The following is a 72089-nucleotide window of genomic DNA, read 5'->3' on the forward strand; positions in this document are numbered from 1 at the left end:
AAGGATACACTACACATAGGATTAAAAACTGTAGGTTCTCAACAGAATTGACACATTTCAATTTATTCAAGTTAAGCTGGTGATTTGACCCAGGTTCCGGAACCCTCCAACAGGCACGATGAATAACAACTTCCACATTCAGACAAGTTGGGTAATTTTCAGTCCAACGGAAACCTCCAAATAAATTAAAAGCGATCATTTTCTGGGCTAAACTGGCAGTACTTAGAAAAGAGCTAACTATTACTATCGCTCGACTAATCATCGATTATCTCCCGCCTCCCTTTGGTTTTCCCCTTTAATCTCTCATCTTTTTCCTGTCCCCTTTTTCCTGCTTTCCTCGCCCAGATCACATTGCTAGGAGATTGGAGAGGGAGGAACCAGGAAAATGAATTTAGGATTCTGGGATACGTAGTTTCGTCCCTTTCCCTTTTTCTCCCTTACGTATCTCGCCCTCCCACGCGGAAAAAAAAAAAGAAAAGGCCAGGCATACATTTCCCAGAATGCTGCAAAAGAGAGGGAGGGGGGGTGTTTAGGGTTAGGGCAGGGGTAGGCAACCTCGGCTCTTTTATGACTCGTGGACTTCAACTCCCAGAATTCCTGAGTCAGCATAGCTGACTCAGGAATTCTGGGAGTTGAAGTCCACGAGTCATAAAAGAGCCGAGGTTGCCTTACCCCTGGGTTAGGGAGAACAGAGCGCCGGCCACAGAGGGCGCGGCACTTTGAGCTTCAGGGCCGGTAGCCGGCGGGGGGCGGAGAGGCGGGGCTTCTCCTTTGGCGTCCCGTGATTCGCAGGTGGGCGAACGCGCGCGCGCGCGAGCGAGCGGAGAGCCAGAAGCGGGAGGCGGAGTGCCAGAAAGGGCGGCAGCAGCAGCAGGAGGAGGAGGAGGCGCTTCCTCCGGCGGCCGCGTGGGGCGCTGGGGAGTCGCTGTCGCCGGCTTCTGAGCAAGAGCGGCTCGGCTAGCGTGCGCGCCGGGCCGAGCGACGCGGCCTCTGCTGTCGCTGGGAAGGGAAGGACAGGGCGCGGAGCGAGCGAGCGAGAGAGAGAGAGCGGAAGGGGGAAACCGGTCTAGGAAATAAAGCGATCGGAGGCTGCCCCTGCCATGCGGAGGTAGGCGGTGAGAGAGGCGCCCAAGCGGCCGCCCTGCCTTCCCCGGCCAAGACCGAGGTCACGGGCAGAGCCGCCGCTGCCGCCGCCGCCTTGCCAAGCGGCTGACAATGAAACTGAAAGGCAGGAGCCGCGGAAGGGGAGGTGGAGGCGGCTGCTGCTGCTGCTGCCGCCACCGGGCTTGCGCCTGCCGCCGCCACCGCCGTGCTGAGTGATTCCCACCCTCCCGGTGCGCTTCTCTCCCAGGAGCCTTCCCGAAGAAAAAGCTGCCGCCTTTGCTTCCGCCTCCTCTTTTAACGTTGGCCGCGTTTGCTCGCGGGGAGCCACGAAGCGGTTGCGTGTGAACGCTGGGTCGCCTCTTTTCTCTCGCCTGCAGCTGCTTTTCGCGTGGATTCTAGAAGGCGACGGGAGAGGCGGCTGCTGCTGCTGCTGCTGCTGGTCCCGCGACGGCCGCTGTGGTTCAGGTGGTTTCTTCCGCACACCTCCGCTCCCCTTGGCGTTGTTGAAAAGGGGAAACGGGGGCGGGCTGCAGGGAATAAACCCAGATAAAGTTAGAAGCAGAACGCCAAAACCTCTTTGCCGTTTTCCTGGACGGTTCCTGTTGTTGCTACTGCTGTGGTTTTCCTGGAAAACGGGACTAGGATTGCAGTTTGTGGGGGTCTCCCATGGCTCGGAGGAGAAAAGTAGAAGCCAGTACCTTTTAAGACTGGAAAATATTTTTATTTTTTTTTGCCTGACAGCCCGAATCAATAATAAAGTGGCCTGAAAACAGCTTTATTTTTTTTCTTTTGCTTCTGCACTTTTTTCTCCTTTGAAATTGGCATATTTTTTATAGTGGCGTATAAAAAAAAATATGAAGACTGGCTCGAAACATGCCATTTCTGGTATCTTTTTCCAGGGATGGCACTGACCGCATTTTTATTTTGCGTTTGAAATGGCCTTTTATAAGGACAAAAAGTAGGAACTAATCTCTTGCCCGTTGGAAGAAGAAAAAGACCACAGTGAGAGAAAATCGGATATCGTAGTTTGTTTTTCAGTTGCTGAACTGAAGAGTTGGTTATTGTTCAGAACAGTTCATACAAATTCTATTTTTAAAAGTTTTTTAGAAATTTTTCTGAGGAGGATTTTGCTTAGAAACTGCTTGCCCCAAACCTGACCCAAGTACTATAAAAGTGAAACATGAAGTAAAACTGGGCAGTTTCTTAAACAGAAGACAGAATGCTTTAAAGTCATACAGTTCCCTGTTTAATTGACAATTGTTTTTATATCTAAGCTTTTTTCATTCCTATTTTATTCTATAATTATGCACTTTCAACTTTGTTTTTTATTTAATTGTGAAGAAGGGAAAGATTACTGTACTTATATTTCATAAATGACAGCTTTGAAATCTTTTCACGGTTAATTGGGAATTTTAAAATGCCATGATAAACTTGTTTTAATAAAACACCCAATAGTGTCTTCTTCAGAAGTTTTAGGCAAGAATTGCTGGAGGGATTCCTCCTTATTCTCCATTAATGAGTCCTGGTGGTGGTGTTGGAGGACCCATGAAAGACTGTGAATACAGTCAGATCAGCACTCACAGCTCCTCTTCTCCCATGGAGTCCCCCCATAAGAAGAAAACCATTTCCAAGAGAAAATGGGAGATTTTCCCTGGAAGAAACAAATTTTTTTGCAATGGAAGGATCATGATGGCACGGCAGACTGGAGTCTTCTACTTGACACTTGCTCTTATTTTGGTTACCAGTGGACTCTTTTTTGCATTTGAGTAAGTGCCATTAAAAATCCCCCCCCCCTTTTTTTAAACCTGTTTCTTACTAATAGAACTCTGCAAGAATTCAGGTATCTCATTGATGCTAGGTTGTATAAGTAATTTATACTGCATTCATGATTTATATATTTAATTTCATTCTTGAAAAATTTGAAGTTTAATAATTCTCAGTTTGGTATGGTCTAGAGACAGATGAGATTTCAACTCCAGTTTAAAAGTCTTGCTGGTTTTTTTATGGTGGAAAGAAGTCTTACGTCACATAGTAACTAATCTATTGCTTCATAAAATGTTGGGTTAGTGTTTAAAATGATACAGAATTTTAAAGTATTAATTTTCATCGAAGAATGTACTAATTAGACATTTCATAAAGTTCTATTAAGGCAACTAGATATTTATGCTTGAGAATACTTCCGCAATCAATGTAGAAGCTGTATTTTTCTCCCGTTCTAATCAAAATGTTCTATATTAAGTTATATATATCAGGTTAATAGTTTGTTAATGGGCATAATCCATGAAGTTATATGGTAGGTTGGATATCATTTGTATAGTCTACCTAATACACGATTGTTTTGGTTTTTGCATTGAAGTTGCTAACTCTTCAAAGAGATAAAACTATTTAGGCCAGGGGTGTCAAACTCAATTTCATTGAGGGCCGCATCAGCATCGCGGTTGCCCTCAGGGGGCCGGGTGGGTGTGGCCAGGGTGGGTGTGGCCTACTGGGTAGGTATGGCTAGAGTGCGTATGGCCTACTGGGTGGGTGTGGCCAGCTCTACATCATTCGCATCAAGGGTGCCTATGGGGGCCTGGGCAGGAGTGGGACAGATCTGAGGGTCTCTGGCAGAAGGAGAGACTCTGGGCCAGGGCCAAGGCAGTGGGGGCCGTTCCCTCACTGTTTCCAGGATGGCTTCGCGGGCCGCATGAAACCACTTCGCGGGCCGCATCCGGCCCCCGGGCCTTGTGTTTGACACGTCTGATTTAGGCTAAAGATATTTCATAATATCCCTTTTTCTTGACTGTTATTCTGTTTTTCCCTCTGTGCTGTTATCAGTACAGGTTCCCTTTTTAAAAGGGGAAATATTTTCTCCAGATGTACTTGGTACATATCAATATGTTACAACCTTGATATCTTGAAATTATATTCATGATAATAGAGTAAAGAAAAGTTAATAAGTTGTAAATTTACTTTGCAGACATTTCAGTATATATTATATATGTTGCAATAAAAATAGATAAAATTTTCTAATACAGGTAGTGCTCAACTTACAGCTACTTGTTTAGTGACTGTTTGAAGTTGCAGCAGCACTGAAAAAAGTGACTTATGACCATTTTTCATACTTAAGACCATTGAAACACCCCATGGTTGCGTGATCAAAATTCAGATGTTTGGCAGCTGACTTACATTAATGATAGTTGCAGTGTCCCAGGGTCATGTGATCACCTTTTGCGCCCTTTTGACAAAGTCAATGAGAAAGCCAGATTTACTTAACTGCCATGTTGTTACTACCTTAACAGCAGCAGTGATTCACCCAACAACTGTGGCAAAATGGTCGTAAAATGAGCAAAATTCACTTAACAACTGTCTTGCTTAGCAACAGAAATTTGGGGTTCAATTGCAATCATAGGTCGAGGATTATCTGTGTATATAGGTTATCCAATATATATATAAATACATTTTCTAACAGCAAGCAGAAATTCTGGATAAATACAGAAATTGTATTTATGAATCTTGATAATTAAATGAAATTACTTTTGGATAATCCATTTAATGAATCGTTAATGCATTATGATGTTTTCTCACCTTATTTAAAAACATACATTATTTACACTTGGCATAAAAGAGTAGCAGCTGAAGTTATATCCTGCAAAAGCATCTTAATTGGTACAATTGGGTTGTACCAATTGTATTATTGGATTGTTCTGGAAAAAAATTAGCCTTGCCTGCAGTTGAGGTTTTCTACAGGAACAATTTTTTTATAAAATGAAAACACAAGTAGTGGGTTTTTTACATAATCCTGTAAAGATAGATAAAAATAGTGTGTCTTCAATTTTATATTCATTTATAAAATGATGTGATTGAAAAGAAGGCAAAGCTATTGAAAGAACTTTTTGACAAATCAACCTGCTTTTCGTTTCTAACTAAGTTACTGCATAACTCAGAGATCATGATCTCCATCTGAATAGTAGTTAGTGAAAGTTACTCCAGATTATTTTATGATCAGTATATGTTGATAGTCGTTCTCTTTGGGGGTGGGATGCATTTATATAGAGTTGTGATAATTACATATTTGTTCACCCAGATGGTTTTTTCCCCGTCACCTGTATGTTAAAGCATGATGGTGTAAGCAATCTTAACTACAAATCCTTATCCACAGAAAACTATATTGATCCAATAGAAAGAAACAAGGCAAAGGGTATTCAGCTGTTGGAAGCTGTATTTGTTTCATTAATTTTAGCTTATTATTTTTCACATAGATTCATCATTTTAATTTCTCTTTTCCTTCAAAGAGAAAAATTCAGTGTTTTTCAGAACAGTTGCTACTTTTTCAGATAACAAGGCACAGTGCAGGAAAAAAATACTTTTCGTTTAAAAGAAACAGTTATTTCCTCAGGAGTGCACTATAGAATTCAAATACTTTAAAGTGACTTTTCTTCTTTTACATAGTTCAGAGCCATGCATATGCCCCAGAAGAATTAGTTCAAAATCAGAATATTTTGGTATTTCTTACACTGGTAAGAAAACCAAGACCTGCCAAAATAAATAATTTTATATCTACATTGAGATGTTAATTATTAAATATTGATATATTATTTAAAAGTTTCCTTGCCCATATGTAAACATGCACGACTGGAATCACAAAGTATGACCCATTATTAAAAGGCTGCTATGCAAAATCCCAGTTCCTTCTACAGTTTAAAAGTTATTAAAAGAGTACTATGTACAACACAACTTGCAATTATAATAGAGCACTTTATTAGTATATAGTAGCATATTTTATCACACTTTAAGAATTGAAAGCACAAAAGGAAATCACATTTTCAAACTTTGTTTTTGGACATTTTGATATCATTAATCATCTTGGGTTATGTGATGAATTAACTTTAATTTTAAAAATACTGAACATTTGTCAATATATGACTTAATGTCATATGCATTTGTGGATGAATAGTGTCTTTTAAATTCGCTGTTGCTGAGGAAAGACGAAATATACAGATAAATACATATACTATGTATATGAGTCATTTTGGTGTAGTGGTTATCAGGCTAGAAACCTGGAGACGCTGAGTTCTAGTCCTACCTTTATGACTTGGTAAGGAAGCTAACTGGGTCATCTTAGGCCAGTCACTTTCTATTAGCCCTAGGAAAAAGGCAATGGAAAATCACTTCTGAAAAAATCTTGCCAAGAAAGCTGCAGGGACTTGTCCAGGCAGTTTCCATTAATTGGATATGATTGAATGGAAGAATGAATGAGTGGGTGTATGTGTTTATGGGTAAAGATATCTATTTATCTACTTGCATTTGCATGTTTTCGAACTGCTAGGTGGGCAGGAGTTGGGGAAAGTAATGAGTTCACCCCTTCATGCACCACTTGCGTCTCAAACCTGGGCTGTCAGCTTTCCAACTGACAAGCTCAATGTCTTTAATTGGTAAGCCATCTTTGCCCCATTTATATGTAGAAATGCTCAAAAAGAACTCTGGAATAGAGGTCCCCAACCTTTTGGGCACCAGGGACCGGTTCTGTGGAGAAAGGTTTTTCTGCAGACCGAAGAGTGTGTGGTTTTGCCTGCCTCCCACGGATGGGGCTTTACTTGTTTGTGCACACTGTGCTGCAGGAATGTGGGAATGGATAAGATTGGATTATATATTGCTGGATATACTAAACCTTAAAGCAGTCAATAAATATAGAGTGTAATTAATATAATACAAATAACACCATTAGAAAGAGATATTGACTTGTTCATATTGAATAAGATACAGCTTATAATTTCATAGGCCAGAATTTTTAAATACTGCTTTCCTTTTCCTAAGACTCTGCTTCCTGGCTAATACTGATACAGAGTACTTGGTAAGAAAACAGTCCTAGATGTTAACATGTTTTGTGTGTGTTTGTGTTTGTGTATACACACACACACACACACACTTCTATCCATACACCATAACTTTGGCTGTCTTACAAGCAATGATAAAGACAGTAAAAATATGTTCATATGGTTAGTTTGAAAATGGTAGGTGTAAGTACCTGTTTTAACATCATTTAAAAAGTACTCCTTCATATCCAAATAAATATGTTTTCTCTTATACAATTAATATTTGTTCTTTGCCATAATTTAGTTGAGTATATAATGGGTTCTTTTTAGTTATTCTAGTACAACGGCTGCAATCCAGGTCACAATCCAAATAGTTTTGTGATATCTAGGACAATATAAATCTAAATAAATAAATAAATAAATAAAAATAAATAAATAAATAAATAAATAAATAAATAAATAAATAAATAAGCAAGCTGATATATAACCAGTAACTCCATATTTTTACAATAGTTAGGAAAATGGCTCTTAAAACAGAGAAATGTTTCTGTTCAAAGTATTGATATAATTACTGTAAAACAGCTTAAATTCTCATTGGACATGTACGAATGCAGAAGGTGGCAACATTGCTATTTGGGTTGTTGCCTGCTTTTTACATATTCTACACTTTTTATATGATTGTTGAGCTCCACTGTAACAAAGTAAATAATTAAATTAGTTCTACAATTACATAGATTGAATTACCTAGACAGTTTTTGCCTCAGTTCCTCCCTTCCAGGTAAATTCCTTCTTCTCCTGACAAATTGCTATACTGTGTACAGTTTTCTCTTTTCAGAGGCTTCATGAAGTTCAACTTTTTTACATCATTAAGCTTTTGCCAGCAAATTTTATTTACTCCTGTTGGGGGGAGGGATATGGTGCCACTAGCATTGAGTATATTACTTTGGAATTAATAGTTTTAATTTGTGTACAAAGACCTTTTGAACTTCATAACAAGATGTTTTGGAAATCTGAGGTAATTTGAAGGAATTAGATTTAATTGACAAACTGATGTTTAGATGGATGGTCTAATGTTCTTTCAGACCTAAAATAATTGCAGTCTACACTGTTACCTATTCTACCTTTTTAAAAATGATTATCCTTCAAACTCAGTATAAACCTAAAATATCAAATGACTAAAAGATTAAGCAAAGCAGTTGGCTTATTTTTAATAGTGTTTAAATGCATTTCAAGTTTAATGTCATGAATTATGGTATAATTTTTGTCTTTCTTATTTTGTGTGAGGGAAAATAGACTTTACATTGAAGTAAATTCTAGTGGAAATTGCATATCTTTGGTACGTTTTGGTACGTTTTGCGATAAAATCTAATTCAGTCTTGACTCCTTGTAACTTCATAGGGTTGGGGTTTTTTTTGAAACAATATGAAGTGGTTTGCCATGCCTTCTTCAGAGATGTTTTTCAACTTCACAGTCCAGCTTTCAGCACTGGAGTTTCCTGTTACGTCCCTAATCTGGTCTGATCCTTCTTAACTTTATGACACCAATAATGTTTTGCAAGATGCTGCTAACTAACTGGGTTCTTATATGTTGGTATATTTCATTTCTGATAAATTTTACAGAATCACAGTAAAACTACAGCCTCCCACTGTCAACTCCCTAAACCCTGTCCATTTATCATTATGGAATTAAAAAAAAATATATTGGTTAATTTTTTTTATGCGATTACATCATAGTGCAGTAATCGGTTGATATTCATTCATGGATAGATTATGTCGGCAAAGAAAACAGAAAGAGTTTATTAGGTTTCTTTTCAATATAGCCTTTAAATTACTACAATATATATTCTATATAGTCTCCTGTCAACCAATGATCATTTTCATATTGTGTGTTTTTATTTTGCTGTCCATTTTAACATCATTTATGTCCATTTTTATTATTTGTATTCCTTTTATGAAAATACATGTGCTCAACACAATGTAATTGATTTCTGACATGTCATTGTATCAGAGAAATGTTGTTTAGTAACAACTTTCAGTAACAAAATTAATTTTCTTAAATATAATTAAAATTATATGCAGTGGTGCTTAAAATATTTGTGACCCTGTTAAATTTTTAATATTTCTGCAAAAATATAACTAAGTTCTCCACAAATCTTAAAACTAGGTAAAACGAATCCAGTTAGACAAGTGACTGAAAACCATTAATACATGTTCATTGATGAAAATAATCTAAAGCTGCATATTTGCATGTGGCCTTTGGAATTCTTCAGCATATTTGTAATTTTGAAATATTTGTATAATGCAATTTCAAAATGGCTGCTGCATGGGTATGACCAGTGGCAAAATGCTCTTTATCAGAGGTCTGATTATTGAGGATTTCTCTGTTTATCACCTTCTAGCATTACTTCTGTATCCCTCCTTCTACATTTTTTTCCACTTCAATTTTTTATAAATGTTTTTTGTTCATAATGGGGCCAATAAATGTTCTGGAAAATGATGCCTTAGGCTGATGCTTTGCACTTTCAATTTTTTTCTTAACTTAAAAAATGGGTGGGACAGAGAATCTGGAGGTCATCAAGAAAAGAGACCCTCAGGCATTATATTGGGTGTCCCAGCAATCATGTATGAATTGATAGTCAAATGGTAAAATTACATGCTACATTTCATGGTTCTCCAATTATGTGGTTAGATGGAAACAAAAATTTAGAATCTCTTAGTGGCTTTGTAGTAGTTAATTACAAAACTGAACTTATCCATTTGATTCTGTAAACTATAACTTGTTTTAAAGCATTCTTACTCTGAGTTATTGTTGCAGCCAATCCAAATCCTAAGTGGGTATTAACAACTAAATAATTATGCAAGCAGCATATATTCAAATTGTTACATTTTTTTAAATGCCTGAATGCCTTCAGCGTGGATTTACATTTACTAATAAAATGTTTCACAGGTTTATTCAGCTATATAATATACTTTGTTCTCTGGTAGTTATGTTAGTTATGTTCGGGTTGATAGAAATGCCAGCATAATTGGCTGAGGATAATTTTTATAATCTGGTCATATTTATGAGAAAGAAAGAATATTATCTTCTTAATACAAATGTACAGCCATTATTGTTCACAGTAGTTGTAATGTCAGTAGAGATCGTGAGAAGAAATTTATGAAATTTTGTTCTAGAAATAACTACTGAACTGTCCAAAGAAATTGCAAATGCTTTTAGAAGCTACCGGTAAATGTTCATTAATCATACAATTTTAATGTTACATAGCTCTGTTTATCATCCGTCTGAGTATTCAGAATATGTTTTAGATTCTTTATGAACATAAGATTACTGTGCTAAGATGCTGAATGGAGCCCATATTTTGCTGCTTTTTCTCTTACCGTAGTGCTTAGTGAGCTGGTGTACCAAACATGATGAAGAATTCATTCAACTGAATAATAACATTATTTAGACTCCAGATGTTGACCTTTTGTTTATGCTTTTATTGGGGAAAGAGATAACAATTTTTAGGAAGACATGATAGGTATCCATTTGGTCATGGAAACTGAATCAGTCTTTTGCTGTTGCTTTTGATTTTGATAACATGCAAGCAGGAAGGACACTTAATTTTCTTTAACAAAATAATTTAGACTTTAATTAATCATTCCAATTAATCATTCTTGTTAAAAGAGTGTCTTCTTTCAAAATTTATTATATCTGTGTATAAAATTTTGATTAAGAATTTTGATCGTAATAGTAAACTCTAATATAAACTAAACTTAAAGGAAAAAATAAAATAGCAGTAAAAAGTTCAAGAAAAAAGAAAAGAATAAAAAAGATAATAAAGAAATGCCTTCCAACCTTCATCACATAAATTTAGTAACTCTTCACACTCTCTTAATATTAAAAACATTTATCTTCCACCTGTATCCCATCTCATATATATAAATAATCCATGTTTCAGTCTTGATGTCAGCAAAAAGTCCCAAAACGATAGCCAAAAGTAACACATATTTCATTTAATCTTGCTCAAATAAACAATGTTATATTCTTCCTTTTACTTCTTTACTTCTCCCTTCCTGAATACTCTTACCTCTTTGAAGGTATCTTCATCACCATATTTCATTAAAATATTTTGTTACATAAATGGTGTTTTGCCCTATAAGTTAAACTTGAAGCACGGTCTTCTTAAAGACATTATCATTTATTAAAGCTATATGATTTGCCTAAATTTGATTTTTTTTAAAAAAAAAAATCAGTATATCCAGCCTTCCTGGAAAGTAGTCCTTTTCTGTTGATAAGAATATAGGTTGTGAAAAGTTAGACTTGCCAGCATCTCAACGTTAATGCTTGCCTTTAGATCTTAATATATATCCCAGAAATTGGCAAAATTAATTAGAGAAATAAGAAAACATTGAAGGAAAAGACTTTTGAAACAATCTTAGTGCCAGCAAGTGACTCAATATTAAATGCATTTGTAACACATGTATTTTTGTTCAAAATTGTTGTTGTATAATATTATGTTTACACAGACAAACTATATACAAGAAAGGATAAATAAGGAAAGGAAATGAAGGAGGGAATTCCCATTCTATACTTCTTATTTCACATCCTTTCCCTATCATGGATTGAACAGATACAGTTTGTTTGCCTTTTCCTGAATTAGGCATAACTAACGTGGATGCCATAGCCAAAATTAACATTTAGAAACATCTGGCACTTACGGTTGTTGTAATTAATTCATTCATTTTGGACTCAACCTTGTTTATCTAAACAGAAATATTTATAAATCTTCTGCACATGTTATCCATTTCCTGTTATATAAAATCACTGACTTGCACATTAAGCAATGTGCTGAGATTTCAAATACTTGATATCCAGGAAAAGAAAATTTGCATTTTGCCATAAACAGCATTGTGGTGCAGCAGCCACAGCCAAAAAAGCTAATACAATCCTGGGTTGTATAAACAGAGGCATAGAATCGAGAACATGCAAAGTATTAGTACCGCTTTATAAAACCCTAGTAAGACCACACCTTGAATACTGCAGCCAATTTTGGTCACCATATCACCAAAAAGATGTTGAGAGTCTGAAAAAAATTCAGAGAAGAGCAACTAAGATGATCAAAGGCCTGGAGACTAAAACATACAAAGAACGACTGCAGGACTTGGGTTTGGCTGGTAGTCTAAAGAAAAAAAGAAATAGCGGAGAGATGATAGCAGTATTCCAGTATTTGAGGGGCTGCCACAAAGAAGACAGGGTCACATTATTCACCAAATCACCAGAGGGCAGGACAAGAAACTGGTTGGAAACTGATCAAAGAGAGAAACAACCTGGAATTAAGGAGAAACTTCCTGACAGTGAGGGCAATTAACCAATGGAACAGCTTGCCTTGAGAAATAGTGGGCGCTCCATCACTGGAGATTTTTAAGAAGAGGCTAGACAGTCAGTTGTCTTAGATAGTATAGGTTTTTCTGCTTGAGCAGGGGGCTGGACTAGAAGACCTCCAAGGTCCCTTCCAGCTCTATTCTGTATAAACGCTTTAGAGGATGACCAGATTTAGCAAAAATATTCTGTTGTCCTTTTCTTGTCCCCCCCTCCCCCAAGTGTAGTATACTCTTACATTTGGGAGCATTTTGCTTTGTGATTTATTGTCTTATTCTTATATTTTACTTTTCTTAGGTATTAACAAATTTTAATTGATGTTTGTATTTGAAATACTTGGGTTAGTGTAATTATGGGTTACTTTAAGTATGAGTAGACTGAGATAAAACAGTTCAAATAAATATTCTAAATCATATGTTATTTTAAAAGACATAGTAGCATAACTTCTATGTGTGTAAATGTGTAAGTGATAAATTGGTTCAGCCAAATATATGTTTCAGTGATATTTGTGATTCATAACTGACCAGTTTTTATTACAGTGAATCCATGGTCAGTTTACACATAAAGTCAGGATTCTAGGATATCTTGATTGAGCAAGCTTGCTGAGAAATGTCATTTGATTGTACTTGCTTAATTTTTCCTGCTGGCAGGAACAGTCAAGCATACCAGAAGACCTGTTTGCTACTTCTTTAGAGTTACATGCGCACTAGGATTTTTTGTTCTCCTTAGTTTAGAGCAGAGGTCTCCAACCTTTTTGGCACCAAGGGACGGGTTCCGCAGAGAAAGGTTTTTCCACGGACCAGAGAGTGCGTGGTTTTGTGTGCTGCCTGCATCGCATAGATGGGGCTTTCTTTGTGCGGACCGGTTGCTGACATGCCGTGGCCCATTACCAGTCCACGGACTGGGAGTTGGGGACCCCTGGTTTAGAGGGAAGAATTTTTCTCAACCTTTTTTGTAATGTAACACAAAGTAAGCCACAAATAAGATTTCCTGGAGTATTTAGTAATTCCCGTAGCATGGAACAAGTGACACAACTTACATAGTATGCATTAAACAACTCTAGCACATTGTTATGTATGTATCAATATATTAGTGTAATTGTTCTATCGCTTTAGACCTTTTCATCAGAAACTGGCAGTCATGATAATACAATATGATGTTTAACAAGTAAATGAGAGTATTCTATCAAGTTCATACTATATTGTTAATTTAACATTTTGGGGGAAAAATCTAGTTACAAAAATTAAGATATTCTAGATATTCTAGAAATTCTAGTTGGAATTTTCACACTGTTTAATGTATAATATTTTTTCTTACATTAAACATAAGTAAAGTTTTCCCGCAAGTTCAAGGTCTGCGTTGATCCCTTGATTATGATAGGAATTGGCTGACTAGCTTGTCACCCAAGCCTAACATCATGGGCTGAGAGAGACTGACTGGCCCAAAGTTCCCCAGCCAATTTTCATGCCTAAATTGGGGTTAGAACTCATAGTTTCCTGGTTTCTAACCTGATGTCTTAACCACTAGCTGAAACAAACTCACTCTCCATCTAACATATAAATATATGTAGTGTAAAGATAATAATAGTAGTTGCACCCTTTATTGCAATTCTTTTGATGCTGTGTAAAAGACTTATGATGTTAGTTTTTAAAATATTTTTTAAAATATCAGTTAAGATAACTAATGAAATTATTTAGACTATTAACTTTAATAATATTTTTGTAACATATAGATTAATTCTTAAATAGAAAAATGTTTCTTATGCTCTGAACACCTTTTTGTGCCCAATGTAATCTTTAAAGCCAAAAGACGGGAGTGAAAGACTGAAAATAAACATTTTCTATGTTATATTTTCTCATACTTTTATAACCTACTTACAGTATTAAAATAAAAATGACGTAGGTGCAGGGGGATGCAACATGTATTCCTTATTCTGGGGTTTAATCATCAACTGATCTTTTCTGCATTTCTCTTACTCTACATTAATGCAAATAGCTGAATCAGAAGATTGCATCTTAACCTGAATGCAGTTCTCAATCATTATGAGATGGAAGAATGGCATAAGAATTTTTTTTTTTAAAAAAAATTTTTTTTAGGTACGATACAACTGAGAACAAAGTGAGATCAGACTTAGATTTTCAGAGTTTTTGCTGAAATGATTATTAATATAGATGGCTTTGAAGTAATTCTTTACTCCATCACCTGCAAGATCAGTTGTGGGTACTTGCTGATTTTTATGTAGCCTTATGTAGCCTCTGGAGGGCTCGGGATAGGGGATATTCCTCTGTCCTAGTCCTATTAGACCTCTCGGCGGCTTTCGATACCATCGACCATGGTATCCTGCTGCAGCGTCTCAGGGGATTGGGAGTGGGAGGCACGGTTTTCCAGTGGTTCTCCTCCTATCTCCTGGGACGCTCGCAGTCGGTGTTGGCAGGGGGGCAGAGGTCGACCCCTAGGACTCTCACTTGTGGAGTTCCTCAGGGGTCGGTCCTCTCGCCTCTCCTGTTCAACATCTATATGAAACCGCTGGGTGAGATCATTCGTGGTTTTGGAGTTGGGTATCATCAATATGCTGATGATACCCAACTTTTTATTTCGACCCCAAACCACCCCAGTGATGCCCTCTCTGTGATGTCCCGTTGCCTGGAGGCGGTTCGGGTCTGGATGGGGAGGAACAGACTTCAACTCAACCCTGACAAGACTGAGTGGCTGTACATTCCGGCTTCCCGGGACATCTGGGATGTTCCATCTCTTTCTATGGGGGGTGAGCTTTTACCCCCTGTGGATAGGGCTTGCAACTTGGGAGTCCTCCTAGATTCATGACTCACTCTGGAGGATCATATAGTGGCCGTGACTAGGGGGGCTTTCGCCCAGGTTCGCCTGGTGCGCCAGTTGCGACCCTATCTGGACCGGGAGGCCTTATGCACGGTCACTCATGCGCTCGTGACCTCTCGCCTAGACTACTGTAACGCTCTCTACATGGGACTTCCCTTGAAGACTACTCGGAGGCTCCAACTGGTACAGAATGCGGCCGCGAGAGTTGTCTTGGGAGTTTCCCGGTACTCCCATGTTACACCTTTGCTCCGTGAGCTGCATTGGTTACCAGTTGTCTTCCGGGTAAGGTTCAAGGTTTTGGTTATGATCTTTAAGTCCCTACATGGCATGGGTCCGCGATACCTCGAGGACCACCTGCTGCCGGCGTCGACTCCCCTCCGCCCTGTGCGCGCCCACAGAGAGGGCCTCCTCAGGGTGCCTCCTGTCAAGAAATGTCGACTGGCGGCCCCCAGGGGGAGGGCCTTCTCTGTGGGTGCTCCGGCGTTATGGAACCAGCTGCCGGTAGAGCTCCGGATGGCATCAGACCTCCGATCCTTCCGTCGCGGGTTGAAGACCCATTTATTTGAACTAGCGGGTCTGGCCTGATGGGGGTACATGGGTTTTTTATATAGGTTTGTTTTATTATTGGTTTTAACTTGGGCATTGATTTAATTGTTTTTTTAATGTTTGTATTGTTATTTATATTTATGCCCTGTGAACCGCCCTGAGTCCCCTTGGGAGAAGGGCGGTATAAAAATCTCAATAAATTAAATTAAATTAAATTAAATTATTCTTAATATTTTATTTTCCTTATTTTACAGTTGTCCATATTTATCTGAGAAGATTACACCTGCAATTCCCGCAGTTGGAGCAATTCTGTTCTTTTTTGTTATGGGGACCTTGCTACGTACTAGTTTTAGTGATCCTGGAGTCCTGCCTCGTGCAACACCAGATGAAGCAGCAGATCTAGAAAGGCAAATAGGTAACACAGAAGGTCTGTTGTAGTCTCTCTGTTTCACATTTTATTTCTCTCTTAAATGCCAGTTGTTAAGCCCGCATTTTGGCAGATTGTCTAGTCCATAACTTGTCCATAACTATAACTTGTGGACTTCAGCTCCCAGAATTCCTGAGCCAGCCATGCTGAGGGAAAAGGGAGATGTTTCCAAGCTGAGCCATGCTGGCTCAGGAATTCTGGGAGTTGAAGTCCATGAGTCATAAAAGAACCAAGGTTGCCTACCCCTGGTCTAGTTAATCTAACCGATGTTACTTACTATTTTTACTTTCAGATATTCCTAACTCTGTTACTCTAAATCTGTCTCAATTTCCGGTTACTTAATGCAAAATGTGCAGCTAGCTGAATGATCAACTAAATTAATTTTACAATTTGTGCATTTTATATAGCTTTAAAAATTGTTTTATACTATTGTTTTATTATGTCATAGACCCTGATCACAGATAATACACTTGATTCAAATGGCAATATAAATTGGTAAAGTAATGAATTCAGTGTCTTCTTTACAACAATCAAAAGACTTCCGGTGGCGACGCGACGCCGAAGACAGCCGTTTTCAGGCTGCCTGCTCCGCAGCTGTGTTTTTTCATCGTAAACAGCGCCGATCAGCTGTTTAGATGGATTTGAAGCCCCCTCCTCGGGAGAAGAGGAGGGGGTGAGGCCCCAGGTAGGGGTTGAGCTCTCTGGGGCCGCCTGAGCTGAGAGCTTGGGCGGCTGAAGGATGAGCCCCTCCGAAGCCTGGGTTGCTCCGAGCTGCGCAGCGCCTCTGCTCTGGGATTATTGGAGCAGAGCCAGGCGTTAGCAACCACCCCTGCCAAATGGAAATACTTTTGATTATCAAGAAGCAGGCAGAGCGGTACAGGAGGTCAAGGTGAAGTGGACTCTTTATTTTTACTCTCTAGCTCAATGGATTTTATAGCTTCAAAGTGAAAGTGAGTAATAAGTGAAAGTGGGGGAAGATGGCGGCTAAAACTTCTAAAGCTCTTCGGAATGTGGGGTCTTCCCTGGTGCAAGAGACCTCATTGCAAGCTTTGTTTCCTCCTGCATCTCCCCCGGCATTGACGCTTAAGGATTTACAAGACGCTCTTGGAAAGCATGTACAATTGATGTCTGATATGATGGATGAAAAGTTGAAAAAGCTGGAGGAGAAAATGGAGGAGAAAATGGAGAAATTGGAGAAGAAGATAGAAGAGAAGCTGAGAGCAATGAGGCGGGACATTTTGTCTAAGGTTGAATCCGTAGCTGAATGTGTGCTACAGCTGGATATAAAAGTGGAGGATCTCAGTCAAAAGAACTCTATATTAGAAGCAAAGGTATTAGAAAATGAAAATATAAGGGATAAAATGGATGAAGAATTGAGCCTTGTTCAGTATAATCAGATGCAGTATGCTATTAGAATTAGGGGTTTAAAGGAGAATGGTAAAGAAGATTTAAAGCAGCTGATTTCTGAGGCTCTGGAAGGGGTACTGGGCCAGTCAGCATCTGAAATTAAGGGAAATATGGACAAAGTTTTTTGTGTAAATTCATGGATTGCAAGACAGAAGAAGTTACCCAGAGATGTGGTGGTCTATTTTACAAAGAGAGTAACGAGAGATGAAGTTATTCAAGCTGCTTATGATACTAATTTGGTAGTGGATGAGCAAGAAGTTTTGGTTTTAAAAGAGATCCCTCCGAAGATCCTAAGGAGAAGGAAAGATTTTGCATTTTTGGTACAGGAACTTAAGAAACGTGATATTAAGTTTAGAAGGTAAAAGACATCGTTTGGTTACTGTGGCTCAGGCACGTGATTTTTATAGTAATGTGTTAAAAGCAACCCCCCTATCATTTTTGGAAGCTGCAAAAGGATACGGTGGGGGAAAGGCTCAAGACGTTACAGATAGACAGACAGAGGACAATGGTGTTGGAGGGGATCAAGTCACAGTTTCATCGGTTGCTGCAGGAGGCCAGAAGATGACGCGTGCCGCCCTAAGAAGAGCGAGACGAGAGCAAGAGCAAGATCAGCAGAAAGTTATGGAATCTCCAAAGCGTGCTTATAGTGAAGATGTGAGAGAGGAGCGGTCTAAAGAAGTTTTGGGGGTCATGACAGAGGTGCTCCAAAAGTTTTGGGGCGTTAAGATTGCTGATTAATTTTTAGATTAGAATGTCAATGGAGTAAAATTATTATAGAGGAGAAAGAAGGTTTTTTTTCTTTTTTTTCTTTTTGTTAATATTTTACACAATTTAAGATTGCTTGCTAGAAAAGTATATTAGGGTAATGGATTTAAAGTATGTGTTGAACTAAGAATGGGTATGCAAGCTCCTAATTAATAACAAGCTGTCTTAGAGATTGCCTAAATCTTTTTTTATATATATTCTTTGTATTTGAACTTTTATTTGAATTTAAGGATGATTTGGAACTGTGAGACATTTGGTGTGATACATGCAAGAACTATTTTTGATCGTAGTTTAGTTTGGTTGGAGATTATTAAGACTAACAGAGATAGGCACTTTTGGCGTGTAACTGAGAAATTGTTTGGAAATTAGAGAAAGGTGGGAGAATGTAAATAGCAGGTGAAAGTTTTTTTTGTTTTTTTTTTCTTTTCTTTTTTCTTTTTCTTTTTTTTTGAAATTAATATGAATAAGGACTGGGATTAAGAAAATTTATTTTGAGCAAAGCTTTTTTTCTGTTTTCCTCTTTTTTTTCTCTCTACTTTATTTGTAATGTTAATATTGTTTGTATTCATTTTATATGAGCTAGAGAGAGATAGAATTTATAGTTTATTGTTGATAACATAAGGGTGTCTATGTTTGTTTTTTGATTTTATGCCCTGTATTTAGCTCTGGGAAGTCGGGGGGGGGGGAGGGAGTGGGGGGGAGGGATAGGGAGGGTTGGATAGGGGTGGGGGAGGGGGGATTAAAGTTAAAATGTATTGTAAAACTTTTTAAATAAAAAAACAAAAGGCTTAATTTATAGTTTAGTTTTTTTAAAAATGTAGTAAAGAAAATTCTGAAAGCGAAGCTTTACACATGATTACATATACGCTGCTTGTGTGTAGATGTTGGAGCAAGCTGAAAAGTATGTATTGATTCCAGACAGCAAATTAAAATATTGGAATGTAAAATAAGCCAGGGATTAAAATAATTATATGTATCTAATATATGATAAGATTTTTTATAATGTGGCATCAAGTGAGCCTGTTTGCCATTAAGGCATCAGGTTGGAAATTGAAAAACTGTGACTAGTTCTTGTCAGAAAGCTAATTGGATGAGCTTGGGGGGACTGTGTGGATGACCTTGGGGGAGGCAGGAAAATGATGCTGCCTAAGAAACAGTCAAACAAGAGAGGGAGGAGCCCCCAATGGATTAATGGTCAGAAGAAGAAATTTAGGAAGGATTTGCTCTAATTGTTCAGATGGTTAAAAATGGTGGCAAGAGGTTTGTACCTTCAGACTTGCAAGATCCTGTTAAGGTAGCCTTATAATAAAGTAGAATTAGCTCACCTAGTCATGTTTCCTGTCTGCTTTATCTGGAAGGGCTGACCCTTGAGCCAGTCACTCTGACTCAATCTTAGAAAGTAGGCAAGCTATTTCCAAAATCTTGCCAAGAAAACTCCAGAAGTTGCCAGGAGTCAAAGGTACAGCAGCAACAAAATGTGACATCAACATATATAGCCAAAAAAAAGTCCCTATCTAAGCACCTGCTACAACCATATAGTCATATACATTAATTTGATCAGTTTCTTATTAATAAGTGGCAATTTTCACACACATAACAAATCTGCTTGCCATAGAATATGGGCTGCCTGAAATTTTATGATTAATAAGTAAGAGTAATATCAGATTTCATAGTTGTTGGAACCATGATCCTATATAAATCTGTACTTAACAGTGTATTCTTTTCTAAATGCTCACTTATTATCTACATAAATATCTGTTGTGAGATATCATTGCCATGCTGACCAAACTGTATGGTTTCAAACTGTATCTCAGATAATTGCATGAAACACTATTTGGGGCATGAAATTGTATAAAGAATGAAATGGCAGTGAAGCTTAAAAGGATTTTGCAGAGTATATAGTTAACTGTGATCTAATAAATAATAGGATCATACATACCCATCTTGCTATTCTGTTTCAGGGTAAACAGTCTTATGCCAAATGCAAAGAAAGATTAAAATGTAGTAGAAAAGAGGTTAAAGACAGGAAGTAAAAGGGGGGAAATTCTAATTAAATTTACATTCGCTATACTTCTCCATGCCTTTTTTGTTTTTAATCTTTGTTTCCAGTACATAAAAAACAAATTAATATATTAACCTTTTGTTCTTTAAAAAAACTTTATCTTTTTAGAGAATCTTTTCCTCCTTACAACCACACCTTGCTCAAACTTCCCCTTTTTTCAACCCTTTACTCTTCCATCATATATTTAGAATAGAATAGAATAGAATAGAACAGAGCTGGAAGGGACCTTGGAGGTCTTCTAGTCCAGTCCTCTGCTCAGACAAGTGACTGTCTACACCACAGGTCTGCAACCCGCGGATCTGGAGCCGCATGCGGCTCTTTCAGCCGTCTCCTGCGGCTCCCAGTCCTCTGCCATGTGCAGTCCAAAAAAAAAAGTGGGACTAAAAAAGTTCAACCAGTCAGTTCAAATATGCAGGGTAGGTGCATACCTTGCCTTGGCTCCACTCTTCAGTCAAACCCTGCTCTGCGTTTGCACGCATGTACGCACATGCGCACACATTTTTTGCGGCTCCCAGCTTTTCCTTTTGTGAGGGAACCGGTTCCGAGTGGCTCTTTCACTGTTTCAGGTTGCTGACCCCTGGTCTAGACCAGGGGTAGGCAGCCTTGGCTCTTTTATGACTCGTGGACTTGCAACTCCCAGGAAAGAGCCATAAAAGTCATAAAAGAGCCAAGGTTGCCTACCCCTGGTCTAGACTCTAGTCTCTTCTTAAAAACCTGCAGTGATGGAGCGCCCATTTAATTTGATCTACCTATTTTTTGTTGTACTACGTACAGTTTGCATTCTCTTTTTGTTTCTGATTACCTACTCAATTCTTATTTCTTGCTACAAATCGTTCATGTTGTCAGTACATACGTGTTCATGTTCCCAACCAACACACTTCTGATATTGCAAAAAGCACTATTTATACATTCATCCATAACTACAGTAAACAGCAAGAAACATCACACAGTCTTCTTTTACTCCCTGTTCACTGTTGAACCATTTGATAAAGCATTCTAATTTTTCTCATGAACGCTTTTTTATCACCCTATATCACTTTTAATATTGACCTTGGTATATTGCTGCAAACCATTCCATAATTCAATTTTGTTCACTTTATCATGCGCTTATTTGTTATACTGGAGAACTGCTGGATTTGTTTTCCTAACTAAAATGTAAAGAAATAGTTATAGATAGGGTGGACTAAATGATGTTAAAAACTATAATATTCCTGAAGTATGATTCTGAGTTTCCTTTCCATGAAGAACATGACATCTGAAGGTTTTGGCTGCTGAAAGAAGGAAAGGGAATTTTATTTAATCCTTAAGTGTCTCAGTCTCCTCTAATTCTGTTTCAGAAGTTCCCTTGCTACATTTTTATTCCTTTGTGTTATATGCATTGCAGATTGTAATGAATAGGGTTGTAAAGTGAAGGTTTATTTAACAGATTGAAAACATGTTTTGCAATAATGCAGTAAGAAGAATTTTAAATGCAGCAAAGGAACATACCATTTCATTTCTACAAGCACATGAAAATAAATAGCAAAGACTCAGAATTAAAAAATATATAAAAATCCAAGAGGTTTTTTTTATATACCCAGTCTCCATCTTCCACGTTTGCTTATTTCTTAAACTCCTGGTTTCTCAATAGCTTTCTGGAGTACAAGTGGAAAAGAGAGGTGATGGGCCGTGGTGGCGCAGTAGTTAAACTGCAGTATTGCAGGCTAACTCTGCCCACTGCCAGGAGCTTGATCCTGACAGACTCAAAGTTGACTCAACCTTCCATCCTTCCGAGGTTGGGGGCAAGACTCTATGCTGACTCTGTAAACTGCTTAGAGAGTGCTGTAAAGCAGCATATAAGTCTTAAGTCCTATTGCTATAAAAAACACCTTTACCTTTTTTTTCCCTCCTCTTTGAAGTATCGTTTGGAAAGACAATACTTAATTCAGCAAATATATAAATTTGATTTAAAGCAAGCTACTTCAGATAATTAAAAAAATGGTTGAATAGCTTTCATTTCCTTTTTTGTTTCATGAATGACACACATTTTATCTTTCATTTCAACTAGCATCTACCACTTTTTACAGAAGCAGAATAAGCAAAAATCACTCCATGCTTTTTTTGGAATATCGAAATAACATTACATTTCTACTTTAATTTGCTTCTTCAGTCTTGATTCTTACAACTCTACAGACATGCCTAATTAAAATTGATACACCAAGTATGACCTGATACAGCTTGTATCATTTTTGCCTTTGCACACTCCACCCACACTTAATTGGAAACGATTTCATATTCCTTAGGAATCCAAAAAAAGTGGCTGTTGTGCTTTATTTAAATGATCTGAACATATACATATACATAATATAGTATACCAGCGTTTCCCAACCTTAGGAACTTGAAGATGCGTGGACTTCAACTCCCAACTTGCCTTTGCACACTCCACCCACACTTAATTGGAAACGATTTCATATTCCTTAGGAATCCAAAAAAAGTGGCTGTTGTGCTTTATTTAAATGATCTGAACATATACATATACATAATATAGTATACCAGCGTTTCCCAACCTTAGGAACTTGAAGATGCGTGGACTTCAACTCCCAGAATTCCCCAGCCAGCTATGCTGGCTGGGGAATTCTGGGAGTTGAAGTCCACGCATCTTCAAGTTCCTAAGGTTGGGAAACGCTGTAGTATACATTCCCTCATTCATGCTGTAAGTAATAAAAGTACAGATTGAGACTTGGAAATTGAGGTTATGCTATATGTTGAAAGTGTGTATCTTACATCTGTTCTTTTAAATTTTAAAACGAACTATATTAGACTGCATTAGAGCAGAATGGAAAAAAAACATATTGTTTTCTTGGCTAACAGCAGAGGTTAAAGCTAAAGTGGATTTAGTTTTTGTCCATTATACAATTTTGAGTCTAGGAAGAGGCAGAGAGGTCTGAATATTACTTCCAACTACATACTGATAGGATTTATCAAAGGGCAGTGTTAAGAACAAAGTTTGGAGAAATTAGCCAATACTTTGCTATAAATGTGTGATATGATATGATTGAGCTCATATTGGTTCCTGATAAGCTTCTGGATGCAATTTAATGTGCTTGTTTTTATGCATAAAGCCATTTGTGGCTTAGTGCTAATTGACTCCAGGACTGCATATATCAGCTAAAATTGATCTCAGGAAAAACAAGTATTTATTCCCCACTTCTGTGAAGTTAATTGGGGGGAGAAGAGGTGGAGCTAGAAAGTATTAGTAGTTTTCACAGGCAGTGCCTGTTCTTCAGAATAGCCAGCCTTCTCGCAGAAATCAGACTAGCCTCCCTTTTTTGACCATATAGGAAATGTTATTGATTGTCGTGATTGGTTGAGGGGTCTTTTTATTTGTTTCTTTTTAATTATATGTATTAGGAATATTTGCACTGAACTATACATCGATTTCATTGATTATCAAACATTTAATGTCATTAGGGATATTCAGGAATATGTCGGAATATTTCAAGCTTATTCTAATGGTAAATAGCTGAAGTTGCTTGTTTATGTACTGTATCTGTTGATTTTTTTCCCTTTTTTAAAAAAATCTCTCATTATATACATAACTGAAATAAGGTAGCTGTCTTACTGTGCAAAATAATAACAATCTGATATTTTACCAATGGTCTGTAATGGAATGAGAGAATGATTTTGGAAGATGGAGGGGGAGGGAGCCCACAACTGATTAAAGGGCAGAAAAAAAAACTTAGAAAGGATCTGCCCGAACTAATCTGTTGGTAAAGACAAACAGCAGGAAATTTGTGCTTTCAGACTTATCCCAAAGGTACTTTTTCAGGAGGCAACGTTTTACTTCTCATGCAAGAAGCTTCTTCAGCTCTGACTAAATGGTGGAGAACGGAAGGATTTCTATTCCTTGCAGTCAGCTGGTCATTTAGATTCTTTTTGAGGGTCTTTGAAGCCATTTGGAAGTTTACCTGTGTCCTCCAAATGTCTTCAACCACTCTCTAAAAGAATGCAAATTACCAGCTGCCTGCAAGGAATATAAATCCTTCCGTTCCCCACCATCTAGTAGTCAGAGCTGAAGAAGCTTCTTGGACAAGAAGCAAAATGTCTTCAAAGAAATGGCTTTCGCTCAGGTTCGCCTGGTGCGTCAGTTGCGGCCCTATCTGGACCGGGATGCCCTGTGTACGGTCACTCATGCGCTCGTGACCTCTCGTCTTGACTATTGCAATGCTCTCTACATGGGGCTTCCCTTGAAGACCACTCGGAGGCTCCAACTGGTACAGAATGCGGCCGCGAGAGTTGTCTTGGGAGTTTCCCAGTACTCCCATGTTACACCTTTGCTCCGCGAGCTGCATTGGTTACCAGTTGTCTTCCGGGTGAGGTTCAAGCTCTTGGTGATGGTTTTTAAGTCCTTACATGGCATGGGTCCGGAATACCTCGGGGACCACCTGCTGCCGGCGTCGACTCCCCTCCGCCCTGTGCGTTCCCACAGAGAGGGCCTCCTCAGGGTGCCTCCGGTCAGAGAATGCCGGCTGGTGGCCCCCAGGGGGAGGGCCTTCTCTGTGGGCGCCCCGGCTTTGTGGAATCAACTGCCGGTTGAGCTCCGGATGGCACCGGATCTTCGCTCCTTCCGGCACGGGCTAAAGACCCATTTATTCGAACAAGCTGGCCTGGCCTGATGGGGAGTTAGGGTTTTAATGTTTGTATATTTTGATTGTTTTAACTTGGGCAATAATTTAATTCTTTTTTAAACTTTTGTATTTTTGTATTTTTATTCAAATGCCCTGTTCACTGCCCTGAGTCCTTCGGGAGAAGGGCGGTATAAAAATTCAATAAACTTAAACTTAAACTTAAACTTAAAGAAAAAAGAAGGAAGTCCAGTTGCCTCCTGAAAAAACACCTTTGGGATAACCATGACCTGGATGACTGAGAATCTCCATGTATACTTTCAGATTTGCAATAATATGTTAATGTAGCCTTGTAATAAAGTAGAATTAGCTCCTTGTATTGTGTTTCCCCATCTGGTCTACTTGGGAGACTGATATTGTCGGAATAAATTCATGGTAATAAATGGTTGCACCTTCTTTTGATGTTATGTGCTGCAATTTGGAATTGACCATTTCAGTTTATTTAAGGATTTCAAGTTTAATTGACAGGTTTTGACACATAGTGATTTAATCATTGATAAAAAATCTTCATTATGATAACTAATCAAAATTCTGTGACTTAACTAATAATTTTTAAAGATTAGTTTCTTTTATAAATAAAATCAAGACAATAACAAATTATAACTGTGGGTCATTGAGGAAGTTATGTGTGCCTAGTTTTACAGATTTGATAATATAATTTAGTCATATTGAAGGACATTTTCACTGGTATGATAAAAAATAACTAAGCTTAAAACAGAATTGAATTACTCACCAGATAAGGAATTAGAAATTGTGCCCTTGCATCATGATATGAGATTGTTTGAATTCTTCTCCACAAGGATGGTTTTATCTCTGAAAGAATTTTTGTTTTTGTGTCTGCTTTCAAAAATAGTGCTGAGAAGTTAAAATGTCACAATGCTAGTGTTTTTCTGAAGTTTAAAGATAGTTACCGGTATTTGGTTTAATTTTAAATATCTTGGCAGCCTAAAAAAAGAGACTACTCAAGATCTGTTCCTGGGTAGTGCTTCAAAATCTCTAGCATGTTGCTTGAATGCAGAAGTGTTTGATCATAGCCCTTTATTAGATGGATGAGAATCCATTCTTGCAATTTTTACAGGGCTGTTTTCCCCATATTGATTTAGAATTATCTGCAGTGAGTAGCCTGGATAAAAGGAATAATAAAAATCCATGTACCTGTTTTGATTATAATTAAACATCCCCTCCCTGCTAAATACTTAGTACCATGTTCCAGAGGGGCAAAAAAGCTACATAGGTCCACCTAACTAACAAACAAAAGCTGCATATGTTCTCAGTGAATTAAAGTTTTAATGTGGCTGGGACATGCCGTGCATCTCTGATGAAATGGAAAGATTATACAGATATCATTGGTGTTTGTGCATTTTGGATTACATAGTTTTGATATGCATTTCATTTGGTACAACTATGAAAAACCCAATTCCAAATATTTAAATATTTTGGCTTGCTTTGGTGAATTAGCCTTCATTGTTGCTTTTGCAAAAGTTAAGGTACTTATTTTAGTATAGTTAATTTGAAGTGCAGATCAATAAGTGGCTAGGGCACTTTAGAGCTCATTTTCATCCAAATGACGTGTAACCACTACATCATAAAATACAATTGGCTACAATAAGATTGCAATATATTTGTTGGCTAGTTTTGGAAGATGATGCTTTAAATTATTTTAGCTACAACAAGGTTGATTTTTAAATTGAAGAGGAAAGGAGCCAAAATGCATCCTTGTCTACAGTGCTAAATTTTAATAACACAGTTTTTGCATAATGCTCCAATGGATCTAGTTCTACGATTTTAGTTGAAGTCTGTAAACTTAGATCCACCCACCCACCCCACAGTTTGCTCTGTCCTTTTCCATTGAAAAGGACTTGTCTCCATCTAAGAGCAATTTACCTGTTTTCTTGGAATAAAAGTATATCAAACCTGGTAACGTAATTCATAAAAGCAGAGTCTTTGGCCTGGTATTCTTTCCTGAGGTATTCCATGAGAGGACTGCCAAAGTTTTAGGAGGGGGGGGGAAATAAAAATTAGTCAGAATTTCCAGTGGACAGCATTGACAGCGAAAATAGTTCCTGTAGGCTTGGTTCCACGATTCTTTGCTCAATGATGAAATAACTGTTCCACCCATATATTATCTTGGTCTTTAATCTTCATTTAATACTTGCATTGGTTCATGGCTGGGATGTAGTAACTTAATTGTACAGGGTAATTGAACTGTGTTACAGTTTATTTTAAGTGAATTATTACACAATAGATGAAAATTTCCTTCTCATCCCAGAATAACATAAGTATTTTTTAAAGTCTTCGTAAATTAGCTAATGATGCAGAATGCAACTTTTGTTTTAAAAATCTTTATTAGAAAGGTTACTATTTTTTTTCTTTAATAATTGTTTGGCATTACAAAATAGACCATATTAGCGAAGCACATTACGTCTGTGGATTGACATATTTATATTATTACATAATAAAAATAATATTAATTGCATCTTTTCTATGTGGACAATTCATTTCAAAATTATAAAAGAGTACTTCAAATCTTCTAGGAACGCAATATATCTCTGCTGTTTGTTAAATAGCTGCTTTTTGTTTACCAGCCTGAAAAAAAGATATACAGGTAGTCCTTGACTTACAATCATTCATTCAGTGACTGTTAAAGTTACAGTGGCACTGAAAAAAGTGACATTTTATACTTACAACCATTTTATACTTAGAATCATAGTCATCTGATCAAACGTTGGATGCTTGCCAACTGGCCTGTAGTTATCATGGTTGCGATGTCCCAGGGTCACGCAATCACCTTTTGCGACTTTCTGACATGCAAAATCAATCGAGAAGTTTAGTTTAGTTTAGTTTTATTGTATTTGTATACCACCCTTCTCCCGAAGGACTCAGGGCAGTGAACAGGGCATACATAAAAATACAGGATACAAAAATTAAAAAGAATTAAATAGTAGCCCAGCTAAAACAGTCGATAACAATATAAAAATCCCCATTAAAACCCCAACATATCCCCATCAGGCCAGGCCGGCTTGTTCAAATAGATGGGTCTTCAGACCGCGTCAGAAGGAGCGAAGGTCAGGTACCATCCGGAGCTCGACCGGCAGCTGATTCCATAAAGCCGGAAGGCCCTCCCCCTGGGAGCCACCAGCCGACATTCTCTGACCGGAGGCACCCTGAGGAGGCCCTCTCTGTGGGAACGCACAGGGCGGAGGGAAGTTGACGCCGGCAGCAGGTGGTCCCCAAGAAGCCAGATACACTTAACAACTGTGTTACTAACGTAACTAAAGTGAGTCACTGAACATCTGTGGCAAGAAAGGTAGTAAAATGGGGCAAAATTCATTTATCTACTGTTTTACTTAGCAATGGAAAGTTTGGGCTCAATTTGTGGTTGTAAGTCGAGGACTACCTGTAGTTACATTAAGAAGACATAGCACACTATAGTGTGAGTAAACTTCTTAAAGCAGTTGCAACTTTGTTGAGATTAGTGCACAGTTCACTTTGCTACAGCCACCCTGACAGCTATTTGCTTTTAAAGAGACCCTTGCCTTTATCTGTTTAGAGCTGGGGTGTCAAACTCGAAACGTCACATGACGTGTCATGACGTATCACAACTTTTTTGCCATTGCCGCTAATGGGGTGGGCGCGTTTTCGCCATGACGCATTTGGCCCGTGGGCCGGCAGTTTGACACCCCTAGTTTAGAGAATACCAAATAAGATATAAGTCTGTTTTAATCTCCTAAATGTCATACTTTAAAAGCAATTTGATGACATCTTACACCAAAGTACCTAAAAATCAAGCAGTGTTTTTTTTCTCTGCCAGTAAAACTTACAAATCTGGAAAAAAAACACTGAAAACTGGAATAAATTTAAGTTTTTAGAAAAATAGTGGAAAAACTCAGTTGCTTGAAATAACAGGCTAATGCAAATATTTGAAATATTTAAAAAAACAGATCAAAGTTTGGTAATTTGAAACAGACTGTTGGTCTGGTTGCAAATCCTCAGATTACACCAAAATTAATGTTGCAGACAATTCTCTGCAATCCATGTTAAAACAAATTCATGATTTTAATTCACAAATTTGGGGCACTTAAATTTTTCATTTAGTCCCATTTTGGTGACTGTAGTAGTCAGTAGAAAAATTTCTGTTATCAAATATTTAAGGATTATAGTCTTACAGTTTTGTTACAGTTGAATGGAAAAGTATACCCCCTGAGTGAAGGAAGTTACATGGAAGTAAAATTCATGAAGAACTATTGTATTCCTGAAAGAAAGGAGTGCTGCCTTGGAAGCTTTATTGGATAAAGAACAGAATTATTTAAAAATAACACTTCTTAACTGCATAAATAAATAAATAACTTCTGCATAATAGGCAAGGGTATTAATACATCTTTTTATTATTAGAAACATGAATATTTCTACACTAAAGCTAACAGTTAATAGAAGACAATTTATATGAAATTGCCTGTGTGAGATAATCACCTTTTCAATGGTGATTATCTATCAATGGTAGATATCTTAGGACAGGGCTTTTCAACCTTTTTACCCATTGTACCACTTTTAGGATATGGCAACATCCGAGTACCACCACTCGCCTACCAAGGTGTCAAAAACTGGATGACCAAAAAAAAAGGAAAAAAGTGATGAAGTAAAGGTAGTCCTCGACTTACAACAGTTCGCTTAATGACTGTTCGAAGTTACAATGGCACTGAAAAATGTACCCCCCAAGCCACAGCCAAGCAAGACACCTGCCCTCCCGCCCAGCGGTGCTCTTCCTCCTGTCCAAGGTTTTCATTGTTGTGAGCATTTCTGTTGACGATTGGCAATGGGGTGGTGGTTGGTTTTTATTCCCCCCCCCCCCCGTGCTGGGTGGTTGCAGCAGGTTTTGGTCACTTCACATAACCCTGGGATACTGTGACCATCATAAATATGAATCAGTTGCCAAGCATCTGAACGTAAATCACAAGACCCTGGAGATGCTGCAACATGCCAGCTGATCGGTGCTTCCTCTGGGCTCAGCAGAAGCACCGGGATCAGCGCTGAGCTCCAGCTGGAGCCTGGCGCTGATCCTGGCGCTTCCACTCAGCCCTGACAGCCCTGCAGCTCCAGCCTTCTCTCGCTCCAACCAGTGATGCCACCGGTTCAGCTCATTCCCCTCCCCCGCTACCACTTTTCTAGGATGGATGCGTACCCCCTGCTAGGTGCCAATGTACCACTGGTGGTACCCGTACCACTGGTTGAAAAGCCCTGTCTTAGGAAATTAGACAACATGTTGTTGGTACTTTCAGTATGTATCATGCACTTTCATATAACTTATTTTTCAAGGAACTGGGAGAAGAGTTATTAGTTCATACTCAGTTACTGCATTTATCACATTGCTGCATGGCTCTTTTTGTAAATCAGACCCTAAGGGTTTTGCCTGGATTTGATCTGCAGCTTTTCTTCTTCAGGGGTGGGAATTTGCAACCTATATATTAATACATTGGGATAGTGAGCAAAGAGATGAGACATTAGAATAAAAGATAAGAAATTGAACTTTGAATATATTTAAACGAGAAAGAGAGAGAGAAAGGAAAGGACAAGTGATTAAATATAGGACAGCAAAGAGGCATAGTGATTTTTAAAAAAACTTGAAAAAGAGTTAATGAAGCCAGATTCACATAATAAGACATCAGGGAAATAAATTAGGAAAAATATTAGCCATAAAAAGGGAGTAGAAGATGAATGAATTAATCATAAAGCTACTTTGTTCACTTGTGAAAACATCAAGCAAGCAAAATAAAAAGGGTGGGAAATAGGCAAAATTGGGAACTGGCAGAATTTGGAAAGATGTCAGACACCACTATTAACAGGCTGTTGAATGGGTGAATAAGGGACACTAAACAGAGGCGCAGTTAGAGGGAAGAAGCTATGAATCAGTGAAGGTAAATAACAAAGAAAAAGCAGCAAATCTGAAGGGAAGTAGTATGTATGGGACAAAATACATACAGTTAAAGTTCAATCTCATTTGCAGATTCTCCAGAATCATTGACAATTAATAGACTTTTTCATATGGGAAAAGCCATATGGAAAATCACATCCAAGCAGTCTTGTTATACTAAAGTATATTATTAAGAATAATTATATAAATTAATATTTGCAGTAAAAGCCTGGTTGATTTGTTTTCCCCTTTCTCCTATTTTTTTTAAAACCATATTTTGGTGTTTGTCATCTGCTTTGTTACTGTGCAGATGGAAGAGTTATTTGTAGCTTTGAAAATAAGAGCATATAATTGGGAGAGAAAGTTGCATATTCAATGTGATATAAGAGTTAATCTAGCAGCATTTGGTTTGTTACATATTGACTTCTTAATAATAAATGATTTACAAGACACAACTAATTTTATTTAGGGGTTTCTAATTTATATTACAATAATATTTTACACACATTAAAAAGCACTCATGTTTTTATGTTTATGTTATTTCCTTATTTAGACATTGCAAATGGCTCTAGTACAGGAGGATACCGTCCCCCTCCCAGAACAAAAGAAATAATCATTAATGGTCAGGCAGTGAAATTAAAATACTGTTTCACCTGCAAGATTTTCCGTCCACCCCGTGCCTCACATTGCAGCCTTTGTGATAACTGTGTAGGTGAGTAAAAAAATAAAAAACAAATCCATAGTAGTCTAGATAGCTGTGGCAGAGAATTGATATATTGCTGGTCATTGCATTCATTTGGTATTTCTCATTATTAAAGTACAGCTTTGCTGTTTTGTCAAACTGGTACAACCAAAGGTAAACTGTAGTGTTTACACTTCTCTGTTTATACACCCCAAATTCGAATATGTAATTTCAGGTTTGCTATTTGATCACCTCAAACTTTCTTTCAGCTTGAAATGCAATTGCTGCTCTTTGGGTTGGTTCAGAGTGAAATGCCATGTCCAAACTTAACGTCGTAAGAAATGTGTCAATAAGCTGAGGCATACATTTTGCTAAAGATAATACCCATTCCAATAAAACAATATTTGCTTCAGTACAAAAGGTAACAGAAAAGGCATACTACTTAATTTTATAAACCAAAACATGATTATTATTTTTTACATTATAAAAGTTTTGGGCTTCTATGATTACAAAGAGTGTGCACATCTTTGGGTAAAAAAATGCAAAAAAAGATCCCTTCATGGACATACCCATGTCATTTTCTTCAGTAACTATACTGAAGTAGTTTATCAGTGCCTTCTTCTGGGACTGTTTGTTTAAACTCCCCAGTCTAGCTGACAACCCTGAGTCCATTCAGATAGTAAGCAGTCCTGATTCTGATTATCTTCCAAACCTAATCAAATTTGGCCAGATGATGCTACCTCCTGTTGGTATGGCTTCAGGCCCCTGAATGAATATGTATGTAGAAGTTTATTCGGGTGGCAAAAATCTAGATCCAGAATAATCAAGTTGAGAAGTAACACAAGGCAGGCAGCCACATGCTTGTCTTTAGTGCTAGCCAGAAAGGCTAGTGATGAGGAATTATTACAAGTTGGAAGGTACCAAATTGTCTGTTTCTGATCAAGTTACTGAAGCAGGAGTTTAATTTATACTTCTAGATTTTCTGATTTTTAGTAAAAAAGGGAAAAAATGTAAACACAACTGACATACAGATTAGCTATGTAGAGAAACATGTAAATGAAGAATAACCAATGGATGCAGTCATACATTAAAATCATAGGGCTTCAGAGAAAACAACAAGAAGGTATTCTGCCAATGGGCACAAATGTGAATGATTCTCATTGAATTAGCCAGGTTTTTGGTATTCCACACAAAGGTCCTTGTGTTTTCTGTGGCAGAATATTTTCTAACAACGGTTTTAAAGAATGCTGTTAGAATATTTGTAAACAAAAGCCAGTTTTGTTCATCTCATCAGTCAGTTAGGAGATAGCCTAACTCTACCTTCTGAAAACAGAGTTTTCAGAAAAGGGCTGTTTGTTTAATTTATATAGCCATGGAATCCCCAGGCCTAATAAAGGGCCTTTCCACCTTGGGTTGGGGGCTAATCTCACCTTGGCAGGGTGGGATGGTAATGATCTTCCAAAGGGTAAAATGCCATAGCAAAAACTGTCCTCCTGGGGGGCCCGCCAAAAGAATACCTTCATCCTTCCCAATCTTTATCTACCTACCTAAGAGTATTCTGCTTTAACTAATATGACAGCTGTTTCATTATTAAGAATGTCTACATCGCAAGACCTAAGAAACATGTTCCCAAGTTTCTTAGCAATACTATAGGAAATCTGGAGCGAAGCTGTTGAATTTAAGTAGTTAGCTAACATCTTAATAAAATTTTTATCATTTTAATAAAGTTTAATTTGCTTGCTTAAAATATTTATTGACAGTTACCCTAAATATTCAGTGTACTCTTTAGGAGGAAAATCATAAAATAAATAACAGAAACAGTTATTGAAAAGAGATTTTATACACACACACACACACACACACACACACACACGCACACATATATATACATACACATATACACCCACCCACCCAGGGACTAGGTAAACAAAAGACCTGCTTAATATTACATAAAACAAATAAAACAAAAGTGAAGTATATAGGTTGGTTTGAGAAGGCTTTCACAGGAGTGAAGTATTGTTTAAGACTACTTTATAGAACTACAATTGTGACATATAATATATGTAACAAATCACATGTGAATGAGAACTTTGTAATAAAGAATAAGTTAAGCTAATTTTTTCCTAATTGATTTCCTTTTTTCTTCTACAATCTCTTTCAGAACGGTTTGATCATCATTGTCCCTGGGTAGGCAACTGTGTGGGGAAAAGAAACTACAGATTTTTTTATATGTTTATTTTATCTCTGTCATTTCTGACAGTTTTTATATTTGCATTCGTTATTACCCACATCATCCATCGTAAGTATGCTAGTAAAATCAGACTGTGTATGTAGCCATTTCCTTGAGAATTAAATTTTAACTTTAATCTTGATATATTAGGATATCTGTATCCTTATAGAACACCCCCCATTGTATTCCTTGTTTGACATTCAACATACAGTAATTCCAGCTCTCTTGTTAATTCAGATCCTTGTCAACTGTGGTTTTTTTTTGTTATTTCTTAATCATTTGTAGCCTTTATATAGAACAGTTTCTTTTTAAGTTAGGTTATATAAAATAATAATTGGCTATTACTGTCAGTTTTCTTCAGGCTGTTTTCATGAGTGGTAGACTTTCAGTAGAAATTAAGGTCCCTGACACTTTAGAGGAACTGTCTTAAAGATCTTAACAAATTCTAGTTCAGATTCATAGTTAATCAAATAAACAGTCAGTATGGTGTAGTGCTTTGAGTGCCTGGACTGAAAGAGAAAAGACCATCTTCAAGTTACCAAATTCATTCACCTCAGTCTATGTCACAAACCTGTTGTGAAGACAAAATGGTGGTTATGAAGTTAAATAACACACCTATACTAACCTGTATAAAAATCATGTGGTATACTTGCTTACTAAAGGCGGAAGCAACTAAGTTTTCTTTCATGTTAGTTGATGTGGTTTGTTTATTTAGTAGCATGAACTGATCTGATATTCTATTTTGGGAGATGCTTCCATGGATGGAAAAAGAGATAAAAGGCGGAATCCATCCTCTTGTTTCCCAAAATGCTGTTGTGGTCAGTTCTTCAAAGAGCCCTCCACTCAAGAATTCCATACAATGGCTAAGAGTCTTTTTTATTTCAGCTAAATATGAATCTAATAAATAAGTAATGCACTTGGGGCTTTGAATGCATTAAACTGAAATTTACTGCTGGCTGCTCATATCTCCTAGTAGCATCTCCAAAGGAATTTGTAAAAAGCTTGGAATTTGGGTCAAACTGTAGTTAAAGATCTCCTAATCCAGCCAAAACATTTTTCTGTGCGTGAGAGAGAAAATAAATCACTAAGCACATTTTTATGGAGAAAACTGGGCTTGAAATATTTTGTTTCCATATTAGGATAGTAAAAAGAGTGAAATCATGTATCTTATTTATATGTAACTAATGCCTGCAGACATTAATCTGGTGTTCCTGAGAACCTATATTCCATATGCAATTCTGATTTTATTTTCTCTATTATTTATTGAATATTTTCATCAACATTTTAAGGCTGGGTTAAAAAAATTATGTGTTGTGATTATTTGAAAATAAGTATGTTGAGTTTTCAGATACTTTCATTTATACTTGTAGTTTCACTCTATTTGACATGTATTATCTTTACAGGAACTCAGAATACAGGATTTTTAACTGCACTTAAAGACAGTCCTGCAAGATATCCTTTCACTGAAATACATTTACCTCTGTTGGAATAATTTTTGAAGAATTAATATTTAGATATACTTTGGTTTGGTTTCTGCTGGCAGTTAATGGATTTTTTAAATTAATAGATATGAAATCATTAAATTAAAACTTAAGAACCTCACTTCTGTGAGTTTATATGTAAAAATATATAACAGCTTTACATGTAATATATACCTAACTGTTTTTCCCATCAAGTTGCTCTTTAAAATGATGACATTTCAATTCCCCACATCCCCAACCATCATGACCAGCCTCTGCTGGCTCAGAATTATGGGAACAGAAGTCCAAGCATATCAGAAAGGCCCCAGATTGGGAAAAGCTGGCCTATGAATTTTAATGGCCAAAATATTTTTGTAGCACAGTTTTAAACATGTTTGATGAGATAATGAAATCGATTTTCAGTTTGTAATTTCCGACTTATCCCTTAGCTTATTTATATAGGAATATGATAGATCACACGAAAGAATGGTTCTTTGTAAAATAAAAATTCCCCCATAATTTGCATTAGGTGCTAAAGTATTCAAAAGAAAACCTGCTATACTACTTAATAGGCATTCCCATAGAATGTGCAGAAAACTAGGAACATGCTCATGCAATACTTTTTTACAGGTTTGCATGACACTTGCTATTTTCTCTCCACCCCAGTTAGTTCTGATAGGGTTGATTCTGCTACTGTAAAGAATAAAAAATGTTTATCATTGATGAGCAATGTATACATTTAGAAATGGTAAGATAACATCTCCGCAAAATAGCAAGCATTGAGTGCTACAGATTTTAATGAAAATGATGAAGTAGCAAATAAACGGTTTTCAGCTATAAAATGGTCAAACATTACTTAATTAAGCACAAATACTGAAGTATAAACACCTAATAGCTTCTGTTCAAACACTGTTTGTAAATAATGTAGTGGCCTCTAATTAAAAGAATCACAGTTCTTTCTAATGACGCTTTTCCATTCCCTGAAAATGAAAGAGCTTTTTATATGTTCTAAACAGAAGGATTATTGATGCCAAATTTGTAGATTTATTTTACTGGAACAATCAGTGATTCATTCATCATTTGCATTTAGGGGCTAGCAACCTAAGGGGGGGGAAGAGAATGGAAGAAGGAAGGAGAAGGACAGAAAGAAAGAAAAAATCATGCTTATTTGCAAAATATAAGTAGATGGAGTGTAGATGTGTTTTGTTGCATGAGTTTATACAACAAGCTTTTCATATTCAGAATCTTGGAGAGTTGCACTGTTATATGGTTTCAGGTTTACTTACAAGTTATCAAGGCTACATTTCTCAATAATATTTGAATATCATAGCTTAATGGCCAAGATGTTTATTTTGCCCTAGCTGCACCAATCTAACATGTAGATCAGTGGTTGATAGGTTCTGATAATATTGGAAGTATATGATTGGATTTCTGATACTTGTGGTGAGGTAGATGGAGAGAAAAATAGGCAGAGGATAGGCAGCTTCTGGTTCAGAAATCTAACAATCGCTTCCATCTGTAAATACGTGAAATTGAGTTATGAAGAACAGTGCAGTATACCATCGACAGCTTTACCACTTGCTAACTTGGTAATTGCTAACTAACAAGAATACTGAGCAGATGATAGCAGTGCATCTAAGTGTTGTTGCCAGTACCTGGTGTACTATATTAATGATGTGGATACTTTAGTTTTCTTCCTGCCGTAGTGTTTTTCCACAAGTGCAGGATCTGCAAACAAGTATTGATCCATTAGAGACATTGAGAATTGACTGCCCAGTTCACTGCCCAAGTCTGATATTGTGGCTGAGAGAAAGTGACTGGCTCAAAGTCACCCAGCCAGGTTTCATGCCTAAAGCAGGACTAGCATTCACAGTCTCCTGGTTACTAGCCTGATGCCTTATCACTAGACCAGGGGTAGGCAACCTCAGCTCTTTTATGACTCATGGACTTCAACTTCCAGAATTCCTGAGCCAGCTATCCTATGCTGGCTCAGGAATTCTGGGAGTTGAAGTCCATGAGTCATAATAGAGCCGAGGTTGCCTGCCCCTGCATTAGACCAAACTGACTGTATGTGGATATTTAAATGTGAGGTATATTTTATTTGTTTATTGGATTTATGTGCTGCCATATGACTTTGGGCTGTTTACAAACATTAAAACTGGTAGGCCTTAAAATGATAAAACAATAACAAAAATAAACTAATGGTAATAATAATAAATAGAGTTAAAATATGGGGAGGAGGGGAGCATGAGGTACACAAGGATTGGTATGTTATTTCGCATATTATTTAGTTGTCCTCAGAAATTTGGTTTTTGTGAAGCAAATACTAAAATATACAAAGCTTTGGAATTTGTGGCACACAGACTTTCCATAGTAACCATGCTGGCCACAGGTTATCTGCTTGACAGCCATACAGAAAAAATGTATTTAAACATATCTAAAAAAAACCCCAGTAAATATTTGGACCTTATGTTCTAGTCCTGTTTGCTGCTCTTGTCCTTATCTCTTAAAAATGTTTAATTGTGCTTTCCTTCAGCAAAATTTCTTTAAAATTCTGGGGAAACAAGATTTCAAAAATTACATCTAAAGTAACGTAGAAATAACACCAAATAACATCTTGTCTGCTGTAGAAAGGCATTTTGAAGTTGTAGTTCCAATACAAAGAAGATGTACTATTTTTCCATGAATGATTGCCTTCAGTGATTTGCAAGAAAAAAGATTTGGCCTCTTTTTGATTCCACATTTCAGAGATCACATTTGTAGTTGTACTATTATTATTTAGAAAATGAAATACTACTAGAAAGGAAAAAAATCAGTAATAAAGAAACATATCAAAAGCTGAGCCAAGGGGAAACACATTGAAATTTATGATATTATTTCTGCTTCTCATTTATTCGTTCCCTTTGATCAATATATCATGATAGTTTTGTGTGGCTGAGAAGATATATTGGAAGTCAAGTCATTAAAATAAATTATATTTATTTTCTCCCATATACCATCTGTTTACCTTTCATTGAAGAACAAAACTGACTGAATGGTAAAGTACTGCATTAATCCAATAAAGTACTACATTAATCCCCCACCCCCACAAATAATTATGTATGAACTGGAGGGTCTCCCTGGCTTGAATGCCAAGAATAGCAGATGTCACTGAATGAGTACAGATGTAAATGGCTGCAAACATCACTGCCCGAAAGTGTAGATGTCTTTGAAGATTTCCTGAAACTACCTTTTGCCTGATGAGTTTAACCCTTTGGTAAGGCTTACACGGGATTTTTCCCTCTTCTCTCTTTCAGTTAACTCTTCTCTTTGCTTGATCTCTACTGAGCTTTGGCTTTGACTCCTTCCTTCCTTCCTTCCTTCCTTCCTTCCTTCCTTCCTTCCTTCCTTCCTTCCTTCCTTCCTTCCTTCCTTCGTTGTTCCTATTAAAAGGCAAGAGACAGAGGTACCCTCAGGATCCAATGCTTTCATCATATAATGACAAATGCAGCATTGGGTCATTGTGTGGCAGTTTATCCTCTTTGGTGCATGCATGTTATATGATACACCAATCAAAGGCACAACGCTGGAATCCCGATGGCCTGACGCTGGTTTTTTCATATGCCGCCTCTTGTGGTTCTCTGTCTTTGAAACTGTATGTATGTATGTGTGTATATATGATCGTGTGTAAGGGATTATCTTATTTTACAACCAATTAATTTTAAAGAATACTATATTTTATCCTAATCCTGCTCTTTTGGCCAGTTGTACAGTATGTCTCTGGAACTGGTTTTAATTAAAATCCACAACTCTTAAGTTTACTGGATGGGAAGTTGGACATTTTATAGGATTTTTTTTTGTATTTGTTACATGCGTAGTTAACTAATTTAATCAAATGTTTCCGGAAAATGTTGAGGAACTTCTCAAACACAGTGTGCTAGCAAACATAGCATGTCTGTTGTTTCCAAGTACAATAGTGATCCTGAGTGATGATCTTGATTTGTAAGAAGGAATGTTCATTTAGTTGTCAATAGCCTTTATCTTCACTGACTTTTCAGTTAATACTGCCTTGACATTTAATCACTGTCCTAGAAGCTGTGGTGTGTTTTTTCTCCGTTTGGTCCATTGTCGGGCTCTCAGGTTTTCATACTTACTTGATCGGCTCCAATCAAACAACCAATGAGGATGTAAGTTTCCCCTCTCTTGCTCTAATTTGTCTTCATTTAATGATTTCATGTATTTCACTTTCACTGTCTGCTTTTATCTATTTTTTGAAAGGTTGAAAGGTTCATTCAAGTTTGCTGTCCTATTTTTGTCTGTATAATGCATAGGACTGTATTTTTTGATAGCTTCTTGGCAAGAAACAAAGCATAGTTGAGACACAGTTCTAGAGCAAAATCGCTGAATATGATGTTATCTTAATTAAATGGAATTTAGGCTAGAAGACCACAGTGACAGCACTAATATTTAGAGCAGCCTTCCTCAATCTTTTTTTTTTCCCCTGGAGGTACCCTCAAAATAATTTCCAGATCTCATGGAATTCCTGCAGAAAAATTATAAAAACTGAAAACTTCACAATCCAATTAACTTCTACACAATCCACATTTTAGAACATTTATAAGAGCAAAACAAAATGGTAGGTTGGTAGCTGAATTGAAGCATATAAAAATTCTCACTGCAAGCTGTATTTTTTCCCCCAGGCATAATCTCTCACAGAATTCTAATTGAAAAAAGCTGTTTTAGAGAATGTGAGTAAGATGCTGGCTTGGCTAGATGTTTGCTTTCCCCAAGCTTAAGAAAATGGTCAGAAATGCCTTGGCAGTATACTAATAACTAAAAACAACATAGTTGTCAGAAAACTCTAATATTTAAAATATAGGTTAAGATCTGTATGCCTGGTAAATGATTATTATGATCCCCATATTTATGTAAGAAATTTTGCAAAAGATTTGAGAATTTAATGGAATACTCATTTTCCATAATTAGGACTGGGTTTGGATGGATTTCAGCAGATTATTTTGGGTCAGTTGCTGTCTCTCAACTATATTTAATTGTTAAAATTAAAAAATGGGGAAAGAGGAGAGCTCATTCATAGGTTTTGACTCATACCCTACACTGCACTGGATATATGAAATAGAGCACATTTTTAAGGAAGAAAAATTGAAGTGAATCCATTACCATCTATTCTATTGTAGATGAGCACCAGATGTTTGTGGAATGTCTCTTTGGAGAAGTGATAACACTTTTTTTTTCCTTTGACATTTCTGATTCACAGCATGAAACAGTAGAAAACATGTATTGAGATTTTATGGATCAAATGATATATTAAAATGGGAAAAATACATTCAGGTTCAAGTCAGAACTCATAGAGCATCATAATTTGATATGTAGTTTATTTTTGCTCTAGGTATTTTTTTCTTAGAATAAATAACACTTATAAACTGAAGATTGCTGTTAAAAATGAAGAATAATGCACCAGTATTCATTTCTTTATAGATCAAGGGATCTTGGTCAAATAAAAGAGGCAAAGAAAACTTCAATCCTTATAGCTATGGCAATATTTGTGCTAATTGTTGCTCAGCACTTTGCGGGCCCCTTTCTCCTAGGTAAGAGATTTAATATAATTGTTCAGTATTCTTTTTATTTTATTGTACCTTTGGCTGTTTGTTGAGTCAGACAATATGTAACTTACAAGAGCACATACATTGCTATAGGTATAGTGGTGGGATTCAAATAATTTAACAACCAGTTCTCTACCCTAATTAAAATCTGTTCGTCATCATCACTGGCGCAATGTGCCTCACATCATTTTCATCACTGTCATGACATCGGTGTCACAAGCGTGACAGGCTTCGCGGCGGCATCACCATCACAACATACCTTGCAGATTTATCGTAACTGGTTTGCCGAACTCAACAAAAAATTAGGTATTGATTCTGCTGAACTGTGCGAACCTGCTGAGTCCCATCACTGTATAAGTGACATATGACCTTTGAATCCTCTGGTATGTAATTTTTTTTAAATCCCATTTATATCCCGTCCTTCTCCGAAGACTCAGGGCGGCTTACAATCTAAGCACAATCAATGTGCTTAGCAATAGCCTTCATTCTATGTATATGCCTGCTTATTAGGGCTTTCGCCCCCCCCCCAAGCGGCATTATTACAAAGTCAGCTTATTGCCCCCAACAATCTGGGTCCTCATTTTATGGTGTGCAACTAATAAGACACTGGGAAAATTATAGTATACCAATCTAGGCACATCTAATGAATTTGCTACAGCAAAAACTAACTAAAGCTTTATGGAAAAATTAATCAGCTAGGGTTTTTTTTTCTTCAATTAATTTTTTGGTTCACTGTCCAGCTGTGAATGATTACAGTTTAAAAATGTCTAGCATTATTTTTGAAAACATAATATTCTAAGCAGAATTGTTAATTTTATTTGGACATCTATTTTCAAATGTATTTGTCTTCAGTACATACTGTACCACTAAGCCATACAGCAAACTAATTAGTATTAGTCTTAATAACCTTACAGGGACATGAAGCAGATGAATAGAATGTTTCCTATTGACTTAGAACGATCACTTTATATAAATTATGAGAGCAAACATTTTGGAAATTAAAATAGTTTTTTCCATACATTGTTTTTACCTACCTCAAATAAGGTGCTATAAGGCATTATTATTATTATTTATTATTATTTATTTAATTTATATACCGCCCTTCCCTCAAGAGACTCAGGGCGGTTAACAGGGCAATACGTAAAAGACAAATACAAAAGTTAAAATTATTAAAACAAGATTAAACAATGCCCATAGTACAAATAGTACAAATTTAAAATTAAAGTCATAATAACAAACCCACCCCATCCCATCAGGCCAGGCCCGCTTCCTTAAAGAGATGGGTTTTAAGGTCGCGCCGGAAGGAGCGGAGGTCGGGCGCCATCCGGAGCTCTACCGGAAGATGGTTCCATAAGTCCGGTGCACCCACAGAGAACGCTCTCCCCCTGGGGGCCACCAGTCGGCATTCTTTGACCGGCGGCACCCTGAGGAGGCCCTCTCTGTGGGAGCGTACTGGGCGGAGGGAAGTTGACGCCGGCTGCAGGTGCTCCCCAAGGTATTCTGGACCCATGCCATGGAGGGCTTTGTAGGTCATTACCAACACCTTGAACCTCACCCGGAAGACAACTGGCAACCAATGCAGCTCGCGGAGCAAAGGTGTAACACGGGAGTATCGGGAGACCCCCGACACAACTCTCGCGGCTGCATTCTGTGCCAGCTGGAGCCTCCGAGTGGTCTTCAAGGGTAGCCCCATGTAGAGAGCGTTGCAGTAATCAAGACGAGAGGTCACGAGCGCATGAGTGACCGTGCGCAAGGCATCCCGGTCTAGATAGGGCCGCAACTGGCGCACCAGGCGAACCTGGGCGAACGCCCCCCTAGTTACAGCTACAATATGGTCTTCTAAAGAGAGCTGTGAATCTAGGAGGACTCCCAAGTTGCGAGCCCTATCTACAGGAGGTAATGACTCACCCCCCATAATGAGGGGTGGGATATCCTGAATATCCCGGGATGCCGGTACGCACAGCCACTCCGTCTTGTCGGGGTTGAGACGAAGCCTGTTCCTCCCCATCCAGACCCGGACCGCCTCCAGGCACCGGGACATCACGTCGAGGGCATCACTGGGGTGGTTTGGGGTCGAAATGAAAAGTTGGGTATCATCAGCATACTGATGATACCCAACTCCAAAACCACGAATGATCTCACCCAGCGGCTTCATGTAGATGTTGAACAGAAGGGGCGAGAGGACCGACCCCTGAGGGACTCCACAAGCGAGAGGCCTCGCGGTCGACCTCTGCCCCCCCGTCAACACCGACTGCGAACGTCCCAGGAGATAGGAGGAGAACCACTGAAGAACCGTGCCTCCCACTCCCAATCCCCTGAGACGCCGCAGCAAGATACCATGGTCGATGGTATCGAAAGCCGCTGAGAGGTCTAATAGGACTAGAACAGAGGAGTATCCTCTGTCCCGAGCCCTCCAGAGATCATTCACCAGCGCAACCAATGCCGTCTCCGTGCTGTACCCAGGCCTGAAGCCCGATTGGTACGGGTCTAGATAATCCGCTTCATCCAGGACCAGAGGGAGCTGATGTGCCACCACACTCTCAACAACCTTCGCAAGGAAGCGAAGGTTGGAGACCGGACGAAAGTTATTCAAAACAGCCGGATCCAAGGTAGGCTTCTTGAGGAGAGGTCTCACCACCGCCTCCTTCAAGGCGGCGGGAAAACTGCCCTCACTCAAAGAAGCAGCTATAACCGCCTGGAACCAGCTTCGTGTCCCCTCCCGGGCTGCATAAACCAGCCAGGAAGGGCACGGGTCCAATAAACATGTGGTGGAGCTCAGCCTCCCCATGATCCTGTCCACTTCCTCCGGAGTCACAGGATCGAACTCCTCCCAGATGACATCGACAAGATCACTCGTGTCCTGATCATCCGATACTGCCCAGTCGGAGTCCAAACCGGTCCGAATCCGAGCGATTTTGTCCGACAGATGTTGACTAAATTCCTCGGCACGCCCCTGCAAGGGATCCTCACTGACCTCCTGGTTGAGGAGGGAGCGGGTCACCCTAAACAGGGCGGCCGGGCGATTATCTGCGGACGCGATGAGGGCAGCGAAATAATTAGATCTCGCTACCCTCATCGCAGCGAGATAAGACCTAATATGGGTTCTTAGTCGCAATCGGTCGGATTCAGATCGGGTGGACCTCCAAACGCTCTCTAGGCCCCGTCTCCGACGCTTCATCTCCCGGAGCTCCGCGGAAAACCATGGAGCCCATTGGGATCTGCGCCGGGTCAGGGGCCGCAAGGGTACAACTCGGTCAAGTGCCTCCGTGGCCGTCCTTTCCCAGGCCTCCACTAAGGCATCCGCCGAGCTGTGAGCTGGGGAGGCAGGTGGGGCCCCCAGCGCTGCCTGAAACCTCTCAGGGTCCATTAAGCGCCTGGGGCGGAACCATCTAGTTGGCTCAACAACCCCACGGTGGGGGGTGGCAAAACGGAAGACCAGCCGCAGGAGATGATGGTCGGTCCATGACAGGGGCATAACAATTGGGGAGCCCCCACCAAGATCATCTAACCACCGACCAGATAAGAAAACCAAGTCAAGGGTGTGGCCTCCCTCATGGGTTGGTCCATGAATTACCTGCGTCAGGTCCATGGCCGTCATGGAAGCCATGAACTCCCGAGCTAACTCAGATACTCCTCCCAGGGATGGTAGATTGAAGTCTCCCAAAACCATTAGTTTAGGAAACTCAATCACCAGCCCTGAGAGGATATCGAGAAGCTCAGGCAGGGCTGCTGCTACGCGACTAGGCGAAAGGTACGCGAGCAGCAAGCCCAACTGCGCCCTAGGACCAAACCTCAATAAGAGAGATTCACACCCGACTATCTGAGGAACGGTGGCCTCCTGCGGACATAAGGTCTCCCTCATAACTACAGCCACTCCCCCACCCCTACCCTGAGTCCGAGGCCGGTGTAGCACCCGGAAGCCTGGTGGGCAGAGATCCACCAGGGGGATACCACCCTCTGGGCCCAACCAGGTTTCCGTAATGCAAGCCAGGTCCGCTTGCTCACCCTCGACTAAATCCCGGACGAGGGGAGCCTTATTAACAACGGACCTGGCATTTAGGTACACCAGTCGGAGCTCAGGTGGCTGCACATCCCCGCTCCCAGAGCCTTGGGTCGAAGGCAGAGGGTCGGAGCGTCTCACCGCTTGGAGATAGCGGAGAGGCCCTCCCGGAGGTCGATACGGCCCTCTGATCTTACACCTGCAGCCATTCCCTATCGTCGTGGGAATTGGCATTCCCACGACCCGCTCCAGAGCTCCAGAGATGACCGACCCCGGCTCCCTCTCAACGCGATCTCTACTAGGCCTGGTCTGAACAGCAGTTGGCAGAGTGCCCCCTCTCTCCAACCAACCACAACCCTCCCCCCTCCCTAACCCTACAAAAAATTTAGCTAAAAAAGTAATCAGGGGCCTCTTGTTAAATTTATATCTTAGGCCCCTGTTTCTGCCCGGCCATCTCTCAGGGTCCCAACAGTCGGACCCGTCATCAAGAGGTAAATTAAAAGGTAAGGCGGGTCGCTCCCAGGATGGGGGGGCACCCCTGAGAGCGAGTAAAACCGTGCTGGAGTATCTTAAAACCATGGTAAAATTGGGTAATACAGCAAGAAACAGACCCAGATCGAATAAATAAAAAGGATATTATTGCATCAATAAGGCAATAATAAAGAGCAAATCTGCAAAAAGAAGATGTGTTTAATTTTGTACCATGTATAGGTTTTACCATCTTAAAAATTCATTGAAATGTACAATTCTCCCTAAACCTCAACATGCGACTGTATTCTAAAAAGCCATTTTACTTTTTTGAACTCAAGTTACTTCCATAAATTCTGCATGTTGTTGTATGGAACTGTTTGTCTTAAAGTTAGCTTCATTATTATCTGATAAGAATTATTTGTAATGCAACTTTGTATTTATTCTATAGTTTAATTGACCGAAGAGGATTTATCCAACCAGATACCCCTCAGCCAGCAGCTCCCTCAAATGGCATTACAATGTATGGGGCCACACAGTCTCAGAGTAATATGGTAGGAACCATCCCATAATGTTGATCAAGAACTCTGAATGTTTCTGTTTTCTACTTTTCTGAGAATAAGTCAGGTCACTAAGCTGAGTCCTAGTGCTTTACAATAAAAATCTTCCATGAATATATTGCAATAGGGTTTCTGTGACATCAAAATTTGAATAAGCATTAATGCAAAATTTTAAAAATACTATAAGAAAACTAAGTAAAAATTAGTAATTTAAACTGAGATTGACACGATGAATAGAGAATTGTCACATTGGAACCTCTGTACCTTAATGCTAGTTTTTGATGGTTGGATGTTCAATAAGGCATTTATTGCTTTTTTTAATTGTTTTCCTTAAATGCCACTGGCTGTACAGCATAAATTCTTGCTACCTGAGATTTCCTATACTGTACAGCTCAGCATGTCACTATGAATATTTCAAGAGAATAGTTTGAATTTCTTGTGATCATTCTGAAAGCCACTATATTTAACTACTGCAAATTTTTAACTCATGTTTTTATAAAAAGAGAATCCTGATTAGAGTTGCATTCTTCTGGTATATTAAAATTGTGTCAAAGTCCTTGTATATTTTTACTCCTCCTATTTCTAGAGTTCAAAAGGAGGAGAAATGTGAATCCCAAACCTTTAAAAAAATTTCATTTAAGTGAAGTACAGTAATAGTACACCTTTTTATAGCTATGTGAATTATTTTTATGTTTCATAACATTAATATAAGGATTTTCCCTTGATCAGTGATTCCTCAGGTGAGTTCATTGATCATTTTTCATATCTGCCAACAATATTAATTTGTTATATTTTAAATATCAAATATTTTATTGACTCTAGCACCAATATCTTTTATAGTATTACTAAATGCATAACATAGTTTTTTATATATATAGTTTTATTTAATACAAAAAGTCATTGAGTATACCGGTAAGTAAGTGTATATAAGAGAAATAAAATATTTGCTTGCTATAAATGAATGGATTTATTTTAAAAACCTTATGCTGATAACAATATTTTTTCTCTATTTTTCTGTCGTAGTGATTGCATATTAGCATTTTTAGACAGAAGTGTGTAGGTCAAACAAAACTAAGAGAATGTTAATAAATTTGTTACTTAAAAGTGAGTTCAGGTGTCATCTTATTTTAATATCCTTTGGGCATTTTTTTCTTGCTATAATTTTACTTTTTTGCCTTTATTGGATGTTGTAAAGAAATCTCACATTTATAACTGGTTCCCACATGAAAACTGAAGAAAGAATTTGAAGTCACTCAGAAATCAGCTTCTTAATTTAGTCTTTTGGTGTGGTCATTTGGGGCTGTCTTCCCTCAATTGTTACCACTAATTTTCTGATCTACGTTTTCTGTACTCTAACCTGGTTTCAGTTGACTGATCAATAAACTATTTTTCTTTGCTATTCTTCCTTTGTATGCTTCTCAAATCTCCTTTCAGTACCAACTATCTCAAGAGTACAGTACCAGATCAATTTAGTATGGCTGTATTATCACTGAATAATTTCCTTAACTTGCAACTTAATCAGGGTTAAACTAAAATTTTCTAAAAGTATAATCTGCGATGTAATTGTTTTTCTTCTTTTTTTCCTCTCCCCAAAATAGAGATGAAATCAGCATTAAGACTTTATTTTGAATGAAGTCTCATTAATATTGGTCAATTACTGGTTTTAGCCAGTAAAATATTGCTGGGATAAATAATAGAATTGTATATTTTTGTGTTGATAGTTGTAAGTTCAGATAAAGGCTTGCAGTGAAATCAGCAGATGTTCTCATAACACTGCGTATGATGAAGCTAAGAGTTAACAGCCTTTTGATTTCATTTGGGCAGTAGTTTCTGAGCTTTCTAGATATTTCTCATAAAGTCAGTACTAACTAAACTTTTAAAGACTTCCAAAGATTCTTTAAAAAAAGAAATAAATTCAAATATATATTAACCCAAAATTAACCAAAAAACACAAACTTATTAAAACTTATCTTTAAATGTTCACACATGGATATTTAATTAAAAATGAATAAGATGTGGTTTGTATGATACTAAAATGATGATTTGTCATTGTAGGCTTCCCAATGAGAACTAATATTCAAGGGATGCCTTACTGTATGATCACAGCAGAGGGTTTCTGGTATCATCAGATAACAGGACATTTTTCCTTCTTTGGTAGATGTAGGAAAATAATATACATAGTCCTATTAAAATACGAAATAGCTAGGGAATGATACAATAAAAGCCCATTATGGAAGAATTCTTTGTAAGTAATTGCTTCCTTACTTTTATGTTGTTGTTGTTAGTTGCGAAGTCGTGTCCGACCCATCGCGACCCTATGGACAATGTTCCTCCAGGCTTTCCTGTCCTCTACCATCTTCTGGAGTCCATTTAAGCTCATGCCTACTGCTTCAGTGACTCCATCAAGCCACCTCATTCTCTGTCGTCCCCTTCTTCTATTGCCCTCAATCTTTCAATCTTTCCCAGCATTAGGCTCTTCTCCAGTGAGTCCTTCCTTCTCATTAGGTGGCCAAAGTATTTGAGTTTTAGCTTCAGGATCTGGCCTTCTAAAGAGCAGTCAGGGTTGATCTCCTCTAGGACTGAGCGGTTTGATCGCCTTGCAGTCCAAGGAACTCGCAGGAGTCTTCCCCAGCACCATAGTTCTGCTTAGTTTCCCCATTTTATTAAACCTTACTGGCTCTTTGGGGACAATTTCTGAGGGCCAGTAAAGATCAGGAGATATTGAAAACAAGTCTGTAATTGTAACCCAGTGTGTTTTATTTGTCAGAAATGCTATGTATGTTTGTTCAGTTAAACAGTCAAAATAGGGAAATTGGTTTAAAATAACAGTGATTTTCTATCTGTCCTTAGCATCATGATGTTCGTCAATATGTATTGTAACATTGTACTGTTAATTTTTAATCCTAAAACTTGTAAATCTGGGAACTAAATTCCAGAAAAATTCAATAGTCTAACATGTTCTAGTGATATGTGAAAATTTGGTGATAATGATCATTTCAAAGTGTATATATGTTTAGATTATTACTTCAGAGTTTTGCTCCTTTAAAACTGCTCTCCAATTTAGTTCCTCTAAATTAGTTATTAATGCTTCTTTACTCTCGTAGTTCTCAGTATCTAAATCTGTTGAAACACTGCAAATTTGATGAGCCCTTATTGCTTTATTTTTCTAATGGATAAATGATGAAAATAAGTGATCTCCATAATAGCACTTTAAAGTGTCCCTTTCCACCTGAAATACTAACTTTGTTGCAATTAACTAGGCAACTAACTGATCTAGCATAGTTTTTAATTCAGTATGAAGGTAGACTTTGCTTACTGACTGCCTCATTTAGCAGCCATTTGAAATTACAGTGGTTGAAAAAAAAAACAGTTTTATAACCAATCCTTTCATTTATCACTTTCGCAGCCATCCCATGGTCACACGATTGCCATTTGTATGCTTCATAACTGGCAGAATAGAAAACACAGATGTGAAATCATAAGTCACTGTTGTGTGATGTCTCACTCAGTGACTACAGAGATTTACTTAAAATGGAACTGAAGTTGTGAGTCCATTGCAATCATGTGGTTTTTCACTAAGCAACAGATTTGGGGGTCCCAATTATGGTCAGTAAGCAAAGACTACCTGTAATCATTTTTGTACCACAGATATATTTGTAAACTAGAAATATGAAACTTTTTTATTATAATTTGAACCATTTATATAATTTCCATGTAAAATCTTTATAGTACAATCTGAAAAATTAGAATATCAAACCTGCATTAATATTACTTTAATACCCATTGCTTCGCTGCCTAAACGTTTAAAAATATTTGGGTTTTTATGGTTTTTTTTTCTCTCAATATTTCCATTATTTTAATAGGGGACTGAAGTTAGATTAACCAGGTGGTAATTGACAGGATCACCTTTCCCTTTTTGAAGGTTGGTAGCATATTTTGCTTTTATCCCCATCCTAGTACACTGCTAGTACTCCATCATTTCTTTAACTAGTTCTTTTGTGCCATAAAATATGCCATGAGAATCCACTCACTCACCAAAACTCATGTTTCCTAAACATTTTTTCATTAGTATTTGAGGCTGCAATCCAGAGTCGGTTGTTCTACAGTAATATGAAGATTATTCTTGATTCAGCATTGTGGATTGTGCCATCTCTTCATAATTAATTCACCTCTTTTTTATTATGTTCAAGAAAACATTTCAGATATTTTAGAAATATTTGTTACTGCTGTGTTTATATGTATTTTCTTTAAAAATTCCTGGAACTGGGATTATTTTAACACTATGTAGTCCTAGAAATGTCAGTATCTCATTTATCTGTCCTGTGATGCTTGTACTCTTCTTAAGTACTTCAATCTTACAGACCTCTTTCATCGTTTTCTGTTTCAAATTTGGGATAGTTCTTCAATTAAAGCTGAATACAGATTCAGTCCAAATCCTTATACTATGATTTCTGTGACATCATTCTGTAGATACTCCAGAAAAAGAAAATATTTAAAAACATTTAAATATACTGTGTTTTCCTGAAAATAAGACTTACCCCAAAAATAAGCCTTAGCTTGATTTGGGGTGGGTGGGCTTGATATAAACCCTACCCCCAAAATAAGCCCTAGTTTTGGAGCGAGGCACACACCTAAAAAAATCAAGCTAGATGGAGCTTCCCCACATGCCCCGCACACACGTACTGTTGCAGCCAGGCCTCCCATGCCCCAACAACTGCCTCACCTCGCCAGTCCACTTCTGTGGCTGCTTGCTGCCACTCCTCGCACATGTCACCCACAGCCTCCATTTCACCATCAGAGGCCTTCAGGAAATGCCTCTGCAGCCCAGAATGGAGCTTTGGATTGACACGTGTGGCGCCTCCTTTCCTGAAGGCCTCTGACAGCAAAACAAAGGCCGGGGGCGACACACACAAGCAGCGGCAAGCAGCTGCAGAAGAAATGGGCCAGCTGGGTAGGGCAGTCGGTGCCACCACCACGAGGTGAGACAGTGGAAAAGACATTGTCCGAAAATAAGATCTAGTGCCTCTTTTGGAGGCCAAAAAAACAAAACAAAAAACTGGGTCTTATTTTCAGGGAAACACAGTAAATGGCAAAATACTTGAAGACTAAAAAAATGTAAAATGCTGGTGGTGGTGGGAGAAAAAAAGTGCCATTGCAAGAAGCTTCCCTTTCAACTGACAAAACATTACACATACACATACCTAAATGCTGTGATACACCAGAAAGTATCTATTGCAGTTGTCCATCGATTACATCTCTTGTTACTGTACCAAAACTGTATAAACTGGGCGGGCAGAATTTACAGGTTTAAAGCAATAGCTATCAAAACAGGTTTATTGAATTTGACAGGCTCCTAATCTTTTAAACTTGATTAATAGAAAACATGTATTATATTTGCATCAACAAGAATAGTCCACAATGCCATCTTAACTGCTACTATCTCAGTGAACCTAATTATCATAGAGAATGGATATGTTGTTATAAGTCCCATTTGCCTCAATTTTTTGTAATCCTTTGCATATTTTTCTATGCATTTTTTCTGTATTAGAAAAAGGGCTTCTCTAACAGCATGAGACGGGGGTAGCTTTCATGCAACATTATAGGAATCCATTAAATATTTGCTACAAAATGCTGTTCGTTTTTGTATACGTATTCCATTTTACTTATTTCCCTTTTCCAAAGTAATCAAATAATACTTTTCATATTTCTTCCAAGTCCCTTTCAATTAAATTATACTTGTTGATGTAGAATTCCAGTGGTGTGAATCATTGAGCAAGATAGACAACATGGAAAAATAAACATATTGATTTTTAATGCTTAGTTGCAATTTATTTTTAAAAACTAATAAATATAGTAGAATAAAATTTTCTTTTTATCTCAGGCCTAGCCAGAAGGTATAATGGAAGGAATTATCTTTGATGTTGCAGAGATGTTCCTTGGATTTTAATTCCAATTAGTAGATATGTTTTTGTGTTGTAAGAATTCAAAAAGTCTATTTATTGCTGTTATTTTAAAAAGAAATAAAACCATAACTTTAAAAATATTTCTATGTTTCTGTTTTATATCAGTATTATAAAAAAGCAATGGATCTGAAGCAGCTAACATATATTTAATATTTAACTTTAATGTTAAAATGGTTAATTACAAATAAAGTAGCTCATAAATTGTCCATGTTTTAAATAAAAAACAATTTTCATATAGGATAAATTCGTTTGAAAATAGTTGGCATTTCATTTGCATTGTATGTACTATTTGTCTGTTAATCTACTAATAGAGCATTAGTTCTAATATTCAACACTTTGGAAAGATTTTGACAGAATTTAAATGTATTTTAAAAAGTATATGAACCATCACTAAGGGACAGGATGATTCTCAGTCTAATTAGATTTTATTTCTAGCATTTTATTAAAGTAGCTATAGGAGCCTAAATGTTTTCACAATGATTTATGAATTACATAAAGCTTAAGTGCTTTCCTAGTTTGAGGCTTAAGTCCAATAAACTGCATGCAAAATTAAACACCATATGAAAGTAAACATTTTTAATGCCAAAAACTTAGCTAAATGACAATAGAATGATTTTTATAACATAGGTCCTGTATCATTAATATACATAAAGTATACTTTTTAAAATAATTTTAAGGACATTAAATAGTGGAACTGACATCAGTCTGTATGGCTATTATATCATATTGTGATGAATTTGTCTTACATTGATGTGCATTATAACATGCTTCCAATAATCTCATTTATTTGAACAATATAATACAGCATTCATAGGTTATGTTCTGAGTAACCAACCCATGCATACACTGAATATCAATGTAATCTCTATCCACATTAGAAGGGGGCATTCAGTATAGTTATTGTAAATTTATAAATTCAAACACTTATGCAAGAATATTCTGCACCTAAACAGAATGTGCTGTATATATCAGGAAATTGCAGTTCTCTGAAATGTTTTGTAGGGATGTGAAGAAAGTTTTTACAATTTCTGACATCTTGTATAAATGTTAGATACAGCCCAGTGCCCTGGCTCATGAAATATGTTAAGATTGCTTAACCATGGCTTATTCAATAAGCATAATAGTCTGCATTCTCATACTGTGCTACACAGAAATCAGATAAATTATGTTATGGCTGTTGTTCATACTATGTGTATTTAAAATGTATGCCTGTTCAGCTGAAATTAATCTTACATTCAACAGAGACAAGTTCAGTTTTCTTCACTTACAAAACAAAAATCAAATGCAGTTACAGCAATAGCACTTAGACTTATATAATACTTAATAGTGCTTTACAGGATCAGCATATTGACCCCAACAATCTAGGTATAGGATGAGGGATACTTAGACATTGTACAGTAGTGGCCAAAATTGTGGAAACGTTTTGGTAAAAGTGTACAGTAGAAATGTCACCTTTAGTTATATTTCCACCAATTTTCATCTAATTTCTTTATAACTGTAGCCTTGTTCACGTAATAATGCTATTTTACATCGCTTTGTGGGCAACCAGTCAACTCTTTGCACCATTACTTTAATTTTATTACATTTTGTAAGCTCACTAAATGAAAGAAAAAAAACCAACCAACTTGATAGCGATCACATAACACACTGACAAATGTCCTCCTTTCGGCTTCAATACATGACATCAATAACTGAATCCTACTGTGATCTGATTGGCTCATTGCCAAAACAAGATGACACCTGATTGGCTCTCTAAACACTCATGCTCATTGGCTACAATCAGATGATATCAACCTAAGCAAGTTGTGCTTCCTTTTTCTAGTTATTTGGCTATAGAATACAGTACAGATAATTGAGCAAACTTGGTTGCATTACATTCTTGATTAAATTATCTTTCCATTGATACATAATTTTATTGTACTACTCCAAAAAAGTGGTGTTATTAGCCACCAAATCCCAAAAATACAGTTTTCCCAAAAGGTTTCCATAATTTTGGCCACTACTGTGGAAGGGGAGGTTTGTTAATGTTCAATAGCCAAAAATCAGAAGGAATAGCATTTTTAAACAGATTTTATTAAAAGAAAAAAGCTTTTGTAAGCTACATTTGATAAAATTATCTGCAACTCATGAAAGTTTATGCTTTTTAATAAAATCATTAGTTCTGAAAAAGTGCTAGAAGTTTAATTCTAATTAATGTTTATTAACAATACTTGTGAAAATTATTTTGGAACAGTAGTTGATTAGAAGAGCTGTGAAGATTTGGCTCTTCATCATACTCGCCGTGTTTAATCTTAACCTTTTAAATTTATTTATTTTATAGTAATTTCTTTGATTGTTGTGCATCACGCAAAAGTCATTAAGTTGTGTGGCATATAATTTTAATACATTTTATCTAAATAGTGTCTGCAATAATGATATTAACTGCAAACAGATAAATGAAGGGTTTAGATTGTATCAACACAAGTCTGATTGACAAGTTATGGAAAATAATTGTTCCATTTTATTCTATTTTGGCCAGTTCCTATCTTAACTACTATGTCTAGTACTGGACAATACACTTTAAGGAGGATTCAATATTCAAAGTTTGAAGAAAGACAATGATCAGGAGATTAAGAACAGCCTTATGGAAAAGAGATTGAAAGGACTAGATATGTTTAGCTGGAAAAAAAGATGAGTCTGGCGTGTATGATAGAATTTTTAAAACACATGAGATGATGTTACATAGAAAACGATCAAGATCTTTTTTCTTCTTCCATAGGACAGGACATGAAAAAGTGGATTAAGTGACAGGAAGGCAGATACCAAGTGAACATTAGAAAAAACATAAGAGCAGTTCAGCGGAAGAACCAGTTATCCAGGAAGGTGGTGGTCTCCCCGCCAGTGAATATGTTAAACAAATTCTAGACAGGCATCTATATGGCATTTATTCATTTGAGTTCCTGCCCTGTGCAGGAGATTGTACACATCTTTGTGGCTTAAATGATTCTTGTCACCTCTGATTCTATAATGTGCTTTTTACTCAAATGAAGTTGCAGGGTTATTATGTTGCTGAGCTCGTCTCATTGCTAGAAAACTGATGGAAGCATAAATTTTGAATGTGTACAGATTATCATGTATACAGAGAACTGCAGGATTTGTATGTTGAAAGCTCATTAAATCTGCTCAGCTGTTGTTTGAAAGAGACTGTAGCCTTAAGGCTGCAGAGCCAAACTACAAGACCTACACAGAGATATGTAAACAATGCACCGTAGGGGGAAAGTTAGCATGTTTTACAAATTATTTTATCCAGCAAATGCATTTCATACTATGTACTTTCACTTGGCTGGAATTCATCAATATCTTGTACATGCTGTCTTGGTCAGTTTAACAAGGAAGTGTAATTAATCACTTTTTTCTTTCTCTTTATGTCCCATTCCTCTTTTGTCCGTACCCTTCCATCTCCATATCTCTCATACCTTATATATTATTTTGGTACCCTTCCATTCTTCAGTGTGATCAAGATCAGTGCATTCAGAGCACTAAATTCGTTTTGCAGGCCGCTGCCACCCCACTCCTCCAGAGTGAGCCCAGCCTAAGTAGTGGAGAGCTGCCTTTACCAGGAAAAAATACTCTTGGTGCTCCCTGTGCTATGGTGACACTGGGACAACCAACGCCACCTTCTTCCATCCCAAATCTCACATCAGAAACAAGCTTGTCAGAAATGATACCATTAAAAGAGGACCCTGAAAGTCATCCATTTCTTACTCCTGAAGAAGCTCTGCCCGGGATGTTGCCCCTTGGATATGCCCTGACACACAGCCGTACCATGCACAGCCTCAGCCTGGTTAGCCAGGATTCACTGCATGAAGACTCAGTGCGTGGCCTTGTTAAACTCAGCTCAGTCTAAACGATATAGAACATGACTGCAATTAAAGAGATCTTATCCAACTCCAAGAGCAATTAGCCTTTGGACTCTGACATATATATGTCACTGAAAATTATTATGTAAAGAAGCCTATTGAAAGGACAAATTATTTTTGTGCCGTGAAGTAACAATTACATTTGTTTTACAGCAAATTTATTGGTGGCTTGGGTTTGATGGTTACATTGTCAAATAACCAATTTAGTTGAAATTTGTTTGGTGATTTATAATGTCCAGCAGTTTGGAATCCTGGTACTACAAAGTTGGTTATTATAGTTCTTAAAATACGAATGATATAAGTGTCATATTCCATGTTTTATGAAGTTCCTTGTTGTAATATCTCCTTTGTAGCCAGACATGACAGCGCTACTCATATTTGAAACAAGATTAACATTGGATGAATGCAAAATCAATAAGGGTTACAATTGTGGAATTGCATGCCACACATTACCGTGGGTGTTACAGTAGTGTTGGTATTTGAGAGACAGTGCTGCTGCTTTACTATTTGTGAGTACCAAAGTGCTGTTCATTGTAAAAGACAGTACAACAAACAATATTAACTTTTTTCAATCAATAAATAAATGAACTGGCAATGCTCAGTTATGGAGGATTACCTTATTTTTGTATATTATTTATTTTTTAGTGTGAAATAACATAGCGTTGTGACATAACATAGATTTCTCTCCACCCATCCCCACCTGTGATCACACAAAATGTAGGTATTCAGTGAGATGGCATTATCTGTATATTTGAATATGTATACATATCTCTTCATAAAAAGCTAATGCAAAACAGTATATTATAATACAACAAATTCCTTTTTTTCTATATATCATTAAGCAGCCAAAGGAACTTCCAAGACCCAATTATGGATAGTTTTGAGTTTTGTTTTGTATACAGTTTTATATATAATCTACTTAATGATGCTATATGCCTATAATTGATCTGCTTGTTAAAATTGATGTTGGATTGCAAAATCTTCCATTTTTCAAAAGGATTTTGATTCACCAGAGGCTTTCATACAAAGATTGCTTCTTACATTATTTAAAAACATGTTCACAAAGGGACCATCTAGAACAGCATGGAGGTGACGAGAAGGTACTGGGCAAAAAAAATAACTGGTGAAAAGGGGGGGGGCTTTTTCCTTCTTAATGATTTGGGGAGCCATCACTGCTCCTTGAGGGATTTTGTTTTGAGCTCATAGTTGAGATTATTGGCGGAGTCTTTCACTAGAAAGCTTGAAAGGTAAAGATATTCATGTTCTTAACTTTGTTGATAGACAACAAGGGTCACTGGGAATTCCCTCAACAGTTTGTAATCATTAACTTTCATTCAGCCATCATTATTAACAACTACGGTATGTTTCAATTTAAATTTGTGATTGATGCTTGATTCTTAAGAAATTTCTTATGGCTTAAAGAAAAGACATTCCCTCAGGGATAACAAACATAGTAAGAACTTAAATGTTGCAAACCATTGCAATTTTGTCTTAGTTTTAAGATCCTAGGACCTGCAATACCCTTTTCTCAGGACAAAGTTTAATGCAGTTATTTTTGTGGCTGTGCATGTGTTTTTGTATACACATACATTCTTAAGCATAACTGCAGGCAAGTACACTGAAAAAAACAGATTGTGAAGAAACGAATAGATTGCATCTCAAAAGACATTGACAATATACCTTTAGAAGGAAAAACAAAAGCACAATGTTTTAATTGGAATAAGGCCATCTTTTATTATTACAGAAATGCCAGATGACTTAACGGGGAAGAAAAAACCTTTACACTGTGTACAATTTTGTAATTTTTTTTTCTGAGTAGCGATAAGTTTTTCCTTTTGTGTGCATGTATAGAAAATAATCTTAATAACCAGAGACGTCTTTTTCCCATTTTACAGAAAGCTATTCATGGTGTGTAGTTATCTGACAACCATAAATGTTTACAGCTTTCATGTAAAGAGATCCTGTCTGTTTTTCTGCCTGACCTCACAGGATTTATTTAAAATCCTGCATGTGTTACCTTAGCGCATGCACATTCCAAAGAAAAAACAAAAAACTAGGTGAGTTGTATTCTCTTCACATAGTAAAGTTGATTATTGCATGGACAGGTGTTACCAGCAGCAAATAGCTGTTAATTCCATATAATAACAGGGAGTGGCTGATTTGGGAAGATTTAGTGAGTTAACACAAAAGAAGCCAACTTCCTCAGAAAGCCCATGTAATTGTTTACATTTCCATACAACAAACACCTCAAAGTTCACAATCCCCAAACTGGCTTGGTGAGTTCATGATAAAAAGTATGGGATGATACATCGTGAGAATTTCTAAATACAGCTTGGGTTATTGTTATTTTTATCCCAAGCAGTATGATTTGGCTATATCTTTAGTAAGGATAATCAAGATAGAAGAAAAAAAAAGGGCATGACTTTTGCCTCATTATATTAAAATAGAATTCTAGCCATTTTTAAAAATAAAATTACCTAGTTATTGCCTAGGTAATAACTTGATGTAATTTATTTTTAAGAAACATAGATGTTGGTTAGAGCAGTGTATCATTTTAACAAGCTTAGTATTTTACTTATTCCATTCCCTGCAGTGTAAAAAATCAGCAATGTTAAGTACTTTACCCTGCCATTATTGCTTCCCAGCTGTGAAGCTCACACAAATGAATAGAAGTATTTAAAAATTCATTGGCTCACATTTCCATAGAAATGCTCATTTTATTTTACTAGCATTTTTTGAATATCTTTGCCATTAAGAAATTGCACTGTCACACGTGGTATAGACCCATTTGGGTTTATTTGGAGTAGAAGGTTATCCTGTCATTGTTCTAAGTGCACCTCTCATTGAAAGCTTTCAAGTGCTGCACTGCAACACTGGGATATCTTCCTTGGCTTACCTGATGTTTGAGGGAAGCTTATGTATGGAAAAGTACTGTGAATACCTATTTTAGAACAAATTATTTTTGTTTGCATTGATGTTTAGTATTTTTGCTGTTTATACTGTTTATGACTTTTATGTTGAAGAATAAAAATACAGCCTTTTTAAGCATTGCCTTCTGTCTCATGATTTGTTTTGACGTGCCTAAAAAAAACTGCAGTACTTGTTTTACCATGACATTTTACCATCACATACTGCTGCCTCATGGTGACATCTGCTGGAGAATGCTAGAAGGAGTCTGTCTTTTAATTAAAGCTGTTCTCTTAATGTATATCAGGGGTCTTCAAACTTGACCCTTTTATGACTTGTGGACTTCAACTCCCAGAATTCCTCAGCCAGGCATGCTGGCTGAGGAATTCTGGGAGTTGAAGTCCACAAGTCATAAAAGGGCCAGATTTGAAGACCCCTGATGTATATGATCATTCTCTAAGAATTAATCCTAATTGTTTTCAATATTATAGGAGACCAATAGTCAACTTTTCCACAAGCACGACTCTTTTTCATTTCATCAGTTGTAAATAGAATTCATTTAATCTACCAATAATTTAGCTAATCCCTCAAAAAGCAATGCCACTTGAAGTCCATTCTTTGAGGGAGAAGGTTTAGAAAAGTGAAACCTGCTTAAGTAGATTAGGCTAAGATGGTGGAGCTTCATTTCTTTCTTCTGTTCTGCAATAGATTTAACAACATTATGGTTTTTGTGATAATTTAAAGGAATGAAATGGATGCATTATGCCAGGTATGTCAAACTGCTGGCCAGACGGCCGGATGCATCATGCCAAAACCACACCCACCCCATTGCTGGCAATGGGGGAAATGTCCCGATATGTCACATGACATCACGTGACGTCACGAGTTTGACATGCCTGCATTAAGTTCTGGAAAACTTTTTGACTCTTAATCACCATCAAAACAAAGAGTAAAACATTCAAATCCTAGCAAATCTGAAGATCGAAATGGGGTGCTGAAGCACATGGAAGTGGTCCAAAATCATCTAGTGTTCTATTTACTCAACGTTATGATATTTGGTGATCAGTCTTATGTATTTTGTGCTTTTTCTTTCTTATTTTTGAATGTTGAGAGTTTTTTCCTTTTAAAATGTTTAATAAAATGAACTAAAGTATTATATTTTAAAGAAAGTAATGTTAATAGACTTGAATTATGGGATGTTTTACACAATAAGGAATTGAAGGTTGCAGAATGCAGTAAGTATGATGGAAGTTCAGCATGTATGAAAATTGAATCCTTTGGTAAAAGTTCAGCTGTGCAAATATAACACAAGCATGGTTATTTGAGTATATTTATGGATAAATGAATAATTAATTATATTGTGCTGTTAGAGGTGTGATGGTTGGAGACATAAATGCATGTGTAATTTAGCTGCTAAGTAATTGTAAATTGGATACAAAAGTGAATAACCTGTATACACATGAATGGGTTAAGAGGAAGATGGAGAAAAATGAAGTTGGACAGCACTAATGAGAGGTGAAGTTTAAATTAACAAAGGCACAATGAAGCACTGATTAATTTACTGGAAATAAGAATAGTTTGCAAGAAACAAAAGGTAAGGAGAGGGTACAGCAAGTTGCAGTCCTATAAACTAGTTTTAACCTTATTTTTGTGTCACGTTTCTTTTGGTTATCACATCTTAGTCCATGTATGTGCCTGGTATGATATTGTTTATCCTGAAAGAGAATAGTATGATGGATGGATGTTTATGTGTTCTTTGTTTAGCATCCATGAAATCAAATAACAAAATGTGCCACTTGATAAGATTGCTGATCCTTGTTACAATTTCCCTTGAATAGGAACTCTTCTAACTTAGTTACCTCAATTAGTTGTAAATTGTCTTTTCCTGCACCTTTTCCAGCTCTACTGTTTCCTTCCAAAGGAAACAGTTTTCCTTCCAAAGGAAACAGTTCCTTTCAGATTTTGAGTCCAAGTGACCAGGTTAAAGCTTTACTTAAAGCATCTGTAGAGCCTTTGGACAGTCTTATTTTGACAAGAGCTTTGCTCAGTTCATATGAGGTTCCCCGAAGATCTGGATGGCCCCCCATTTTGTTATTATTAGAGAAGCCGTGAAGACTTGGTTCTTTACCCAGACCTTTAGTGAGAGACCGCTTGCTTCATTCCATCTGGTCTATTGCACTTGCCGTCTTATCTTTAATGTTTTATTGCTGTTACTGTAATTTGTCTGTTGTGTCTCTCCCAGAGTCATTGAATTGCAAGTTTAATAAATAATAATTATTACTACTGCTGGTAACCTGCCAAAGAGAGTTATGAAGAAAGCAGTAGGAATAAGCATGAAATTGGCAAGTCTTCTGCTTTCTTCCACAGAATAGAGAAAATGTCTGATAAAAAAATATCTGTTGGAATCATAGAGAGAGACATGCTGGTTGAAGAATGACATTCATTCATACTTGCCTGAAGAGATGTAATAAGATCCCTTCTGAAATATCTAATGTCTCTTGTTCAGATATTTTGAAGCAATCAGGGCTTGATTCTGGTTCTATTATGGCTTCTATCTAGATGATACTGGCCTGCCTGATGTTATCGGAAATAAATCTTGACGTTTTATTTGAATTTATCTAAACTGAATTTATCAGTATCACAGCTTAAACATAACTGCTTCTTGTTTCTATAAAGAAAACAGGAAACAATAGTCAGTTTCAGATCTTACATACGAATATTGTACAAAATAATTTATCTCACATTTTTATTTTTATTTTATTTTTATTTTTAATTCCATTTATATCCCGCCCTTCTCCGAAGACTCAGGGCGGCTTACAAGCTTAGCAGTAGCCTTCATTCTATGTATATGCCTGCTTATTAGGGCTTTCATACACCCCCCAAGCGGCATTATTACAAAGTCAGCTTAATTGCCCCCAACAATCTGGGTCCTCATTTTACCTACCTCGGAAGGATGGAAGGCTGAGTCAACCTTGAGCCTTGTGGGACTCGAACCTGCACTAATTGAAGGCAGTTGGTGTCATTTCTGTTGTTTTAATATTTATGTTTCTGGGTTAATGGTTTGTTAGCCACCCAGAATTAATTTATTAAGATAGCCATATACATTCAGATAGATCAGGGGTGTCAAACTGCCGGCCCGCGGGCCGGAGCGTCACAAAGAAACCGCACCCATCCCATTTTTGGCAATGGGAAAAAGTTCTGATACGTCGCGCGACGTCATGTGACGTCGCGAGTTTGACATGCGTGAGATAGATAGACAAAGAATTTCAAACTTAATTTATTGCTGGGTCTTTTATAAAGTAAAATTTCAAAACAGTACACAAAGGATAACATCAATGAAGGCAGAGTTTGCTAACCTTCATTGTGTCAATTATTGTATTCAAATTAGCACTCTTTAGGTATCTGCTGACTTTGTGCTTGGTTGAGAAATTATAAAGAAATTAGAGGTATAATTTAGACTGTAAAGTTGAAAAATACCCATGTATTGAGTGAGAAACGTATCCATATAGTGCTGTTAAAAAAAAAACCTAATGAGTGTGTTTATTATGTGTTTTAATGTTTCAAGCCAGTGGCTGATTTTTCATAAAGGATTCTTTGTCCTTAAAATTGATTGACTATAAAAGACGGTCACTCAAACCAAAACCATTAGACAAAAATAAGAAAGAAAAGGAAGCAATATCATGGTAAGCCATTATATATAAACACTCAAGAAATCCCCGCCTCCTCTGTAACCTAACTTGATAATGAAATTCTGCAAGAAGCAATCAAACTCAAGTGCATCAAGAACCCAGCAGAAACAGTAATTTTCTGTTGATTTTCCCAACATGATTTATCAGCTATATAATAGAGTTAGCGTATCTGGATCACTATGAACACTAGATGGCAACAGATTAGGAAAAATCTTTCTCTGGTCATCCAGTGGTTATGCAGATTTTTGCAGCACAGAAATTACACATCTACTGTACATTCTCATAATTTTCATAGCCACTTTTGCTTTGCTAGTGGCTATGCTGAAAAGATTGTCTGTGCTACACATGTCCACCCAGCTAGCCAAAGACAAACACTAAAGCCTTCAAAAGGCTACTACATATCTAATGTAGTAGTTATATAATGGTATGACATTGTAGCTGAGTGCTACTTTCAGAGGCAAGGTTATTTGCCTAGTATCCTATATACATTTCCCCTGACTAAAGAAAGCATTGAACTAGTTGCCTCTAATGAAACCTGAAGAACCTTAAATTTTCAAGGACCATCTACTTAAAGAAATGAAATTTGATGTTTCTCTTTTAAAAATAGGATGATGCCTTCCAGCAAACAAAAGTCAAGGGGATATTTGAGCGTAACCTTTGTTTGCTAGGCACAAAAACAAAGCCCAAGTGTACAGTATTATTGAAACCAAAGAATTGGACCTGTATAATGATACAAATGCCAGGTCAAAATAGAGATACATTGCTATTTTAGCAGCTGCAAAACCAAGAGAATCAGGCAAGTAAAAGGAAGTTTGAGAAATGTTAATTCTAAATCAGTACTGTAAGGTACAAGATATAGAAAGCTACAGCTGGGTGATTAGAGTCGCAAAAGCTTGTTTTATAATTGTGAGCCTAATTGCAGAAGTGTGGGTTGACATAAAATATCATATGAAAATGCTTGCTATGAAATGGAACAGAAAGTGAGTTGCTTCCTCATATTTTCACAGGGAAGTGTAGAGCATAGACAAGCCTTCTCTGCGTTGTATGAAGGCTGCTGTCCAGCCAGGATCTAATATGTTTAAATTTGAAATAGTCTCAGGTCTAAACATCTGCTCTCAATTTATCTGCATTAGTCAATGGACAGTATAATTGATAATGAATTATTAGAGAAGGTGAACAAAATTCAGGTACTGGTACAAGTCACTACACAGTTGTGACTTTAACTTAAAGTTTGGCAAGATTTGCTCAGTATATCTAAGCTACCAAATAAATAATGTAACTCTTACCTGTATTAATTATATTCAACAGAGATGGAATCAGAGTTGGAAGAAGTCATCTACGACTTTAAATATAACTCATAAATTAGTGCAGGAATCCAGATTAAAGCATCTCAGACCAACTGTTGCCTAGCCTCATTCCACTGTTCCACTGTTCTTAGTATTAGGGTCTGGGTTTCAGGTTGTTTTTTGTTGGTGTTGCTGTTTTTGACATTCCATCAGAATGAACTTCCGGAAGCGGCATCCACACAGAGAACCGGTTGTTCATATACCGTATTTGAATCCCACCACTTTTGTTGGGATAAACTCGAAGTGATATTTACTTAGCAGGAGCAAAGATTTAGATTGAACTCTATAGAAAAAAACTAAGGATTTTCTGATTAGACATAAACTAATTTTAGAGTCAGCTGAGGGACTGGATGGAGACAAGAAATCTACAGCAGAACAACGTCAAGAGGGCAGTATTGAGATAGTGGTACAGGAATCTGCTACTTTGTGCAAAGAGATTAAGGCTAACACCTGGAATATTAATGGGGTGAATGCCCCATCCAACCATAAAAAAATATTTCATTATTTGAGGAAACCTAATGTTGATATAATTTGTCTTCAAGAAACACATATTAAGAAACAGGATAAGAAATATTTAATAAATAAACGACTAGGGGAGGAATTTATATCTGCTGGCTTAAAGAAGACTAATAGAGTTGTTCTATATATAAAACCCCAATTTAAACCTAAGCTACTTTTAGTAGATAACTATGGTAGATTTGTAGTAGTAGTAGAACTTCTACAGCCACCAAAGGACATAATGAATGATATACTTCAGGAGGGAAGAATACCCCACACATGGAAGGAATCCAATATTGTGTTATTACTGAAGGAGTGTCAAGATCATACAAATATAAAGAATTATAGACCAATTTCACTACTGAACAATGACTATAAACTCTGTTGCGATTCTGGCAGAAAGTCTAAAGATTTTACAGACCAATCTGGCTTTCTGCCAAAAAGACAGTTAAGGGATAATGTGAGGACTGTTCTGAATATCATTGAATACTTAAAATACCACAATGAGAAACAGGCAGCTTTAATATTGCTAAATACAGAGAAGGCCTTTGAAAATTTAAGAAATGGACTTTGAAGAAAGCTTTATTCAAGGAGTTAAAGCTATTTACACATCACAACAAGCAAAAATTGTTATTAATAGTGATTTAACTGACCCATGTGACATTCAAAAGGGTGCAAGCCAAGGATGCCCCTTGTCTCCCTTGTTGTTTATTTTGGTGTTGGAAGTTTTAAATAGAGATATTAGGCAAGATGAGAGAATAATGGGTATAAATATCAAGAAAGAAGTTTACAAATTGAGGGCATTTGCTGACAACTTGGTTATATTCCTGCAGGACCCAAAAAATCAGAATATACAGTATGTTGAGGAAATTAAGTGAGTTTGGGGTTCTAGCAGGTTTTAAAATAAATAAACAGAAAACAACATTAGTCAACAATATGTCCGCTCAGGATGGTGATATATTGAGTAAAAGGTCTGGTTTCAAGGTTGAGAAAAAGGTGAGATATTTGGGGGTTATGTTGACACAGAACCACAAAACTGTTTCAAAATAATTATGTACCTCTTTGGAATGATATAAAAAAGGATCTACAAAGATGGGACAAACTACATTTATCATTACTGGGTAGAATTTCAGTAATTAAAATGAATGTTTTACCAAAGAAGCTTTCTGTTCTAGACAATACCAATACTTGCAACGGATATTCCATTTAAACAGTGGCAGAGGGATATCTCTAAATTTATATGGCAAGGAAAGAAACCAAAAATCAAATGCAAGTTATTGCAAGAATGCCAAGAAAAGAGGGGGTCTCGGTTTACCAGATTTGAAATTGTATTTTGATGCATGCTGTTTTGTTTGGTTAAAAGAGTGGGTGAATCTCCAAAATAAGAGGCTGCTCAATTTGGAAGGCCATGAATTAAGGTTGGGATTGCATGGGTATTTTTGGTACAATAAAGTTAAAGTAAATGTTGATTTTAATATTCATTTTATTAGATGCTACATATTAAGAGTTTGGAATAAATATAAAACAAGGGGTTTTTTTACGAAACTGCCCCCTATGGGTGTCCCTCCAAGAAGCTTTTTTAAGAAAAGAAATGGTGGTGAAGCCGGATTGGTGGATGTATGGTAAAATAGTATTAATTCTGGAGACCCCCATCCTCAAGTCTAAGGAAAAATTAGAATTAGAAGGTCACACTTGTCACTAGTTTACATATCAACAAATGAAGGTAAGATTTAAAGTAGACAAAAAAGGCCATGGTTTTGAGTTTGCTAAAAATGAATTGGAACTCCTACTAGCGATGATCATACAATTGCCAAGGTCTATAAACATTATTAAAATTGAATTTGGAAAATGAACATGTAAAAAAAACACTGTATGATCCAGTGGGCAAGGAATTTTGGGTATAATGTGATGTTTGAATAATGTGAGAATATATGGATAAAAGGTTTAAAATTCACATTAAATTGTAACCTAAAAGAAAATTGTTACAGAATGATGTATTGCTGGTATTTAACACCATATAAGTTATTTACAATGTACAATGGTATTTTGAATGTTGGAAATGTAAATATAAAGAAGGGACTTTTTATCATTTATGGTGGACATGTGATAAGGCAAAAAAATATTGGAGTAAGATGCTTATATTAATGCTGAAAATTCTTAGTGAACATAAAGATTAAACCAGAAACTTCCTTTTGCATCTAATGGAAAGAGAATTGGGGGGAAAAATGGAATTCTGATTTTATGTAAGCTGATGGCAGCAAAATTGCTCTATGCACAAAAGTGGAAGAATGCCTCGATTCCTACATGGACAAATGGTTAAAAAAGATGATGGAATTAGCAGAGATGGCCAAATTGATTGTGCTGATAAAAGAAAAGAACATAAGTACTTTTGTTTCTACTTGGAAACCGCTTCTGGACTTTGTGCTTGAGGTGGAAAAAAAATGATATTATGATTTTGGGTTTTACCGATTAGACTGATTTGCTGATACAGAAATGGCTAGTGTATACTACTACAGAAATGTAAAAAGTTGAGATTTGATTTTAATGACTGATTTTACTGCAACAGAGAGAGTCAATGGCTTTTGTTTCTTCCCCTTTCTCAACACTTTTTTCGTTTTCCCTTTTTGTACTGTTGTCCCCTACTATTTGCTTTTGTATTTTCACATTTTATGTTATAAATGAATAAAACTAATGAAATAAAATAAAAAGATTTGCTGATGACAAATCCATCCTAACCTTCTAATTTACGGTACTCTTTATTCTAAGGTTGCTTATAGAGCAATATCACTATATTCTGATTAGAATCTTTCTATCTTTTTGAAGATGCAGACATTTGTTCCACTCATTTGGCATTTTACCAATCCTCTAAATTTCTCAAAAAAAAAAGAGAAATCACACTGTAAAGGTTCAGCCAGATCCTCAGCTCCTTCATTATCTGGTTCTGAAGATTTAAACACATTCAAAATAAAAAGATACAAGTACACCTTAGGTTATGACTATTTGTTCAGCATTTAATTACAATGGTGCTAAATGAGTGGTACTTAAGATTGATCCTCAATGGTCTGGCCATTGCAACAATCCCACAATCATGTGATCAACCAGCATATACATACAATGGTTGAGCATCTTGTGGTCATGTGTTTATCATTTGCAACCTTCCCATTGTCAGAGTCCTTACCAACCCCTGGTTCCAGAACAGAAAACAAGTTTTAGAAATCACAGGAGGCTGGCTTCAGTAAAGGAACGGTCTGGCATGTGTTTAATCACACAACTGCAAACAAAGTTAGTGCTGAGAGCAATCCCCTCCCAGCGCCTTACATGATTTTCCCACCTGGCTGAACCCCCCGCCCACCTAACCAGCATCCGGGGGCTGACGTGATAAGAGCAGGCCTCCGGCTCTCTGCTCTGTTTGGCCATTCGGAACACGCTGCCGGCGCATGGCCTCCCGGTGATGTCCCAATGCCAGTCAGCTGTTTGTTGGACATGCGGCATGCTGTCAGGTCCCTGATGCCTTCCCCACGCCAAACAGCTGTCCGGTGGACTGGCCATGGAACTACTCAGCTGATTGGTGGTGAATGGGTAAAACCCTCCTCCCAGGTGTCATCTTCGTCTCATCCCCTCGCTTCAGTGTCAAGCCCATGGGCTTGACACCCATAAGTCAATATGAAAGCTGACAGGGTAGATTGCAAGTCACACCCACCCAAAGCAGTTCGATTGAAAAATGTTTGGCCTCAAGACCTCCTACGTCCCTGAACCAGGCATTATGAATTTTACAAATTTTTGTCGCTGTGGATAAAATATAGTCGATTTTTTAAAAAAGCATCCAACACCATTTTTAACCATAAAATAAAACCCCCAATTCAAAAGTTGGAATTAAGATTGCCGGGAGAAATATCAACAACCGAAGATATGCAGATACCACTCTAATGACAGAAAGTGAAGAGGAACTAAAGAGCCTCTTGTTGTGGGTGAAGAAGGAGAGTACAAAAGTTGGCTTGAAACTTAACATTAAGAAAACTAAGATCATGGCATCCGGCCCTCTCAATTCCTGGCAAATAGATAAGGAAGAAATGGAGGTAGTGACAGATTTTATTTTTCTGGGCTCCAAGATCACCGCAGATGGGGACTGCAGCCAAGAAATTAAAAGACGCTTGTTCCTTGGGAGGAAAGCCATGGCAAATCTAGACAGCACACTATAAAGCAGAGACATCACCCTGTCAACAAAAATGTTTATAGTCAAGGCCACTGTTTTCCCAGTTGCAATGTATGGCTCTGAAAGAAAGGCTGAGCGCCAAAGAATTGAGGCCTTTGAACTATGGTGCTGGAGAAGACTCCTGCAAATCCTTTGAACTGCAAGGCGTTCAAACCGATCAGTCCTAGAAGAGTTCAACCCTGACTGCTCTTTAGAAGGCCAGATCCTGAAGTTGAAACTCAAATACTTTGGCCACCTAATGAGAAGGAAGGACTCACTGGAGAAGAGCTTAATGCTGGGAAAGATTGAGGGCAAGAGAAGAAGGGGACGACAGAGAATGAGGTGGCTGGATGAAGTCACTGAAGCAGTAGGCGTGAGCTTAAGTTGACTCCAGAAGATGATAGAGGACAGGAAGGCCTGGAGAAACATTGTCCATGGGGTCGTGATGGGTCAGACACGACTTTGCAACTAATAACAACAACAAATACTTTTTAGCAGTTTAGTTGGGAAAAAAATTGGCTTCCTGGCCCCCTACATCCCTGAAGTGAGCATCACAAATTTTACAAATTTTTGCAGCTGTGGACAAAATATGGTCAATTTTTGAAAAAAAGCAACCAACACCATTTTTAATCATGAAATAAACCCCTAATCTTGACACAATATCTATTTTTGCAGTTCAGTTCAAAAAAGCATTGGGTTCCCAGGCTTATACATCCTTGAACTTATGAATTTTTGTTGCTGTGGACAAAATATGATTAGTTTTTGAAAAAAGTAACCATCATTTTTAATTATGAAATAAAACCCAGAATCTTGACACAGTATCCATTTTAGAAGCTCAGGTCAAAAGAATTTTGACCTCCTGGCCTTATTACATCCCTGGCCTTTTACATCACAAATTTTACAAATTTTCTTTTTTTAAAAAAATATATTTTATTGGTTTTTTACAATAATAATCTTTAGTGCTTAGTAAACAACGTGTTGTCTGGATTCATAAATTTAACAAGTATCAGTAATAATTAATTTCTATAATTTCATAATCAATATGTTAACTAGAAATATCTTTCCTTGATCTTCTCCCAATAAATTTCTCCTTTTGCCAACATTAAACAGATACAGTTCTTGGTACTTTCAATACATACAAAGTTAAGTATAAGCATTTTTCTAGTGTTTGTATAGATAACAATAATGTCAGTATGTAACATCTTTTCTAGACATGTTATTTTACAATTATTTTTGCAAAGAAATCATCTTATGTAAATTGTTTTTCAAACTCTGTTTTCAGAGTTCTTATTTAGGCTTAGTTTCCCCTCAATATTTGAAACATTTCTTATCAGTTATAATTTTCTCCAGATTGATTACATTTAGATATCCAAAACATTTCATACATTTGTTAACTTCTTTTATCCATATTCAAATAGGTATTTAGTCATATAGTACTCCATTTAGTAGTTCAAATCGTCTCTCTTGAATTTGGTTCTCACCTATTCTTGTTTAAGCTTAGCTTCCCCTCAGTATTCAAAACATTTCCTAACAAATATAATTTTCTCCAAATTGATTACATCTGAGTACTGAAAACATTTTATTCATCTAGATGAGGGAATAGAAGGGGAACATTAAATTTGCAGATGATACTAAGCAGGCAGGAATAGCCAACAGCCTAGATGATAAATCGGCTCAAGATCCAGAGGTATCTTGACAGACTTGAACACTGGGCCCTATCTAACAAAATGAAATTCAATGTAGAGAAAAGTAAAGTGTTACACTTAGGCAAGAAAAACCAAAAGTACACATATAGATTGGGTGAAACCAGGCTTAATAGCAGTAACTGTGAGAAAGATCTTGGAGTCTTAGTAGACAATCAATTAAATATGAGTTAACAATGTGCTGCAGTAGCCAAAAAAGCCAATGCAATTCTAAGTTGCATTAACAGAGGGATTCAATGAAGATCATATGAGGTACTCATACTACTCTATAAAGCCTTAATAAGATCACACCTAGAATACTGCAACTAAGTTTGGTCTCCATACTAGATCGAGACTCTAGAAAAAGTGCAGAGAAGAGCAACAAAGATGATTAGGCTAAAACATATGAAGAATGTTTACAGGAACTGGGCATGGCTAGTCTAGTGAACAGAAGACCAGGGGAGACATGATAGTAGTGTTCCAATATTTGAGGGGCTGTCACAGAGACAAGGGGGTCAACCTATTTTCCAAAGCACCTGAAGGCCAGACAAGGAATAACGGATGGAAACTGATCAAGGAGAGATTCAACCTGGAAATAAGGAGAAATTTTCTGACAGTGAGAACAACCAACCAATGGAACAGATTGCCTTCAAATGTTGCTGGTGCTTCGTCACTGGAGGCTTTCAAGAACAGACTGGACTGCCATCTGTCAGAAATGGTGAAGGGACTCCTGCTTGGGCAAGGGGGATAGTAGACGACCTACAAAGTCCCTTCCAACTGTGTTGTTCTATTCTATCTAAACAGAAATGTTTTTAGCATGAAGTCACATTGAAAAGTATTTAATTTATATAAAATGTTTTAGAATCTCAAAACAACTTTGCTTAAAAGTGTTGAAACTTAGAACTACATATCTAATATAGAACATTATTATTTAACACTTCTAAACCATTTAATTTTCTCTTTTATCAGTCAACACAGAATAGATAATTCCATTCCATGAGTCACCATAATATATAGTCACTTCTCTATTTACATCTGCCAAGGGAAGATTTAATTTACTTTTGAAACAGAGTTTCATGTCATTCTCATTAGTGTGGCTTACCAGAGCTACAGCAGTCATAAACTACTTAAAAGTATATGTTGCAAAGAACAGAATAATTGTTTCATAGAGGAAATAATTTGTAGTTTCATCATGTAATTAAATTCTATACATTGCACTGATATAGAATGAACAAATGCCTGCTTTTGTCAACTTTTGTACTTAAAGAAATTTATAAACTTGCCTAAGTTTATAATTTTGTAATTGAAAAGAACAAGTAGTTGCTTTTCAAAAAATTCCATGACTAAAATTTACCCTGAATAAATGAAAAAAAAAGAAATAATTTCTTCACTAGGATAAAACAACTACTACCATCTTTAAAACATGGTATGTATTTGAAACTGATTAAAACTCATGTGGCTAAAATATAGGAATTGATATAAAGGATTATTGACATTAAAAAACAAAACATAACATAACATATATTTAATGAATAAAAATGTTAGTTCAAATTTCTTGGTCTTATCACCAAAGTAATTCATGCATTGATAATATTCATTGAAAGTACTATAAAAAGTACTCTCTGTAGAGGTGCCAGTTCTAGAGAAATAGATATTTAATATAATTATCAACTATAAATTTTGCAATAAAATGCCACAATATTCTTTGTTGTTGTTTTTACAGATTTGTAACCCAATAATTTTCTTAAGTTCTTCTTGCTGTCAAACAATATTCTTAGTTGCAAAATAAATAAATAAATCAACAACTTCATACTTAATCATCACTAGGCCTAGCTTCATTTTTTTTTAAAAAAACTGAAACTTGTCTATAATTAGCTATTTCCCTCTTTTCTTTTGTTCTAGAATGACCCAGAATACCTTCTGGGCTTTCTTTCACATGAGGCTAAATAGGAAATGCAAGTTGGAGAAAAAGCTTTTTTATCAGATAAAACCCAGAGGTTTTGTTGTAGAACCTTTCTAAATGTATTTGTAAATATAAA

General features: G+C 37.1%; 1 protein-coding gene across 2 annotated transcripts; it reads left to right on the forward strand.

Annotated features, from left to right (window-relative positions):
- The first annotated feature begins 920 nt into the window (after positions 1–920).
- On the forward strand, positions 921–58781 carry ZDHHC14 (zDHHC palmitoyltransferase 14). Of its 2 annotated transcripts, none has more exons than XM_083379560.1 (9): positions 921–2870; positions 15896–16068; positions 31428–31586; positions 33718–33855; positions 35190–35238; positions 39310–39412; positions 40722–40831; positions 45766–45868; positions 55328–58781. In XM_083379560.1, exons 1-9 carry the CDS (start codon positions 2620–2622, stop codon positions 55721–55723), a joined length of 1482 nt encoding a protein of 493 aa, XP_083235686.1. In that variant the 5' UTR covers positions 921–2619; the 3' UTR covers positions 55724–58781. The 2 variants fall into 2 exon arrangements, with proteins under 2 accessions (XP_083235686.1, XP_083235687.1); XM_083379561.1 differs by having other exon boundaries at positions 15896–16056.
- The last annotated feature ends 13308 nt before the right edge of the window (positions 58782–72089 follow it).

The sequence above is a fragment of the Vipera ursinii genome (assembly GCF_947247035.1).
Source record: "Vipera ursinii genome assembly, chromosome: 1".
NCBI classification, from domain to species: domain Eukaryota; kingdom Metazoa; phylum Chordata; class Lepidosauria; order Squamata; family Viperidae; genus Vipera; species Vipera ursinii.

Coding starts and splice junctions, on each gene's coding strand:
- ZDHHC14 (XM_083379560.1), top strand. CDS start 2,620: ATGAGTCCTGGTGGTGGTGTTGGAGGACCCATGAAAGACTGTGAATAC. Junction 2,871..15,895: donor GGACTCTTTTTTGCATTTGA/GTAAGTGCCATT, acceptor CTTATTTTACAG/TTGTCCATATTTATCTGAGA. Junction 40,832..45,765: donor TGCGGGCCCCTTTCTCCTAG/GTAAGAGATTTA, acceptor TTTATTCTATAG/TTTAATTGACCGAAGAGGAT.